This window comes from Chinchilla lanigera, unplaced genomic scaffold (genome assembly GCF_000276665.1).
Source record: "Chinchilla lanigera isolate Chin_1 unplaced genomic scaffold, ChiLan1.0 scaffold00044, whole genome shotgun sequence".
NCBI lineage: Eukaryota > Metazoa > Chordata > Mammalia > Rodentia > Chinchillidae > Chinchilla > Chinchilla lanigera.
This window is the reverse complement of record NW_004955445.1, coordinates 10874712-10937238: the sequence shown is the minus strand read 5'-3', so window position 1 is coordinate 10937238 and position 62527 is coordinate 10874712. Positions and strand designations below refer to the sequence as shown.

At 40.5% G+C, this 62527-nt stretch overlaps 1 protein-coding gene and 2 pseudogenes across 1 annotated transcript; 1 reads left to right on the top strand and 2 right to left on the bottom strand.

The window, feature by feature from the left end:
• Positions 1-25972: 25972 nt before the first annotated feature.
• LOC102018539 (zinc finger protein 33B-like) lies at positions 25973-40831 on the bottom strand. Its single transcript, XM_005392376.1, has 5 exons — positions 40771-40831; positions 37529-37573; positions 31949-32075; positions 31485-31580; positions 25973-27837 (listed from the first exon to the last, which is right to left on the bottom strand). Exons 2-5 carry the CDS (start codon positions 37541-37543, stop codon positions 26060-26062), a joined length of 2016 nt encoding a protein of 671 aa, XP_005392433.1. The 5' UTR covers positions 37544-37573; positions 40771-40831; the 3' UTR covers positions 25973-26059.
• Positions 40832-45190: 4359 nt separating this feature from the next.
• Positions 45191-46357, top strand: LOC102018237 (annotated as a pseudogene).
• Positions 46358-53096: 6739 nt separating this feature from the next.
• The window catches only part of LOC102029018, an 11936-nt pseudogene continuing 2505 nt past the window's right edge, over positions 53097-62527 (bottom strand).

Genomic DNA, 62527 nt, shown 5'->3' with positions numbered 1-62527 from the left:
CGAGGTGGAGGGCAGGCACTGTTTTAAGGATTTTACATTAATTTATTTACTCCCAGGGACTCTACACACTGCATCTAATTGAACCTTTACCCCAACCCACTGAATTAGGAATTATTATTGCTCTCATTTTTCACAAGAAGAAGCGGAAGCACAGAGAGGTTAAGTAATTTGCTATACAGCTATTATGTACCAGTTCTGGGTCTTGAACAGTAGACTCTGACCTTGGGGTCGGAGCTCCGGAAAGCGGCCCATTGCCCCGCTTTAGGTCTGGAGCGCCCCCTGGCAAGTCTCCCGGTAACCACTCCGGCAGTGATTTTTCGGTCAATGGTAATTTGCAGGGATCTGCTGAATGCGCTGCTCCGTGTGCACCTGTCTGAACAGGAGAGAGACCTCCAGCCAGCACCAGGGCTGGTGCCAGAACCCAAGTCTCGAGCAGTGAGATGTCAGTTATGCCAGAAGCAGACAATCCTAATTAATAATGTAAAATATTTAGCAACCAGTCAGAGCAGGCAGCCCCGGGGCAGGGTCCTAGAGGCGCGCCTCTAACTTCCCCCAGTGTGACAAGACCTTGACCCTTAATTACTGGAGCGCAGGGAGATGAAGGGTGAGAGGTGGAGGAAGAAGTCAGGGCGGCTGGGAAAGTAGGATTAAGACTCAGGGGACCGAGGTAGCTATTAAATACCAACTAAAAGAAGAATTTCAGTATTTCAACGTTGGTTTGGCTATGCTGGCTGAATATTGCCGTCCTTGCTGTGGGTCCCGGGGCAGTTTTCTTGACCTCTTTGACACTCATTATCTTCATCTGTAAATTAGGGGTGATAGTACAGACTAATTCTTCCGGCTAGCAAGGGGATTATATGAGGTAACACAAGTCACAGTCCTGCTTCTCCCTCAGAGAGTTGTGTGAATATGCATGCGTGTGTGCGTGCATGTGTGTGTGTGTGTGTGTGAGTCATGGTGGTAAGGGTGTGATAGCCTCGCTATCCCAAGGCCCCTATATCTTACCATCCCTTGCCTAAATCCTGGAGCCCTGAGTCTAGGGGCTGGGGTTCCTCTCCTATCTATGCTTCCTTTGCTGGAGTGGACACTTCCACTAGTGTCACTGAACTGCCATGAAGTGTCCAGAGCAGCTGTCCATTGGTTAAAAACAGAGAAGAAATGAAGGCCCACTTTTGACAGAGGTCCTGGCTCTGGAGGCTTGGTTGGCAGAAATGACCATGTGGCTCTTGTAGGAAGACCTCCTTACAAGATAGAGTATCTGTAATTTCCCCAAGTATTTGTCAAATGTTGAATGTATGCTATCTGGTAGCCACATGTCAGTGAGAGAAACAAATATGGTCCTTGTCCTCAAGACATTTACATACACAGAGGGGAGACAGTCTGTAAACAAACAGAGAAACAAATGTGCTTATAAAGTGTGATAAATATTATGGAAAGTGATTAGGCTCACCTTCCCACGTCCCAGCTAGTGCTGCAGGACAGTGTGTCCACAGAGGTTGCTTTCTGAGGAGCTTCTGATTGTATTGATACAGACGAGCAGGAGTTTTCCAGGCACAGGGTGAAGAATAGGGAGTTCGAGGTAGAAGGAATAGTATGTGGGAGGTAAGGAAAGATCAAAATGTGAACTGGATAGTTGGATCATAAAAGTGAAAAAGAGTAGGAAGAAGTTCAGCTCTAGTCTTTGTACAAGAGGATCTACTGGAACAGTATAGATAGGGGGGAAAAAAAAACACCCCAAGCTGGTGACTAGATCATGTTGAGAACGGCTAGTCGAATACAAAGATGGAAGCACAAAATCCATCTGGGATGTGGCTATTAAAAAGTCCCCACATTCCTAGGAAAAGAGTGATTGCTCCACGGCCCTACTTATAAGTAACCACCAGTACTGGTCTTAAACCTGATTCAGGTCAATGGCAACTCACACCACTGACCGTCCCTCTGAAGCCAACCAATCAGTGACGTCTGTGCTCTGAATGTCAGCCAATGTGCAGTAGAGTCACTGCTGTGAGCAGGCTTCGAAGGCTGGTGTCAACCCACCCTCTGCTTAGTGACCAACCCGAGCCCAGGACAGATTCTTCCCCCTAAAAGGTAGGAGTTGGCTTCCCTCGGGCAGACTGTACCTGACTATCAAAGTGCTCCTGTGCTTAAATGGGCAGTAAGTGCAGCTGGTTGCAGACACTGAGTGGAGTCTTATCCTCCAGTGGAGGTTGCTGTAGTCTGTTCGGGCTGCAGCAACAAAACTCCACAAACTGGGTGGCTTAGAAACAAGCACTTGTTTCTCACAGTTCTGGAGGTGGGGAAATCCAGCTTTAAGGTAGCATCAGCATTGGTGTCTGGTGAGAGCCGTTTCCTGGTTTGTAAGTGGCCGTCTTCTCACGGTGGCTTCATATTGGCAGAAAGGGCAGAGGAGCTCTCAGGAGTCTCTTTTATCAGAGCACCAGTCCCATTCATGGGGATTCCACTTTCATGATCTAATTGTCACCCAAAGGCCTAGCATCCAACTATATCACATCAGGGTTAGGTTTCAACATCTGAATGTGGAAGGACACCGGTATTCATTCATAGCAGATGTCGTTACAGTCAGCCAGGCCATTGATGAGGATGGTTTGTTCTCTTGGCACTACTGAGGATGTCCTGCTGGGGTTTATGCCATCGACTCCTGGCTGGCCAACCTTCCTTTGAAAGGCCTTTTCCTTTAGAGATTTATGTCTCTATTTAGGTCTACAATCACATCTTATCTTGGGGATGCTCTACTCTTTCAAATGAATACATTGGTCAGGAGACAGAGAGCATAACAGCTATTCAAATGGAGATAAATCTAGCTGAAAAATTGCAACCTGGGTGTAAACTTGTTAAGTGGGTGCCTTTGAAAGAGTCAAAAGATCTCCCAGGTCTCTTGGGGCAGCAACGGCAGGCAGCCCTGCCACCTCTAGGGCTGAAAAGGACACAGGAAAGACATTGGAACAATCAAGACTTAGTAAAAGGACTGAGAAACAAGACTTAGGAAAAGCAAGGGCTGAAATACTGCGAACTAGACTCAGCTGGTGTGGCAGAAAGACACTGCCACTGCCACCATGAATAAATGATGCTGGGGTGATGCCCAGAGGAACTCCATAGAAGGCAAAGGGAAAGAACAAGTTCCTCCTTGTCCCCTCCCAGACTTGCAGTGTCTGTCAAGCATCCCTGTTAGTGTAAGAGGTGCAGGCAGAGGTGCGGTTGTCATAGTACCTTCTCTTGGTAACACACAGCAGGGTATGTGCTGTGGCAGCTTTGGCCTTACCTCCTAGAATTCACAGGTCAGAAAATTAGTCCCCACCTTCACATATTGATGATATTTCGAGAAGGAGCCTTTGGGAGGCAATTTGGATTAGAGAGGTCGTGAGGGTGGGCTTTCCATGGTGAAACTGGTGGCCTTTTTAAGATAGAAAGCGAAACCCATGCAGATGCACTTTCTTGCTGTCTCCACATGGTGCCTCCCCCAGTCAGAATGCAGCAAGAAGGCCCCTAGGTGCTAGTACCTGTGTAATTAGACTTCCCAACCTCTAGAGCTATGAAAACAAACAAACAAACAAACAAACAAAAAACTGGAAAGAATGAACTACTGCAAGGAGCCATGAAGAACAGATAAAAAATTCTACTATTTGGTTAATGTGAATTAGTGAAGGAAAAAAGAAAACTGAGGAAGGAGCATCCCCAAAGCAAGGCAATAACAATTTCTTAGAATTTAGGAAATACTTATATTGAGAGAAACCAATGTATATTTATAGGAAGAATGCAAAAGAAAAACCCCTGATATGTAAGTATATAGTGATGAAATTGCAAGATACTCAGGATAAGTAGAAAACCTGGGATGTGTCCAGAGTGAGAAAAAATTATCCAAGGTGGAATAAGACTGATATCAGTCTTTCCATTTGCAACTTTGTAAGAACACAATAAATTCTATCCCCAAAGTTTTCTGGTGAAATGTATGTGAACTAAAGATTCTTAATTGAGAAGACTATCCAGCAAATATGAAGGCATCATAAAGTTACTTTAAGGTATTAACAGATCCAGAAGTTTATGGCTTACCATTAGTGGAGAACAGTATTTTCAGTAGGATACTACAGATATTTTGGACAGAGAAGTTCTTCATTGTATAAAACAGATCCTCGACTCCAGGTTACTCAGTGTCCTTGCTGACTATCCCTTACACATTTTTTTAATTTTAAAAAGTAAAAGAAGGAAAACATATTTACAGACAGACATCCATTTACAAAATAACATAAGGATAATACAAACAAAACAGAGTTACAGACAAAGTTGTAGGAAATTATGTTTTGTATTACTTATTGATAACTTCAAAGTGGTTTCTCAGGAAAACAAATAGAGATATACAAGACTGACCAAACAAGTAACCGTTAACTGTTCCTTTCTGTAGAGCAATAAAAGACAGTAGTACAACTATGTTAGCTTCCCTTACACATTAGTAGCATTTTTTTTTCTCACTGTAACAACACAAAATCCCCCCACATTGGGAGAACTCTCAGGTGTTCTATATTCTAGCAAGGAGAAAATGAACCTAGGAAGAAACCATGGGATATAAGAAGCATAGGGGAGCAAGAAAACCAGCAAAGTTTCTTTTTAGGTCTAAGTAGATATCTATTACAATAATAATGAACTAAAATCTGAAGTAGTAATATCAGATAGAAAGTTATAAAGTCTAGAAAGGAGAGAGAAGTAAAAACACCTAAGAGTCTCATTCTATTTTTGAGGATATTTAGATATTAAATATCTCTAGACATTGATTGATAATATGCTTAACTATATGTATCAAAAATATAAATATAGTAGAAGCAGAACATATAGTTTCCAAGTCATTAGAATAAAAATGAATCGAGAAACCAATAATATGCTATCAGTTAAACAAAATGCAAAGATGAAAAAGAAACAAAAATGGCATACAAAATAAAAAGCACAAGGTAGATTGGTAGAAAATGTATTAACATATCAATAACAATAAATATGAACATATTAAACTCACAGTTAAAAGACAGAGACTTGAATTGAGATAAAACTCTCTCAAGCTGGATGCTGTTGTATGAGGCAGAAACCACAGAATAATACAGAAATGTTATAAATACCAGAATTGTAAAAAAATTATACCAGGCAAATGCCAGCATGAAAGAAGTACTGCAAGAAATCTTAGCATTAAGCCAAATAGATTTCAAAACAAAAGTAATCATTATTATTTGAAAAGAGGAAAAAAGGACAATTTCATAGTAATAAAATGCTCAATCTACCAATAAGGTTGGTCTCTAATGTTTGCACATGCCAAGTAACATAAGGTTGAGACGTTGAGACACATAATACTAAAACTCATAGAACCACAAGGGGAACAACAAGTAGGCAGCTTTGTGAGAAACTTTAGAATATTCTTTTTTTTTTTTGTACCGGGAATCGAACTCATGACCTCAGGCTTGCAAGGCAAGCACTTACGCCACTGAGCTATATCCCTGGCAAGTGAGAAACTTTAATATATCTTTGGAAATCTACAGAGCAAGTAATCAAAAAATCAAGTAAATGACATAAAAGATTTAAATACAATGATTAACAGTTTTGTCAAGTAGATTTATTTATTTATTTTTAAGAGCAGAATATATTTATTGAGGGAAAGAAAGCTTCTGTCCAAGAGAGGGACAGAAGGGGGCCCGAGTGGATTGCCCTGGGTAGATTTATATATGAGTAAATGGTTGATCTTTTCAAATACACATGATAACTATAAAAAAATCATCCTCACTTGACAATAGTTTTTCTTCCAACTTCCTCTTCCCACTCTCTCTACTGGTACTGCCTGCTTCTCCTCCCAGGTAACTTTGCTAGCATGGTGATTACATCCTTCTTCATGTTTATGAAATCATAGCTACCAACACACACATATATGTATATACCGTATATGCAGATTTTTCTGCCTCTTTATTTCTTATACAACTAGAGCCATATTTTATAAATTTCTCTGTGTCTTGTACTGCTCCCAAGTCAGTAAATATTTAAGTTATTCTTATTTAATGGCTTCATATTGTGCCATGATATAAATGTACCACAATTTATTTATTTATTTATTGGTACCAGGAATCAAATTCAGGACCTTGCACTTGCCAGGCAGGTGGTGTGCTGCTGAGCTATATCCCCAGTCTACAATTTATTTGAACATTTCTCTACCTATGAGGTGTTCATCTTATTATGGGGATTTTCCCTCCATTGCAATCATGATCATTGTTGATGTGAACAATCCATCCACATATATTCTGGTGTTTTTATTTCTATGGAATGGATTCCCATGTGTAGGATTGCAGAGTGAAAGAATATGTGGAGTTTGTTTTATTTTGCTATACGTTGCCAGGTTTTTCTCCAACAAGGTCGTAGCTGCTGGTGATGTGTGAAGAGCGTCTCTTTGCAGACTGCAGTAGGTGGTATCATCCTCCAATTTTCAAATCTGATGTGATAAAGTGAGATCTCATTGTTGTTTAATTTGCATTTCCTTAACTCCTAGGGAGACTGGGCACCTTTTTGCACTCATTCACCACTTGAATTCATTCTTCTGTGAACTGTCTAATGACAGCTTCTCATCATTTTTATCTTGATACAGTTTTCAAGGGCTCTTTGTATGATAGCTGTTAAGCCTTTATCTGATATCCATATTGTGGGTAGATAGAACAATCTCACTGAGTACTAGGTTTATATAGGATCATGTGTTTCTTCTAACATTATGATCACTTTATTTTTAAGATTTTTTAGTCTTTAATTCATCTTTATTTATTTTTGTGTAAGTGGTATGAAATAGGGTCCCGATTTCATTTCTTCCATCTTTGCAATGTCCAATACAAATTTTAGCACACTTGCCATAGGACCCGTGTGGTTCTTGAGTCCTTGAAATGTCACTGGTCTGAAATGAAATGCACTATAAGTCTAACATACACACTAGATTTCTAAGACTTTCTATGGGAAAAAAATGTAAAATGTCACATTTATAACTTTTACAATGATTATATGTTGAAATGACAATATTTTGGATTAAAGTATTACAATTAATTTCATATATTAATTTTATTTTTTAATGTGGCAGCTAGAAAAATTTAATTACATAGTTTATATTTCCTTTGGACTATTCCAGACAATCAATTGTGCCAGAACTATTTTTTAAACCGTTATGTTCTCTTTCACTTACCTTTTAGCTGCCTCCTGAGGGGTGGATCTGTTTTATTTCTCACAGTAGACATCTGTCTTATTCACCACTTCCCACCATCCTTTGAATAGCCCTTCTATATTGGCAGGAATTCACAGCCATGAGCCCCATCGCTCCAGGGTAGGTATTAGACCTTGAATTCCCAGCCTCCCTCACAGCCAAGATGTGCAGGTTTGACCTTTATGGAATGAACTGGAAGTGAGCTGCGTGAAGGATCAAGTTTTGAGTGGCATTTCCAATTGCATGGGCCCAGGTGGTATAGATTTGATGGTGGCAGTCCTAGAGGCATTGCCAGGTCAGGTTCCTGCTATTGCGGGTGGTGACAGCAGCATCCATTTCTTCACCAGGCCAGTCTGGCTTTTCAGTCCTTCCAAGACTGTGATCTTCTCATTAGCTTTTTAAATCAAGTTGTTTTCTGCTAAACTATTCAAGTCAGCTTCCATTGCTTGCATATAGAATCCTACCTGATACATTAGATTTTTTTTTAAAAGAAATGCATTCTCTCCAACTATTTCTAAAATATCATCTTCTTTCACTTTTTCTCCAGCTTATTTTTTTGTTCTTTCCCTATTTTTCAAGAAGAGCGTTGTCTTTGCCTGTGTTCCTCAGTAAATACAGCCTATAGCAAAACTTTACATTAATACCTCAGTGGGGTGTGCAACCTCATAAAGTAAATTGAGGAAAGAAGGAGGTGAGGCAGAACTGAGGAGAGGAGGGTAAGAGCCACCACGCAGAGTTCCAAAATTCCATAACTAGTGAAGCTCACCGCTCTGCTCCTGATACAGTTTCCAAGGGGACTGCATGGACTACTCTCTCCTGGAATATCTTCAGGAAGGGAAGATGAATAGAATGTATCCACTGCTTCCTGTCTGTCCCCCCCTCACCTCCTATGATCTAAAAATTAGCCCTTCCCAGGGCATTAATTCTATACATCTGGGCTGTATCATCCATCCTGCCCAGACTGCTTGGGGAAGCCAGAGCCTCCCAGATCAATCTAACCATAGCTGTGGTCTGTCACTCCCTTTCTGACAGCAGGACCATGCAGTTTCTAAATCTGTAGTGCAGTGCAGAGCAGAGGCAATTACCTGATGCCATGAACAGCGAGGAGCTTACTGACCCCTGTTGAACCCCTTCATCAAGGAATCAAGGCAAGTGGTTTGGGCCTGAGGATAATGAATAGGGGGACGTTTGGAATAGGACACTACAGAGAGCTCTATGGTGGTACCTGCAGAACCTGAACACTCTGTCCCTGCATCCTTCAGATCCACTTGTACCCTCCTGTAATGCCTGGAGCACACATGAAAAGAAGATGCTTTCATTTCTTCCCCAAGAGGTGAGATACAGGTCAGTCCTTCAAGATGGTAGCCTGTGGCAGTTCCCGAAATTTTTAAAGCAGGTTATAAACCAAGCTACTGTTTCTGCTCCTGTGACCGGTTCCTGGGCAGTATTCAAATTCATCATATTTCTCCTCTGCTACCCATTTTGTATTTCCTTTCCCCTTGGCCATCACTGCTACTGAAACAGGTTGTTTATCTGGTGGGATGACACAGACCTCTTCCTCTAGGGGGTCTGAGCCCTTTTCCTTGAGACTGTCCACTGCATGTCCTGAGAGATGGCCTGATATTTCCCTAGCTTCCTATTATGTAGCAGCTACTACTATGTAGTAGCTTCCTTTACCTGCTAGGGCTTTGGCATGAAGATGCATGAAGATTCCCAAGTAGCTGTGTGGTGTTGAGAGAGGCTAATCCTACGTCAAATCCTTTGTTCCTGACACCACAACATATATTGGCCTTTTGTTTAGTCATGTACCATATTTTGGACAATACCCTAATCCCAAAGTGTCTCCCTAAGATAGTGCCTTAACTAAATCTTGGAGAGGTCATTACTGTCTTGCCAGGCTGGGTGCTTCTGGGTTAGTGTACATCCTTCCTACTGAAAGGGTATGTGTGTGTGTGTGTGTGTGTGTGTGTGTGTGTGTGTGTGTGTGTAGGGAGTAGGGAGTAGCAGCAGCACTTGGGAGTATGTTAGCAATACAGCATCTCAGACCTCACCTCAAACCTACTGAAACAGAATCTGCATTTTAACAAGATTCCTAGGTGATTGTATATATATACATGATAAAAGTTTGAGAACTGGCATATGAGGTAAAGCCAAGGTGATGTTCAATGAAACAGAACAGTGGAGCAAGACAGTGACACAGGTAGGGGAGAAGGGTGGGATATAGGATGGCCATGGGTTTGGAGAAATGCATAAATTAAGTCATTTATAAGATTAAGTTCTTCTCACGTATTGATGAAGTACTTAAGGCTATGAAATTTCCTTTGAGTACAGCTACCTCTGTCTGCCATAAGCTTTTGTATGAAGAGGGCTCCTTCCTATTGTCTCCTAGATGATTTGTAATTTCATTTTTTATTTCTTTTGACCCTGGGATTATCTAACAGTATGTTTCTTACACACGTTTCCAAGTTGTAAGTATATTGTTGGTGACCTTTTAAGCTATTTACTTCTTTTTATATTAGATAATGAACAGAAAAGAATGCCTGTAAAAATATTTAACTTATGGAACTTTTGAGCTTTTTCTTATGACCAAGCAGATGGTAAACTTTGGTAAATACTCCATGTATATTTAAAAATATGCATTCTATATTTGAGGAAATACTCATTTATTTGAGTTTGTGGACTATATATATAATTCTTCTATGCATTTATTTTCTGTATCAGAGCTACTGATTTTAAAGAAGCTATATTAAGCCTCCCACAGAAATTGTATTTTTATGATATTCTTTTTTTTTTTGTACTAAGAATCATACTCAGGACCTTGTACTTGCCAGGAAAGTGCTGTACTGCTGAGCTATATCCCCAGCCCCTCTTTTTGTATTTCTAATGAGTTCTGCTTTCTATATTTACTTGCTATGTTGTTTGGTACAGAACTTTTATGCCTATGACATCCTCTTCATACATTGCATAGTAATAAAGTTTATCTCAATCCAGTTTGGAAATTTATTCTCAAAATCCAACAATGCTGTTACGAATGCTGCTACTCATGCATTTTGTTTGTTTCCAGACAAAAATGAATTTTTGGATCCCAAACATGTTAACTGGGTGAGAGTGACAGTTGTGTCCCTGAAACCAGCTACATTGGCAGGGGTTGCACTTTGTCCCTTTAACCTTTCTTTTACACATTTCCCCCAGGAAAGATGCCCCCTGGATTCCTGTAGTTGTATCTCCTAGAATGCAAATGAAGATGTGAATCTTAGTCTCAAAGGGATGGACTGTATCAGACACATGATGCACTGCCCTGATCTCTTTAAGAATGGAGGACTGTTCCTGAAGCTGCTAAAACTGCTTCCTGCAAATAGTCCCAGTTCTTGGTTCTCTTCAGGAAGTACCTAGGTCAAATAATCCTGCCTATCCAAGATGCTGCCCTCTCCCTGGTCAGTCCATGTCCAATTCTTATTGCCATGGAGGTCTACAGGCTCAGGTCCCTTTACTCCAACTCAGGCCAACTCTGAAGTGCCATTACAGCTCCAGAGCTCCTCTTGGAGGTGGCTTGTGCTTATATAGAATCTGTGGCACCACCCACTTCCTCATCTGCCTAATCCTTTTTCTTTCCCTTTCACAGTTGTTGCACCCCAAGGCCCTCCCTAATGAACTTTTCGCATGCACATCTTTGTTTCAGAGTCTCTCTTCCAGAGGAACCAGTTATGACAATAGGAAATTATCTTTATTCTTCGGGGATGCACACTTGAGTCTGAAGTGTCATAACACTGCTAACTTATTTTCAAATGATTCATAAAAATATGTGCATATATATGTGTAAAAGAAGAGATAGAGAGATAAAGCAAATGATTTTCAAATGATTCAGAAAAAATGTGTGTGTGAGTGTATGTATATTATGGTTTGTGTCTTGATGTCTCCCCAAAGCCTCATATGGTCATAGGTGGGGTTTTTTCAGAGGTGGCTGAATTAAGAGTGTGAGATTGATTCATAGTGCAATGCTAGGATTAAGGATGGGTAATTACTAAATCAGCCCACTGATTGGATTGGTACCATTTTAATCCTGGGAGACTAGGTACAATATAAGGGACAGAAAGAGGCTTGTCTCTCCCTTGTTGCTTTGCTACCTTTTGCCTGCTATGAACTGTTCTCCTCTGCCAAGCCACCCTGCCTTGGAACCATCCCATTATGGACTGAAATCTCTACAAAGTGTGAGCTAAATGAACCTTTCCTCCTTTAACTTTGAGCATCAAGTATTTTGTCTCAGTAATGAGAGAAAAGTAATTAAGACAATGTACGTAAAAAGGAAGATGTAGAGAGATAAAGCAAGTATGCAAAATCTTAACAAATGGTGAATCCAGATGGCTCATATATGGATGTTTATTGTATTGTTCTGCCTTTTCTGGGGATTTGACATTTTACATAAGATAAAGGTGAAAATAAAATCCTTTTCCTCTGTTTTGAATAGGTGTTTCAGGGAGAATAAAATTAGATTTGTATGCTCAATCTGCTGACTACCTGAGACCACCTTGTTATTTTTAATCTTTTGTTTTGTTTTTCTAATAGAGTTAACTTAAATTTGTTTGAATTTGTGTTTGGCCACATCTCATGGATTTTTGTATTTTGTGCTCTTATTGTTATTCATTAGAAATAATTTATAATTTCCACTTTGATTTCCCTTTAATTCCATGGATAATTAAAAGAATAAATTTTGGGTATTCATGTCTATAGGGGTTCTTTTGTTTGTTTGGCTATTTTTTGGGCTGTCAGTTATAGTTTTATTGCATTGTGGTTTGTGAAATGGCCTATAATGTTTCTGCCTTTTAGAATACAGTGAAATCTCCTCCTAGAATTCCAGGGAGATGGTTGCTTGAATACATCTCTGCTGCCTTTATCCTTCTATTTAAAGCCATCAGCTGAACCTTTTGTAAGCCAAGCGATTTTGGGGTGTGCAGTGCAAATGAAATGCAGTACATCTCTGGGTTCTAGACGTATTCCTCTAGAGGAGGGGTTGGCAAGGTCACTTTTGCCTCCGATCCCAATGAAAGCTCAGGAACCAGAGATGGAGGGCACAGGAGCGACAGAAGAAAAGCAGTAAAATCTGGGAACTTCCAGAAATCCAAGGATCTCCTGAGGGAGAGGCTGCACCTGCCTATGTGAGCCTTCTTTGGGCTCACGCTCCACCCTGCAAAAAGCTATGAGAGAGTTAACAGGTCTGCTGAGTCCTTTCTTTGCTGCAAAAATGCTGGCCTTTGCAGCTGAGATGACTACAGACGGGGAGGGAGCCCCCTCCAGGCCCAACAACCTGCCAGCTGGTGTACTGTGGACCTCGCAAGGCAAGACAACTGGGCCATCCGTTACTCAAGGGATGACCCTGCCGCAGATCCCAGCAGCTGACTTTCCACCAAAGGAAAATATCAATACATCTAGGAGGACCTGGAAGTGAGAAGGAGAAAGAACCGAGAACATCAATAGGAACTACTGACCTAGAGAGGAGAGATGATAACCTGAACTGGAGACAGTGATGACAACAGTACATAAGGAGCTACAATTACAGTGTGGGCACACACATACCTGTGTTCTGCATCTCATCTTTCAGACCAAACATATCGAGTAATGAAGTAAAGGAGAGGATGCTTGTTGTTGAAATCTGACGTGGAATTCCAAATGTACAAAATAACAAAACAAATTTAAAATTCCACCTGGGTATGGTGGCGCATGCCTGTAATCCCAGCACTTGGGAAGCTGAGGCAGGAGGATTGCTGCAAGTTCAAGGCCAGCCTGAACTGCACAGCGAGGCTCTGTCTCAAAAAGAAAAAAAAATTAAATTAAAATTCCAAGAAATAGAAAATACGAGGGGAAACAAAGGAGATTTGGGAAGGGGGTGTGATACAGGCAACCAAATAATTACAGAGTTGCATTATGCAGTATTGGAATAATGGAAATTCATAAAGCGAAGCAAATGGAGGACAGGAAATATGTAAGTCAATTTTGGGAGAAATTGTCCCTGAATTTTTTTTTTGTTTGTTTGTTTTTTTCTGGTACCAGGAATCGAACTCACAACCTTGCGCTTGCCAGACAGGCGCTGTGCCACTGAGCTAAATCCCTAGTCCCTGCCCCTGAATTTTTTTCAATAAAGAGTTGTGTTGCAGATAGGAAGGTCCCACTGAGTTCCAAGCAGAACTTATGGAGAATAATACTCACTACTAACTTTTCGGAACATCCTGAACAAAAATTTACTAAAATCCATTTTGGGGGAAGAGAGAGAGAGAGAGAGAGAGAGAGAGAGAGAGAGAGAGAGAGAGAGAGAGAGAAACTAAGCAATTTTAAAAAAGAGTGAAAATAGACTGACATTGGACTTCCTATCTGTGGCAGTGGAAGCAAATGATGGTGTAATATCTATAGGCCTTGTTTTTTGAGACAAGTTCTTGTTATGTAGTTCAGGCTTGTCTCAAACTCACTACATAGACTTGGATGGTCTCAAATTCATGGCAATCTTCCTGCCTCAGCCTTCCAAGTTCTGGGATTACAGCTGTGTGCTACCATATCTGCCAGGCTTCTGAGAAAAGATAAACTATAAGGAAAAGAGTAATTGTAAGTGCTGAAAGATGCTAGCATAGTATTGGAAGTAGAGGTAGAAGAAGATAAAAAATAAGAGTATTTAAAATTCTTTTAGGGTTGGGAAGAATAGAAATACTAAAGAATTATAACTGGGTGATGGGAAAGTAGGTATAATTTTTCATATAAAGGAAAGTTATTGTTTTTGAAATTATGTATTTTTTTTCTGAATGTCAAAAAGAAAAATAAAAGAAGATATACCAGTGGTCAACAAGTATATGAATAATACTCAACATCAGTAATTACCAGGGAAATGAAGATCAAAACTACAATGAGATATTCTTACTGTCATGAGAATGACTTTTTTGTTTTGTTTTGTTTTTTTCCGGTACCGGGAATTGAACTCACAACCTTGCGCTTGCCAGGGAGAATGACTTATTGAAAAGATAAAAATAAGATGTGGAGAAAATGGAACCCTGCTCACTGTTGGTGCAAATATAAATTAGTGCAGCCATTATGGAAAACCATATGCAGGTTCCTGAAATGAACAACAAATAGAAGTACTAGTTCTTAAAAATTGAGCTATCATATGATCCAGCAATTCCACTACTGGGTATATATCCAAGGAAAATAAACTCAGTGTCGTGAAGAGACATTTGCATGCCCATATTTATTGCAGCACTATTTACAACAGCCAAGAAATGGTAATAGCCCACTTGTCCATTAACTGATAAATGGATAAAGAAAATGTACATGTACTTATACACCATGGAATACTACTCAGCCATAAAAAGAATGAAATCCTATGAAGTTCACAACAATGTGTATGGATCATTATGTTAAGTGAAAAGCGCGAGGCACAGACAAGGCCTGCATGATCTCACTCATATAAAAATGTTGACCCCACAGAAGTGAAGAGTAGAACTGTGGTTACTAAGGCTGGGGAGAGCAGGGGAGTGGAGTGGGGGGAGAAGCTGACCAGTGGGTACTGCGTTACAGTGTACTATTTCCTAGCAGGATGACTTACAGATAATATACTATATACTGTATTTTAAAAATCTGGAAGAAAGGACAATAAAAGGAAAGATAACCACTAATGATATGCAAAAATATAGAACATCAACATCTGTAAGAAAATATGTAACAAGTAGTCATTTTTTTATCTTAAAGATTAAACAAACTAACACAACAATGAAGACAAAGTCAAAACAACACAAAAGCAATAACAATGATACACGACCTCAAAACAAAATGATAGGAATTAACCAGCCATGTTTTTAAACCAGAAAAAAATAAGGAAAGGAAGAGAGAAATAACAGAGTAAAATGGTGAGCCTAAACTAAAGTGGAAAGATTGTATCATTTTTACGCTAACTTCAGATGTTTGAATTCTCCTGTGAAAACTCAAAGTCCATTAAATAGGATAGAAGAGTAAAACCAGTCATGTGCTATTGTTTGGAATACTGCATCAACCAGAAACCAAAAACACTGTGGTTTAAACATTCAAATTTCTTTGTATTATACCATAAGAGTCTAAGGTAGTCAGTCCAGAGCAGGAGGAGCTGCTCAGCAAACCTGCCTTCTCTACATCTGGTCTTAGTTCCTTCCCTCAGCACCCTCTGCTGGACTTGGTGTCTTGCTTGGTAGTGTGACCCTACTCCTCAAGTCTAAGGGATTCACCTTTCCCAGGTTATCACACTACTGTCAGCATGAGACCATGATGGAGCCACATGTCTGTTTACCAACAAAATTGGGTAAATGATCCATGCACCAAGCTCAGGCTTCTTTCTCCGCAGTCAGCTGGCCAAATAAAGGACCCTAAACTCCAAGCATCCATGTAAGCTGGGGAAGAGGCACTAGGTGGATGAAGCGGGGTCTGGCTTACTTGGCCATGCAGCTCGATTGTGCCATCTGGTCCTCCTCTGCTTAATCCTTGATGTCCCACTTCCATCCTGGCCTGATGCTGGGTGCACCAGACCTTATGACTTAGTCAATCTGACAAAATCTGACTCATCATGTTAGTTCCGGCTGCATGGCCATTTGCTCTTCTATGGGCAGGTACTCCATCCCTACAAGGATCAAGTAGCATTGAAGAGATATTTACTGAAAGGCGTATAATTCTCTGCTGCAGACAACATGGCTTTGTTCCAGAACCCTACGGATCTGAGTTGTGGTCCACTCAGTGACACTTGCCATAGCTTTACTCCCTTTTTTTCCACCACAGAAATCTCTAACACCAGATGGCCTGCTAGGTCACATGGTCCAAGCTTCTAGGCCACTTGCATTGCAGCTGGAACCTCCTTCCTGCTTTGGTCCCCTCTCAAAGCCAAAGCCTCTTGTTTCACCTCTTGTTTGGGTCAGAGCAGTATTCCCAGATTTGGAATATCGTGTCTCCAGATCCCAAAAAAGTCTGCCAGGCGTGGCATTTCCTTCTGTGTGGCAGGAGATGTAAGATGAAATAGTTTAACTGTGAAGGAGATAATCCAGCGTGCTTCTGCAAGCTTCACTGGAATCTGTAATGATTTCTATTTTTATTTTTCATGATTTTAAATTCATGTTTTATTTTTATTTTAGATACACATAATGATAACATTCATCATAGGGAATTTGTACCTGTACATGGTATATCTTGCTTCTTTTTTTCCCCATTCTCCTCCCCTCCCTTCAACCCCTCTTCCCCTCCTTACTTACAAAAGCTTTGTTTCCATTTTTTTTCTTCTACTCTTTTTTTTCTTGTCCTTCTTTCCTAACCCCATCCCCCTTCCTTGTTCCTCTTCTCATTTGTGAGATGGTTTCACTCTTAAGGATCCCCCAAAGTCTCATATGTTAAAGGCTTTGTGCTTTGTTCTTTTTTGATGGCACTATTAGGAGTTGGTCAAACCTTTAAGAGGTCAGGCCTTATGGAAGGAAGTGGGTCACCAGACTGTGCCCTTGACAGCAGGAATATTGGTTCTCCCCCACCTCCCTCTCCCCTTCCCCCTCCCTCTCCCCCTCCCTCTCCCTCCGCCTCTCCCCCTCCCTCTCCCTCTCCCTCTGCCTCTGCCCCTCCCTGTCCCTCTCCCTCTGCCTCTGCCTCTCCCCTTCTCTCTCCCTCTCCCTCTCCATCTCTCCCATGAGGTAAACAGCTTCCTCTGCCCTGTGCTCCTCCTATGATGCTCCACCTTGCCACAGGCCCAAAAGCAGCACAGCTAAGGGACTACGGACTGAACCCTCTGATGGTGTGAGCCAAGATAAACTTTTCCTCCTCCATGTTGCATTTTCTTGGGTGTATTTTTTTTTCCTTGGGTATTTTGTTCCAACAACAGAAAGCTGACTGACACAGAATGCTAAACATTATACTTATTTGGCAGGACTTCTCATCTTTGAAGAGTTTCTTTCACATCTTCTGGAGTCTTCTTTTGTCTTACCAAGACCTCCTTGTTCTAGCCTCTTCATCCGACTAGGAAGTGTCACTGATAGAGAGGACCAGAGGGATTTCTGTGGACATACAGCCACTCCAGTTCACTTCAGATTATGTTATGAAAGGGGCCCCAGGGGAACACAGCACGTGTATACTATTGTCCATTCCTCCTGAATATGAACTAGTTCTGATCCTCTATTTTGATAGGGATGAGAAAGAACAACCTAAATCAGTGGCTGCACATCACGTACCTGAGGCTGTGCTAATCCATTCCAGCGAAGATAACATATCAGGCACAGCAGCTGCATTGAGGCTACTGTTTGATTAAGTTTGCAGTCATTCATTCACATCCCCTGGATATATCTGGGTTTTACAGGGGCTAGGCTGGTGAATTAAACATGATTTGACAGTGACTGCCACTTCAGCATTATTTAGGTTTATAAAGGTGACACTTATTTCTAACATTCCTCCTCAAAAGTGATAGTGTTTTGATTTGTCCTGGTCATTTCCTGTTGGCTGGGGCAAGGTGGTGAGGCTGTTTCAGAGGCTTTTCCTGGCCTCTCTCACTCAGATGGCTCTTACCCCACTGGTAAATGAATTAGTGTGGGAGCTGTGCCTATTGCCAATATACCTGTTCCAACCGAGGACTGAGGAAATGACCACAGATTTGGCCCATGAGCCCATGGACCACTACAAGCCAGCTTAGGCCAGGACTCTTTCTGCCTTTCATATGCCTCCAGTTTAATAGGGAGGCTGTGATGCTCCTTTGGGTCTCTGTTTTTGTTTTTGTTTTAAATTTAGGGTCTCTGATTTTTGATTTTAATCTGAACCATATGCCAGTAGTTCTCGAAATGTTTGAGAGTTCCTTTCTCCCCAGGGACCCAGTCTTTCCTTAAGCCCAGGTGTTCAGAATCCCAAAGCTGGGATTGAAAATTGGATTGTGACTGTTGTCACAGATGCCCATCCTCAACGACCTGATTAGGAAAGTTCATTGTGCAAAGTGTGTATCTTGGTATAGAGGAAATACAGGATCACTCATTCCAGTGTATACTATGCACAGGAAAAACACTGACAAGGAATGCAGCAGACTGTGAGCCACGCCGTGTACTGTCCCTGAGGAACACTAAGCCACTTAGTACCATGTCCCTGAAATGCTTCTTTTGTGTTCCCAAGACTCTTGTCAAGTCTAAGGGACATTGTAAGCAGACGTGGTCTGTCCTGCTCAGATTAGTATTATCTAGGGACACTGGGTATCGGCAAACAAGTGTTATCTGTAGAAACTGCCTTCTTGCCCATATGCGAAGTCAGTTATTCCTTGAAATTCTGATCATATACTGGAATACAGCAAGCCAATGATGTCCTTGTTATGTAGTTTAATCTTTAAATCTCCCTTTCTGCAATTGCTGGGTGCAGAACCGAGTATCATGGAGTACGGAGTACTGAGTCCAGCTTAGCATTGCAAACTGCTACCGTCTTTGTCTAGTCAATGGCCACCATGTCTGCTGACCACCTCCTTTCTGGCCACCAGCACCAGGTCTGTTGGTGGTTTCCTGTTCAGCCGCCACCACTGGGCTTCATGGGCGTGTTTGCCACCGGATGCTCTTCTTTCTCCATAAGCTCAGTCTGTCTCATCCTTTTCCGTTTCTACCTATTAATAAGCTGTAATAAACCCTATGTACCACAAGCCATCTCTTGGTGTTTCCTTTGGTTTCTTCACAATGTACTTCACTGCCCTAGCACATCTGGGTTGTGGACTTACCTCCCAAGGGTATTATCATGGTCATTTCCATTTCTTCTCTGCACGTCTCTGAATTTTCTATATTTTTGTGGAATGTTAGATGTATTCTAACCATGCCATACCTAAGATTTCACGTGCATATGTGTGTCTTCTTGTGGAGAGAGCCTCTATAAAATCATCTTGGCCTAACTGGAGGCGGTCATCCACTCACTCCTTTCTCCCCAAAGGATGGGTGGGGACATTGGGCATCACTTAAGAAGGAGTCCTGGGGAAAGATCCTTTGGAGTCACTGAACCTGGCTCCTGTACCCAGAGGAGCGAGAAAAGAACCTCACTTCTGGGGAAAGCCTTTTAATCAGTAGCTCTGCTACAAAGGTAAACACACGCTTTCCTACAACCCTGTAATTTTACTCCTGTGTATTTACTCAATAAAAATGAGGGACTGGGGATTTAGCTCAGTGGCACAGCGCCTGCCTGGCAAGCACAAGGTCATGAGTTTGATACCTGGTACCGGAACCCACCCCCCCCAAAAGAAAAACATATGGCCATATAAAGACATGAGTAGTTGTAGCAGCTTTAGTCCTGATGGCTTCAGATTGGACATGGCCCAGCTGCCCATTAGCAGGTAAATGAATGAACACATATCTTTAAAATAAAACACTATACAGGAACAAAGCAAATGAACTGTTGATATACCCAGCGACATGGATGAATCTCAGAATAATCACACAGAGTAAAAGAAGACAGAAAAGAAAGAGTATTTAGTGATGGATTCTATTTACATAATACACTCTAGAAAATGCAGACGAATCTTGAGTGAACCAAAGCAAGTGGCTGCTTGGGAATGGAGTGGGGAACCGAAGGGTGGAGGTGTGAGGGGCTGGAGGAAACTCAGGGTTGGTCAGAATGGAATGCTAAGATTTAAATTTTCCCGGGGGCCCTATTCTGAACAGTCCCTGTTAGGAATTACTGAGATCGGGTAGTGTTATGGCACACCTCAAATTCCACAAGCAAGAATTATCTTATATACCCCAAACTTGAAGTGTGGAACAATGACAGTGCCTTCTCTTGATTCAGCCTCTTTCTTTTATTCAGTATTTCTCACTTGTTTCTTTTCTTCTGTGGTACTGGGGATTGAACTTAGGGCCCTGTACGTAGGTAAGGGCTCTGCCACTTAGCTACACTCCAGTCCTTTCTTAAACTTAAATTTTGAGACAAGTTCTCACTAAAATGCCCAGGCTGTCCTCAAACTTATGATACTCCTGCCTCAGCCCCTCAAGTAGCTGGGATCACAAGCATATGCCACTGCACTCAGCTTCAACTTTAATATTAAAAACTATACTTTCTTTTAGTTTTTTTCCCTCATAAATGTCCTTTCCCATGAAATTTTAATAGTACAAATACAACATATTTCCTATTTGTTTATACACTGTGGTCCTCTGAAAGGGCATTAACCAATGTATCAGCCAAGATTAGGGGTGGGGGAAGAACCAATGTTTGTCCCCTCAGGTTAATACTGATCCTGCAGAGAATGCGTGTCTTACTGGATTCATACAAAATAGGTCTGGATGAAATACTAGGTCACTAAAATGTGGAGTTGCACGACTTGGTTCTTTGACATAAGTGTAGTGTGTGGAAAGCATTGCCCCAGCACTGTGCATCACTGTAGGTAAATGAAAATGGGGGGCTGCAATGGGAAGAAGGGACTTGCTAGGCAGAAGCTTTCTGGCCAGTGATGTTTCAGTCATTTCTGTGTGACCAGAGCCCTCTGCTGTACGTTTGGGGAACATCTTCCCAGAAAATAATGTAGCTCATTCAGTGCCGTGCTACTGTGGAATCACCAGTCATGTACTGAGAACTACATTTGGTTTTTTTTTTTTTTTTTCTTTTTTTTCCGGTACTGGGAATCGAACTCACTATCTTGTGCTTGCCAGGCAGGCGCTTTGCCGCTGAGCTAAATCCCCAGCCCCAAGAACTACATTTGAGTGTGAGGCCCAGAGAGGCTTCATAACTGAGTCAGAACCATGCAGTGGTCAGTGGTAAACTTGGCACTCAGCGTTAGGCTTCCCTGAGTCCCAAGCCTTCTCCTCTGGAGTGTGTGAGGTGCACTTTTACAGGCTTTAGAAAGAGTCACCTTGGGCTCTAAGAAAGGAAGATTAGGGATAGGCAGGCTTAGTGGAAGAAGTTTGGGATATGTGAGGCATTATTGCCTCATAATTTCCCTTTTCTCCTAGAAGGTGGAACAGAAGAGGATGAGGAAGATTTGGGCCAAATCCTGCTGGTGCTACCGTTTGTTCTACAGAGACTGAGAAAAACCCGGAAGAGACAGCAGCAGAGAATTCTGACGGTACTAGCACAGAAGAGACACCCAGATAAGTGTAAGGCAGAGAGAGGAATTGGGGGTCAGGGGTATGGCAAGCCCAGTGGGTGGAGCTGAGGAGGATTGATCCCTGCAGGAGCTGACCATTCCCCTTGGTGCAGTGTGGGCAGAGTGCTGGGGAAGAGCCCCAATCTCATGAAGACAAACAGTAACACTGCTATGATGCTGCTATAGATGCCCGAAACAGACAAGGATGAGAGGGGAGTTTATCACTCTTGGCACAGCAAACAGGATCGCACCAGCATCGTCCCCTGCCCTTAGGTCCCACAGGGCTGTGCCATGGGCTCAGATGGATGTAGCCACCACTGGGCCTCCTTGAAGCTGAAGAACTCAAGGTGAAGGGCTCAGCATATTTTGAGCAAGCAGCAAACATTTTGGCAAGTGGTAAATAAGCCAGATCCCTTTTCCCTGGCAAGCAGTTACACAGTAATCTCACTGAGGTGTCTTCCTTATTCAGCCGCCTGCAGGGCCAGCTGCTAGCTATTTGTTACCTAGGAGCAACCACAGAAGTTAGGATTTCCTGAGGTTTCATCCAGTGGCAGGAGAAGAACCAGCTCTGCAGTACAGACTTAAAGGGATAATGAAAGATAAAAATAAAGCTTTGTTCTGTTGTTATGTATGATCAGGGTATGGCAGGGTGTTTTAGTGAGATTTTCTGTTGCTGAGACACAATACCCAGACTCACAGTTTAAGAAGAGATTTAATTTGGTGCATGTTCTTGGAGGGTTCAGTCCGTGGTCAGCTGGTTCCATGGCAGAAACATCATGGTGGAAAGATGAGGCAGAGCAAATCTGCTTGGTTCATGGCACCTGAGAAGCAGAGTAGGGGAACAGTGCCAGAGACAAAGGGGTGAGGGACCAGACATAGGCCCCAAGGCCACTTCCATTATCCATGCAGACACACCAGAAATGTGCTCCAATAGTCCCCCAGGTGGACACCAAAGCCAAGCAAGTTGACCTTCCATCATAACCCCACACAAAGACAGTCTTATTTCCATCTAATGTTACTCCACGTTGTGGATCATCAGCCTAGAGGGCTGCTATGGTTTGAATGTGCCCCTCCTCAACCATGTCCTGGAAGCTTGATCTCCAGTGTAACAGTGTCTGGAGGTGGGGCCTAGTGGGAGGTGTTTAGGTCATGAGGGCTTTACCCTCAGGAATGGATTAATGTAAATTATGGAAGGGTATGAGGCTGCAAGTTTGACTTTGTCTCTCTGTCTCTGTCTCTCTCTCTCTTTCCATCCCCCTCCTGCTTTCTGCTTTGGAATTACAAAGCAAGAAGGCCCTCACCAGAGGCCAACCCTCTATGTCAGACTTCTCAGCCAACAGAACCATGAGAAACAAGTTTCTTCTCATTATAAATTCTTCAGTCTCAGATTCTACTATGGCACTTCACAAAGACTCCATACAACACCTATGCCTGGGACCAGAGAGAACTGTGCACCTCCCATCCAAAGAGCCAGAGGCCAGGTAGAGATACAGACAGATCAAGACTGGAGGGAGGAGCAACACCTTCTCCCCACCACTACCTCAGCAGTGCATTTGTGCATCCCCCCCACCAAGCCTAGTTTTAATGTGAAAGAGGACAAGGGGGACAAAGAGAAAATAATCCTGAATAGGACTGAGTTCTCAATATGCAGAGGCTAAGAAGTAATAGGATTTGAGTTCTTTCATTCAAATGGGACTAGATTAGACCTTTATGAAGCAGATTGGGAACTCAGCAGCAGAAATTAAGTTTTTCTGGAAAATGAAAGTCATTTGAGAGGTACACACATGATTTTGAAACCTTGTACTCACTACAAATATAAGGCAGTGCTCCAGTGCTAAAGGTGATGCATCTCCTCTGCTCCTCCCTTCCCCATACCAGGAGGAGCTGCTATCCAACATCGTGTTGATTGTTCCTATGCTTCTTTTTAAAATTAAACTTTTATTTCAAGATAATTGTAGATTCACATGCATTTGGCAGCTGTAAGAAACAACACAGGGATCTCTTGTGTACCATTACCCAGTATCTTCCAGTGGTGACATCTTGCAAATACACACAAATCACAGCAAAGATACTGACAATGATACAGGCAAGATACAGAACATTTTACCTAAGAATAAGATATGATGGTGCTAATCACCAGAATGTAATGGGTCTTGAGTTCAGGAAGAGACTTTAGGAACAAAAATCTACCAGATTGGACATGTGGAAATGAAACCTCTCACCAGAGGTGAAGGTAGAGGCAGAAGAAGGGAGCAGGGCAAGAAGCAACTCTTTTTCTTTTGAGACAGGGCCTAACTATGTAACCTAGGCTGGCCTTGAACTTGTGATCCTCCTGCCTCAGTCTCCCAATAAGATATGATTGCAAGTATGCTCTGTTATGCCTGGCTCAGAAATAATTCTTTATCTTCTGCCTCAGTATGCAAAATTTCCTAGTGTCATTCTATGCAGAGAGTTTCAGGACTGTCTGACAGTTAAAGGTTCACGGCAACTTTCAGAGCAGTGAAATGAGCTGAGGGGACTGGCAAGGGACAACCTCCACAAGAAAATGTCTGTTACACTGGATGCTGGCACACCGAGGCAGGAGGAGCTCATCAGGCCCAGCTGAGGAAACTCAGTGTCAACCATCTCCAAAGACATGGGCTTTCTTTATCTCTGCTCATTCTTTCCTGATCTGTGCTGGCCCCGAATCCATACCACATTCATTATCTTTGGCCTCTATGCATGCACTGATAGCTTAGCAGACTGATGCTCAAAGTCCAGAATGATATTAATGAAAAAGCATCACAAGCACTATGGAATTCTGCCTCCTCATTTTAAAGATGAATAAATGGGCCTGATGTAGGTCATACAACTGCTAGAAGCCATGTCAGGATGAGAATTCAAGTTGTTCCACTCCTTGTTCATCATTCTAAATAAAATCCATACAAAGTATTTTACAAAATTTCTTACTAGTGACGACAACCACAGACCATCTATCAAAGAGCCATACCTAAAAGCTCTGGCCCTGCCATTTCCAGAATTTTCTGTGGATTTTCTAGCCGTGGAAGGTTAAAAATGTCAATTGAAGACAAAAAGACAGGATAATATGAACATATTTGTGAATCACTAGATATCTCCCTGCAGGATCACTTTTTATGAGAGGTTGAAAAGCTAATGCTTAAGAGCACAGGCTCTGGAACCAGACTGCCTAGACTCAGATTCCTATTTTACCTGTAGGACTTGGGCAAATTAACCTCTGTGCTTTGGTTACCTCACCTATAAAATGGAGATAATAGCACCTACTCCATAGGTTGCTATGAGATTAAATGAAAGTTTAACATGTATTCATTTCTTAGAAAAGTGTCTGCCATAGAGTTAAACTCTAGCAGAATTATCTATTATTAACATATAGCAAGGCATTCTGGCTCTTGAATATGCCAAATGTACTTAACCAATCCTTTGTTATTGTATATTTGGTGTCCTTAAGAGTTTTTTCTTTTTTTGTTTTTTTTTTTTTTTTGGTTTTATCCAAAGGAGAGTACATTCTCAGTAAATCTATTGGAAATAAATGTGCACATTATTCCAATAATCTATATGAGTTACAGTGGACAGGTAAGGGCCATCTAGTAGCAGAGTCAAAAAATGTAGAGTTCAATTGGATGGCTATGCATCTAACATTGAGTGGGGATGAAAAGGACCATGCTCACTGGAGGGCAATTAATACACTTTGCCACAGTTATCATGTACCAAATGCACATAGGATTTTTAACATTCATCTTCTTCCTAAATGATAACTTCATGGAAGTTGGAATCACAATATAATCACAAGATTTACCCTTACGAAGTCTTACTTTAGTAGATGGGTATATATGTGTGTGTGAGTGTGTGTATGTGTGTGTGTGTGTGTGTGTGTGTGTGTGTGTGTGTTTGAGACATGGTCTCGCTATGCAGTTCAGGCTAGCCTTGAGCTCACTTTGTAGCCTAGGCTGGTCTTGAACTTGCAATGATCCTCCTGTCTCAGCCTACTGAGCCTCCTGAGTGCTGGGATTACAGGCATGCACCACCATGCTCAGCCTTAGTAGATGGGTATATTTTTAAAAAGATTTCTTTTTGTCTTAATTTTCAAACTCTCTGTCAACTGATCTTAGATACATGTTGTTTTGCAACCACACATAGATTTAGTTTTTTTCTTTTTAAACTCAATTCACTATTGAACTACTTCTGCTTTTGATGTGGGAATTCAACTTGTTTATATTATTTGTAATGACTTTTACTATTGGATTCATTCCACTTTTACTTATTTAGGTTTCTATAATTTACATTTGTTTCTTTTCCATTTTTTTGCATTTTTATACATTGGTCAGTGTTCATTTTATTATTTTAAAAAATTTAGGAGAGATTGTACTAGAAAAAATACAAGACAATGAATAAGGTTAAGCCAAAATGACTCTGTTAACTGCTGTTGTATCAATGGTTTAAATTATTTACACTTTTATAAAATGTCCACATTTCATTTTCTATGAAGAAATTTTCATTTATCTTTTCTGTAATATTTGGTATCACATCTAAAATGACTTCTAGTTAAATAATATTTCCACAAAAACATTTTTATTCATATTTCTAAAAATTATATATTTCCCTCAACATCTTCAAACACTTGTTGAAAGCATTCACATATGTAAAGCATTCCATATTTTCAGTCTTATATTAATTCTGTAGCTCCTATTAGTTAAAACCATTAGTGAAGACTTTGCTACTTGTATTGACATGTTAAATATCTGCTCTCTGATTGTTGGTGTTCACTGAGTCTGGCTTGTTAATACAGGATTCTGCATGTGGGCAGTGTTGATGGGAGTTTTCTTCTTGTGTGTTTTTCGTTGATGTTTGGTGAGGGCTGACCTCTGGCTGAAGGTTTTCCTACATTCATTACATTCATAGGGTTTTTCCCCTGTGTGAATTCGCTGATGTTTTGTGAGGGCTGACTTTTCATAGAAGGTTTTCCCACACTCAGGACATTTGTAGGGTTTTTCTCCTGTATGAGTCCTCTGATGCACCACAAGATTGGATTTCACACAGAAAGATCTCCAGCATTCACTACATTTATAGGGTTTTTCTCCTGTGTGGGTCCTTTGATGTTGAGTAAGGTTTGATTTCACACAGAAGGTTTTCCCACATTCACTGCATTTATATGGTTTTTCTCCTGTGTGAGTTCTCTGATGTACTGTGAGGGCTGATTTCTGGCAGAAGGACTTCCCACATTCATTACATTCATATGGCTTTTCACCTGTGTGAGTTCTCTGATGTTCTGTGAGGTTGGACTTCACAAAGAAGGATTTCTCACATTCATTGCACTCATAGCGCTTCTTCCCTTTGTGTGTGCTCTGATGTTGAATAAGATCTATTTTCTTACAGAAGTGTTCTCCACATTTACTACAGTCATAGGCTTCCTCTCCTTTATGGGTGCTCTGGTTTTCACTGAAGTGTGACTTCTTACTTAAGGCCTTCCCACTTCCCTCACCCTCATCACGATTTTTCCCTGAACCTGTACTCTCTTGTTGAATATGTTTTGACTTCTTGGAAAGGGGTTTCTCACTTTTATTACTCTTACACTTTTTCTCTCTTGTGTTAATTGTCTGACTTCTAGTGAGATGTAATTTCTTCTTTAAGGCCTCTTCCCTATCATCATCCTTGCTTGGTTCTTCAGTTGGGAAAGTTCTCTGATGTTGAGTAAGGCATGACTTTTCATGAAGAGATTTCCCCAATTTTTTACAGCCATATATCTTTTCTCCTGCATGAGTTCTGTCAGTTTCACTGTGGAAGGATTTGTAATTTTTACTATACCTATCAGGTTTTTCTCTTGGGGAAATTCTCTGACGTTGGCTAAGGTTTGATTTCTCGCTCAAGGATTTACCAAATGTATTATCTTCATAGTGTTTCTCCCCCATGTGAACATTTTGAGGAGCTTGCTTTGACTTCATCCATGAGGGTTTCCCACTTTTACTGGACTCCTGGGGCTTCCTTTCCCAAGTGGTTCTTGGATAAGAAGTAAGCTTTAACTTTCTGATGAAGGTTTGTCTGTATTCATTGCCTTCAGAGGGTTTTTCTTTTGTGTGAGTTCTCTCAAGTGCAACAAAGACTGCCTTTCTGTGAAAGGCTTTCCCACAATTATTATATTCAAGAAGTTGTCCCAAAGATGAATTCTTTTGATATTGAATAAAGTCCTCATTAGGATTGTGGGATTTCTTCTTTTGATCATTTTTACATGCTTTATTCCTTGTGTGAGTGTTCTCATGTTTAGTGCCAAGAGACTCACATCCACTGAAATCATCAGATGTTTTCCTTACATGATTTCTATTGCTAATAATTAATTCTGAAACACTTTTTAAGCTTGTTCCAAATGAGTCACATTTATGGGATCTTTTTCTTGAGGGCACTGGGTCTGTGGCCAAGTCAACCATTTTTCTTAAAGTCTTACTTCTTTCCTTAATCAGTGTGTTGTTATTGATGAATAAAGCTTGTCTCAAATATTTATCTTCATTTTCTTGACTTTCTTTCATGTTACTGGTTCTCTGCACTTCTAGAAAAATAAAATTTAACCATATATTATAAATCTTAACATATTTTTGAAGGACAGGGTTTTATAGAAGTCTCTATGCTAAGTTGATTCTGGGGTTTCAGGCACAATCTCCTGGGGTTACAGCAGTCCTAAGCAAGTATTTCTGGTCTTTTGTAAGGAATATGAAAACAAAGAAAAAGACATACTATAGTACAGATAGGAGGAGAAAGCTGAAAATGAACATAAGTAGCTTTAGCTTGTTATAAACATGACCTCAGAGTAGGGAGGGAGCTTGAAATATAGTACAAGAATGATGATTAGAAAACAAAGAACATCAGAAAAATGATTGGTCCAAGGATAGGGTTGTTTTTTTTTTTTAATTGATAGGGGATATTTTTCGTTTTGTTTTTTTTTCTTTGTTTATTTTGAGACAGGGTCTCACTAGATAGTCCAGGCTGGCCTTGAACTCACTATGTAGCCTAGGCTGGCCTGAAACTTATGAAGATCCTCCTGCCTCAGCCTCCCAAGTGGTGGGATTACAGGCATGTGCCACCATACCCAGCTCAAGGATGGGGGATATTTAAAAAATGAGGTAAAGATGAAAACAATGAAGAGCAAAACAAAGAGGACTGAAGGTACCTAAGGGAAGTATCAGAAAAAAGACTATATTTGGAGGTAGATCAGAGACTAAACCTTTATCTCTCTTTTCTCCAGACCTTAATTAATAAGAGGACCCTCTCTCCCCTCTACATGCTTCCAATCTTTCTCTCCTTTTCAATTCTGCACACCAATTCCCAGTTAAAGTTATCAAATCACATACTTCCTCAGAGCTGTAAAGTTCATTCCTATCGTTCAGACCGCATGTCACCATATAACTCTGGTATGCCTAAACAGTGTCCAATGAGAACATTAATTATACAAGCCACACTTACAATAGGATTTAATTCACTTCCTATTTTGACTCGGTGCTATCATTTGATTCTAGCAGAGTTAATCAGTAGTAATCTGCTCTGATGACAATCCTAATTTTTACTTTTCATCTATTGATTTACTTCACCAACTGGTTGTACCCTGTCTCCATACTGGCTTTTAAAGATAGATTTTATATTTAGAGCAGTTTTAGGTTTATGGTAAAATGGAGTGGAAAGTACAGAGTTCCCGTGTACCACTATATATGCACTTCTGCAGCTATCAACATGTTCCACAAGAGTAGCATGTACATTTTCTTATAATCAAATTTATATTAGCACAACATCATCACCCAGAGTTTATTGTTCACTCCTAAGTTGGGTTCACTCTTCAACTGTACATTCTATGGGTTTGGACAAATGTATGATGACTTGTGTCCACCATTACAGCATCACACCAAACAGTTTCATTGTCCTCAAAAATGCCCTTTGCTCTGCTAATCATCCTTCTCTCCTTACCCAACCCCCACCCCAACTCTTAGTAATCACTAATCATTTCATTATGTTTTGTTTATCATATAGTTGGAACAATACAGTATTATAGTCTTTCCAGACTAGCTCTTTCACTTAGTAGTATACATTTCAGGTTTTTCCATGTCATTTTATGGCTTGATAGCTTGTGCCTTCCTAGTACTGAATATTTCCATTGTCTGGATGTACCATGTTTATTTATCCATTCATCTACTTAAGGCCATCTTTGTTGTTTCCAAGTTTTGGCAGTTATGAACCAAGGTGCTATATGTTATCTGTGTGCAGGTTTTGTAGGGGCATACATTACTTTTCAACTCCTAATTTTAATGCTGTTTTTAATATCATGTTTTATTCTTTTCTTGCTTTTGTCTTTCCTGTGATAACCCAAGCACCAGGCTACTCAGTGTGGCCCGAGGACCTTTATTAGCTTTTATTTTTATTTGTTGTAAATAATTTTGAGTAAGAGTGGTTTTTTCTTGGTGCTGGGGGTCAAACTGAGGACCTTGCACATGGTAGGAAGCAGTCTATCACTGAGTCACGTATCTAGCCCCCTGGATGATTACTGTTGTCTTCTGTTATATTTTATGTAATAACATTAACTGTACACTTTAAGATGTAAGATTTTTCTGTAGTCGATAAAACACATAAAAGTCAATGCATATGCTGACAAAGAGAATGTGACACTAGATTTTTGTGCTCAAATTTTATACTAGATTCTTGTATTTAAATTCAAAATACATATGTCAACTCCTATCAGAGATGGGTATCAATTAATTCCATAAATTGTTCCTTTCCATTACAAACCTACCCTTCATGTTTTTCACTTATTTGGTTTTTATTGGGTCCTCAGCCCTTCTCAGAACCTAGACATCCTTTAGGACAATGCCACTGTTCTATGGTTTAAAGAAAATATCCTTACCATTTAACATCCCACTTGTAGCAAAATTTACAAGTAAATACTGTCTGTATAATATAATTTAAGGCTATTTTACAGTGTACTGGTTTGCATGTTTTTTTCTCTACTTCTTCCAAAAGCAAGCCTGATTTTCATGGCTTTGGGCTGTTTTTCTACCTTGAATCTTTTTTCCTTTTTCTTTTGAGATTTTCTCCAACCTCCAGTGAAAATGGAGTTGGCTTTTTGTTTTCATTTGCCTTGTGGCTTCTGGAAAATTTGCAGGAAAAGAAAGGGCAATGTGACTTTATGGTTCTGTCTCTGTACTGGAATCCACCCCTTTCTTCTTAACACTGCTCAGGTGGCTTCTAGGACACAATTGTCAGGTTTTTCCATGATCCTGGATGGCCAGTTCTTCTCAGTCTTCTTTGTTGACCCCTGTGTCCTCCTGGCCTCCAAATCCAGCACTTGAAGGTGCCATCTTTGACCTATTTCCTTACCTACTATCTTGGTCAGTAAAATTGAAATTATTCACTACACCTACATAGTTTTTCTCCCTGTAAACTCTCATATTATTTGTTTTTTCCTCCTTGCTCAACTCACTTTGGTGGCACTGACTTCCTTGTTGTTCTGTCATTAACAAGCACACTCTGGTCTCAGAGGCTTGGCACCTGCTGTTCCTTTGGTCTGCAAATCTCTCCAATCGCCCATGGCTCATTCCATCCCTTCATTCAAAACACCATCCCAGTGTTCCTGCTCAACATTCACTTCCTAAAGGAGACCATCCCAGCCTCCTTTCCTAAGTACGAGTCTCCTACTCTTCATCTAATTTTAATTTCTCAGTACTGTCTACTACCTACCCTATTGTGCATTTATTTGCTAACTGAAGCTCTGATAGGAGTGGAAATTCTGCTTCTGTAATCCCCATGCTCAGGATTTAACTGACAGGAGGAGCTTAACAAATATTTGTTGAATAAAAGGATGTGTGAAGAAATGCCTGTTTAAGAAGTTTTTGACTCTAGAGGAAAGGTGGGCAATGGCCATTGTTGAACAGAGAAAAACAGAGAAATAAAGGTCTAGGATGGAAAAGGCAGTTATTGAGTTCTATAAAAACCAAGTGAATTTCTCTCTAAAAGTCAAACAGAAAACAAAGATCATTTGTACATGACAGTGACACTGGGAGATGTGATAGCTACGGTATGTGATGATCTCTCTTTACTCACTTCTGAAAGTGTAGAGCCTCTGAAAGAGATTTATGAAACATGTTTCAAAGATATTAAACTTTGAACTGGCCATATGGGACCTTTTCTCTCCGCTTCTCTTTGACCTCAACTCACCCCAGTGGCTGTGACTTGCCAGCTCCCTCTTTAGTATCCACGGTTCTTCTCCTTGCTCCAACCTGCATATCAGCTCAGGTTTTCTGACACACAGGCCTGTGAGAAAAATGACAGGAGACTTGGCAAAAGCATTTAGGGTTCAGGCCCTTTGAAGGACAAAAAGGGAGAAACACAACGACAGTGTCCAGCTATGTTCCGTCAAAGCCAGTGGCTAAGTCTCTGGGCATGAGGCATCTGGTCAACCTGGTTAATGCTTGGGTCAGTGGCTAAATCCTCTGCCTGAGGGAATGGGCATTTGGTGAAAGACTCTTTTATCAGGGAAATGAGAATACAATATTCTATGGAGTGGACTAAAGGAGACTTAGCCAAAAATCTCAAGCATAAAACACATTACTCTCTGTAATAACCTGCTTCCCAGAATAGGAAATGCATGCAGCCAGAACTGCATGGACAGCTGGGCTTACCCAGTGATTCCAGGTGCCCGTAGTTCTCCAGCATTATGTCCCGGTATAGGCGCCTCTGACTGGGATCCAGCAGCTGCCACTCCTTCTGGGTAAAGGCCACAGACACATCCTCAAACAACACCGACACCTGCAACAGTCCAAACCTGCTCAATCTGAAGTGCTCAAAGCAAAGGCCATGAGAAATACATATAGGAACTAAATCCTACCATGTTCTCTGTTAAGAGCTTACCAGTGTTACAAAGGCTATCTAAGATTACCTTCCTTCATGTTATCCTTTGTGAGAGAAACAGAAATCATAATGGAAATGACAGTCCTCTATATTTACTTATAAATGCATTGATTAATTTATAAAAATTTGAGTTTCATCTGCATACCTGGATTTGTTCTGGCTACAGAGGACACTAAGGCAATTAAGACATTGGTCCTATTTTTAGGGATCTTATAGCTGATGAGGATCCTTTCTGTATACTCATACATATGCAACAGTGAAATAAGGGAACCATGAAAAACTGTGTGGTTAAAACAGTGGGAAGTCACAAAGGGGGAGTGTATTTGTCAGCTTTCCTGTCACTGAGACATAATAACTGACACTCACAACTTAAAGAAGGAGAGGTTTAATTTGACTCATGGTTCAGGGGTTTAATCCATGGGTCAGCTGGCTTCAAGGCAGAAGCATCATGGTGGAAAGGAATTGTGGAGGAAATCTGTTCAACACATGGCAGCTAGGAAGCAGAGAGACAAGGGAGGAGCCAGGGACATGAACACATCCTTCCAGGTCACATCTCCATTGACCCACCTCCAACCAGACCCCACCTCCTCACAATACATTTAGACATGAACTCGTGAATAGATGACTCCACCACTGAGTATAGTGCCCCCATCATCCAATCACCTTTCAAAAGCCCCACCTTGGAACACACGAAACTTCTGAAGGGCATTTTAACGTAAACCATCAGAGGAAGGAAAGCGAATTCTCCCTTTGTTCAGGTCATATTTGATCAAGAGTTAAAGATTTGATTACATGTGCACAGTGAGGTTGGTATAGCCATGGGAAAACAGCATAAATAAAGGCATGGGCAACATTAAAATAAAGGATTTACAAGGGGTGTGGTGTGAGAGAAGAGGGAGGTTGGGGATTGGATGAGATAAAGAATGATGAAGTAGTCAGTGGTCAGAGAGTGACATCTTGGACTTTCTCCTACAGACTAGTGACCTCCAAAGTAGTTATTGATTAGTAAAATTTCCTTAGCATTTTTCATTACATTTATAAATTATATATGTATACAACTGTCAAGCCATTCACCAAAATTACAACTTAACAACTTCCTTAACATTTTTAAAATAAAAAATACATTTAATATCTATTCTAACACAGTACACCCATTGATCGCCCTATGAACTGCCCTGGGAAGCACATCCCTTCTTAGGTGATCATTTCTATAGACAATGGAGACATAGGGCTAAATAACATGACTACACATATTTTGAAGGACATGTACTAGGAACAATTTGGAAAATGTTTTAAAGAATTATTTCTTAACCAGAGTCACTAGGGGTATTTGGCATTGTTTGGAGACATTTTTAGTCATCACAGCTGAGGGAGCAGAATTGCTACACGCATCTAATGAGTAGAAGCCAGAGATGCTGCTAAACATCCTGCACTGTACAGGTCACCTCCACAACAAAGAATTACCTGGACCAAAATATCAATGGCCAAGGTTAGGAAACTGTTTTAGAAAGAAGTTAGGATGATAATAGACTGGTGTGAGGGATGACCACCTCCTAGAACTAACTCCACAGAATTATCCAGCAGTGATTACACAGTGAAGGAAAATGGAGCATTACTTTCAGGTTATCCACAAGAACAGCAGGCTTGATGCTGGTGCCACATTCTGTATGGAGATGAACAAAACAGGTAAAAGAATGAATGGAGGAGGGAAGGAGAGGAGAGAGAGAGAGACAGACAGACTCTTGGGCATGTTATACTTAAGGCATCTGTGAAACAAGTGGAGATGTCCAGGTGACAGCTGGATATAAGTTCTTAGATCTCAGGAGAGAGCTTGGATAAAGAGGATAAAGATGCATGCATTTTTGGAATCAGGTATAGCTCAGTGGTAGCTGAAGCCATGAGAGAGGGAACTTCCTCACGAAGAGCATGGATAGTGAAGCTACAGGGCTAAGGGGCCAACAGAGGAAGAGGAGTAGTCCCTGAAGGCCCAGAGGGAAGCAAAACTGGGAGCTGGCAGCTGTGTGTGGAACCAAGCGCAGTCCTGTTCCACAGTGGTGCTCAATAGGCAGCGGGTGAGTGAGCGATTCAGAATTCAGAAGCCACAAGTTAAAGAGTAAGGGACATTCTCAGATCAACACAATGACACAAGCACATATATTTATTTCCTCTGCCTCCAAAATGACAGCAGAGAAACATGAAAACCCCATGTTTATCTCAGCAGAGGAGTACAGGGAAGGCCGTCTGCAAGTAATTTCTAGGAGTTTCCAGAAGAGCAGAAGGCAGATACTGGAGGCTCTGTGTGTGTCTCTTCATATGAACATAGAATGTGCACAAGTCTCAGGCCTCCCTTCAGAGCCCACCAGACCACCCAGCTCAGCAGCTGGAGGCTGGGAGGTGGATGGGGACATGATCAGCAGAAGGACTGCCAGACTTCTTGGTGGATTCTTACTCCTGAGGGTTCATGCTCAGGTGAATGTTCCCTATGCAAAGCAGGAGTCTGTGAGAACTTTCCACCCGAGAGAGAAACCAAGTTCTGTGCAAGTACCCTGCTATGGGCACAGCTTTGCTTTTAGAGCAAAGGGAAACAGACTAATGTGCTCTGTTAGGTAAAGTAATGCTCTCTTCAGCAGGGGAGGAGTCTCCTGGAGTTTTCCTCCCTTCTCTAGCCTAAAGGGATTCTCTATAGACATCCCTTTACTTTTTTGGGGGGTAGTACTAGGGACTGAACCCAGGACCTTCACACTAAGCTGTCTACCTAGCTCCTTTTTATTTTTTATTTTGAGACACTGAATCACTAACTTGTCCAGGTTGCCCTCAAATTCAGTCCTCCTGCCTCAAACGCCCAGAGTGCTGGGATTATAGGCATGACCATGGAAGGACTCAAGTGTATCCTTTCATTGAAGGGTATCATTCCCACAGAAACAGAGCTCCACACTGCTGAGTAAGCACACATCAGCCAACTACGCTGAACATTGAGTGGTGTCCCTGCTTTTCCTTGTTCACTTGGAAAACACAAAGGGGATCTGGAGGGAAACCACAGCCTGAGAAATAAGCATCAAGAAGAAACTGAAGACCGCCGAACACATCTAATGTAAATAAAAACAACAGCCTAGGAGATAAGCACCAAGTATAATATTTAAATGTTTCAAACAGTGTCTCCAAATCAGTGTAAGTGAACCTTACTTCCATAAATGAGAAACGTCTACTCTGAGTGAAGGAAAGGCACACAGATATTAAATATTTTGTTACTGATTTAGGGAAATGGAAAACAAAACCAGCCAGAGAAATCCTGGAGACACAATGAGCAAATCTCTCAGTGCACAGGACAAAACCACAGAAAAGTTGAAACAATGAAATAAAAGTCAAGGAATGCAAAAAGCTGATTGAGGAGAGTCTCCAATAGGATTTCTAAGTGGAGAGGAACTTGAGCAGGAAATAAGCACAGAAATAAATAAAAACATCTCTGAGCATGTGAGCCTTCATCTTGTCAGGACATATTCAATCACCAAGCAGGGTGCTGAAAAAGAGAATAAGCAGCCACTGCATGGTGACACATGGTGAGACATCCGAGGAAGAGGAGGAGGAAGAAGAGGAGAAAGGAGAAAAAGGAAGAAGACGAAGAAGAAGAGGAAAAACAGGTTATCTATAAATGCATGAGAACCAAACTGCCACATCCCTGCTTGGTCTTTCCAAACAGAAGATATTAGGGGCCGGAGACATAGCTCAGCAGTACAGTGCCTGCCTGGCAAGCGCGAAGTCATGAGTTCGATTCCCAGTACCAGAAAAAAAAGAAAGGGAATAATGCAAATTGTCTTTCTTCATAATATTCTTAGGGAAAGGATTTCAAGCCAATCACTCATTCACAGGGCAGAGCAGGAGGAAGGCAGTTTCAGATACACAGACTCAGAGGGTAGACTAAGCACAGTCAATCTGTGCAGTGCTCCACATCCCCTGTCTAAACTCAGCAGAATCCCAAAAAAAGAAAACACAGCAAATGATGACCATGTTGAACAGACCATGAGAACTGCTGTTTACAGGGTACACAGGTAAAGTGTCTGTAGTTTCAAACAAAACCTATATGTAAGCATCAAGCTTGAGAATTCTTGAAATTCTGGAAGGAGAGCTGCTCTAGCGATTGATGGGGAAGCTGGTGCAGGCCCTTCCAATTCACCAATGAACACCTGGAATGAGGTTATAAAATCAGGCACTGAAAGCAAAGAGCATCTGCTCCTCCAGATGAGTTGGGACTGCCAGCCTTCATGGCCATAGTAATAAAAATACAAGCACCACTTTCACTTGAACTTCAGGTAAACAACAAATAAGTTATTAGTACAAGTGTGTCTCATGCTTCTTTTTAGGTGCCCTGTGTTTTATCTGGCAACCCTATTCCAATAAGAGCTCCTATTTCAAGTTCTTGGGCAGGTTGGAACATAACAGATAAAAATGTACTCTCAGAAATGGGAGGAAAACTTGTAATGCACTTGGACTTGACGAGGTCTCCATCCGGCAAAACCTCTCATAATGTATCCCTGAACTATTTCAGTTCCAACTTTTGAGAATTATTTAAAACTTTGTAGCCTTTAGGAAAAAAAGGTATAAAAAATTTTTAAAAAAGAAAAGAAAAAAAGGTGTAATAAATGTATCTACCCAATAACGTTGTCAGTATTATATGAGCTAGTCCAGGTAGGGAATTTAACAGTGGCTGGAACATAATATGCAACTCTTAATTATAGATAATGTTATAACTGACCAATGGTTATAATTTTATTACTCTATCTTCCAACTTGGGATGGCAAAAATAACTAGAAAATGTATATTCAAGTTTAAATGATTATTGTTCAAATAGCTAGAAGATGTGGTTAACACAGGATAATAATATTATTTATGGTTTATTACATAAACAGAAAAAAATGAAAAAGGACAGTATTAAATGCTTTTTTGTTTTGGTTTTTTTTCCGGTACCAGGAATCAAACTCACGACCTCGTGCTTGCCAGGCAGGTGCTGTGCCACTGAGCTAAATCCCCAGCCCCTAAATACTTTTCACTAAACCTGAGATGTAAGAGGAATGTGTGCTGTTTAGGTGATACTATAGATGAGAAAAACCCCATATATTGATAGAAAAATGTGTTATGCATATGTTAGTGCATCTGGGGCCATGAATAATAGAATAAAAATAAAATGCGGACCTCCAAATCCACTGGAAGAAGGAAAAAGAAAGTAAAATAATAACTCAGGGGAGAAGCCAGGAAACTAACAAATGACGAAGAACAATTAACAAGGAAGCATGGTCTAAAAATGCAGTTACTCTTACATTTTGCTGAAAACATGGGGTAAAAGGTAAACAACTCACCTGGGATGCGTTCATTCTCTTCTGCTCCTGGAAAAGTGCAGAGAGCTGTGAAGGCAGGTATGAGGAGAGGGAAGGAGTGAAGAGATAATGAGAAATATAGGCTACCTGGAAGGTCTTCATAGCGTTTGCAGGAAATCCACATATCCACTGACATAAGGCCACATGGCAGGAGACTGGCACTTTGACCCTTCAGAGGGGGCAGGTAGGCATGCACTAGGGAACTCTTGTAACTTCATAACCACGGTGGGGGGTGGGGCTCCGGGAAGCAAGCATTTTATTGAGGAAAGTGAATATTAGTTTCTTACAATTTAAAACCTCCTTTGATTTGATGGCAGGCAAATACTGTATAAACAACATGAAGTTCAAGTAAGAAAGGTCTGGCTAAACAAATCACATTACCACAGAGTCCTTCAGCTATGAAACGTGCTATATACTACATTTTTAACATCTGGGATTTACTTTAAGATAACCCTGTAAAGAAAGGTAGAAAAAGGGACAGTATAAGTGTGTGTGTGTGTGTGTGTGTGTGTGTGTGTGTGTATGTATGTGTGTCGGGGGATAGGTGAGTGACTGCCCATATGCTGAGGCTGTGACAAGGATTTATTGTGATATTTTCCCAGGAGTTATTCCAGTATTTACTTTATATGTTCGAATTTTTTCCATAATAGAAGGTGTAAAACCTGATATAACAATAAAGACCTGATAAAGACCTGCTTGTTTACCTTTTCACATACATTTTTTAACTTCTTGAGGTTAAAGAATGTAAGGGAACTAGATACAACAGAGATAGTTGTGCTTTAAATGGAGTCTTTCTCTTATTTTTTTAAGGGTTGTGTCCTAAAGCACTTTTTACTGTTAAAAGAGTCACCCGAGACATGTAGACAGTGCCTGAGAATCATGGGGCCTCAGTGATCTTTACGGATTGGCCACAAGTAGATAAGCAAACCCAGATTATAATATTAGATACCCACAATACTTGTATAGTGCGAGGTATGTAGCAGAAATTGTTTTGACTACCTTATATGTTATCACTTCACTTAATCCCCAAGATAAAGCAAAGGTACTATTGCTACTCTCATTTCACAGATGAAGAAATAGATGGGAAGAATGGCAAAGCCATGGTTGGGCTTTGAACACGGGCAGTCTGGTTCCAGAAACCATGCATTTAAGTTTGCTTTGCTAATTACTCTCTCAGGCACAACATTTTCCCTTTTCAAATACTGCAGAATTACATAACCCCTGAAAAGAGAAATGGCTACCAGAAGTCCAGTGCCAGTCAGCTCATGGTTGGAGGGTTCCGAAGAATCTGAGAGGAGGGCCCTGAAGGTTTGGGAGGAGCTCCTGGGAGGAGGAGACAGTGTCTGGCTGGGCTTCCTTCTGACCACTCCTCACCACCTGCTCCAGGGACGTTCTCTTCCCACTCAGCCTGCCTCTTGCTCAGCACCCTCTGCCCAGCTCACCTCCTTCCTTTGGAAGATGGTTCAGTCTTTGCTCACTGCCAGTGCTGAGCACCCTCTGGTACGGTGATGCTCCTCAGAGCAGGAGGATCAGAAAGGGCTTCAGGGCACTCAAATAGAGTCTGGGCTGGTTTCTTAGTCCCTGGCCCGAAGCTGAGGTTCAAGTTGGGGTAGTAATTTCACCTAGGTGGGACTCTTGCTTCTGGGTCCCCTCATTCTTTCCTTTTAAAAGCTTCATGATCCAAGGAATTTGAACTTGGCTGGAGGAAATAAATTCAAATAATTGGAAGCTTCAGCTGGCCCCTGCCTCTCTTGCAATTTACCATCCTCTATTAATAGTGGTTCTCACAGTGAGGTCTCCAGACCAGCAGCCTCAAGATCACTCAGGAACTAGGTAGAAAGGCACATTTCTGGATCCCTCCCCAGATCTACTGAATCAGGAGCTGGATGGGGGCCCTGCTATCTTTGGAATTTCATAGATCTTCCAGGTGATTCTGATGCATGTTAGTTTAAAAAATGGACAGAAATCCAGCTTGGACATTCTGTAGCTGCTGAAGGCAGGGAGATGGCCTAATTTACATAGTAACACCAGGGTAGAACTCCCAGGAGTCCCAAGGGAAAACTGGATCTTCACACACTCCAGTTACTTCTTTTGGCACTTACGGCTGTTCCCCTGCTGAGGGCTGTAGCAATAAGCTGCTGGTAAAACCTAGCAGGAGATCTGCAAGGCAAAGGGTTAGAGGGTTGCAACCCAATGCCTTTCCTTGCTAGCATCATCCCCAGAATCTGGGTTTTCTTCTCTATTAAAATGAGTTTGGCACCTGCCTGGCAAGCACAAGGTTGTGAGTTCGATTCCTGATACCGGAAAAAACAACAACAACAACAACAAAAATGAGTTTGGGGCTGGGTGTGGTGGCTCATGCCTGTAATCCCAGCACCTGGAAGGATGACGCAGGAGGATCACTGTGAGTTCGCGGAAAGCGTGGACTACATAGCAAGTTGAAGGCCAGCCTGAACTATATAAGGTGATTCTATCTAAAAAAGGGGAGGGAGCTTGGGCTTGGTAACACCAAATTTCAGGAAGTCTTCAAAGCCAAAAGAGAGCCAGTACAATACTTCAAGAATAGAATGGTGAGGAAAGTAGGTAACCTTTCCAAGTGCAGAGAAAATGCCAGAACCTATGCAGAGTGCTTTACAGGTGCCCTCCCATGCAGAGTTCAGAATAAGCCTGAGGCAGATTTTAGTAATAACTTCGGTTTACAAGTGGGGAAAGTGAGGCTTAGAGGTTTAGAGGTTCATCTTACGCAAGTGGACTCAGAGGCAAAGGGAGAATTTGAAATCAGCCCTTTATACTGCAGACCTCCCCTGCGCCGCCGCCGCTGCCTATAGGCATACAATAAACGTCAGAAGAATGCATTCTCAGCGCCCACCTCCCCCGCACCTGCTTCCTGCCCGGTGGATTCCTTTCTCTAGGGAAGGGCTGCTGGGGCACATGCAAATTCGAGGAGCTTCTGCAAACTCGTTTGACATTTGAATGCCTTTTCCCAATACACTTATTCTGATCTAGGAACCCCCGCCCGGCATTTATCCTTAGGAAAAGAAGGCTGCAGAACCGCAGCGAACCTTCTCTCTCACTAGAGGGGCAAACAGAGGGCAGATTCAGGAGCAAGGGTTACAGGGTCTCAATCCCAATGGGACAAGCTCAAGTTTTTGCTGCTGCAAACGGTAGATACAAACCCGGCCCAAACCCGGCAAAGAGACCCCCGCCCCAAGCCAGCTTCTCACCTGTAGTGCATCCCACACCCTTCCTTCAGGGCCCGGTCACTGAGCAACAACCGAAGGCAACGGGATTAGCGGTCGCGCGCGAGGCTGGAGACAAGAGGAGCCGGGAACAATGAGGAAGAACTGCACATGCGCAGAAGGAGCTATGAGGGACCAGTTCCCAGGCCCTATCCTGGGACAATCCATCAAATTTGAGCCTCGGGTTTCCACAGGTCTCTGGGCTCCCTGCCCCAGGCAATGTCTGAATACTTCTTATTTGGCAAGTTGGGTTATTTATGTTCCAAAATCAGTTGTACTTTTGTTTGTAGTCCTGGTTCCTTATAGCCCAGCCTTTAGGGTTTTGAACTCGGTTCTATCTATAGTCAGGGTCCCTTTAGACCCAAAGTGTAAGAAAAGAAGAAATAAAAGATGGATGTCGACTGCTCATATGAAAACAAATAAAGCTGGGAGTGGTGGTGCATTGGGAAGCTGAGGAGGACTGCAAATTTGAGCCCAGCCTGGGAAATTTAGCGAGCCCCTGTCTCAAAATTTAAAAATGGGATGAGGATATAGCTCAGTGTAGAGGCTGTGGGTTCAATCCCCACTACCAGCATAAAAAAGCTACACAAGATAGTAAAAGATTAATACCGATGATTAGCAACTTTTCTCCCCCAATTGTAAACAGCTACCTTCACACAAAGCTGGATTTCCAAAGCAGTATGCTAAAATTATAGCTAGAACAGAAACTACACATAAATCACAAAGGAAAGAGATCACGATCCCCCTTTCTTGACATCCCATGGTCAATGTTAGGTGATACTTTCATTGAAATGGGTCCTAAAAGCTAAATGTGTCATTTTGGTCTTTCCATTAAAATGCTATTAATAGTTTTCTTATCTGTTTTACCTTGATGAATTTCAAATTTACAGAAAAATTTCAGGAATAATTCACTTGGACTGAGAATCTACACACTGTTTATTCGCATTCACCAACTGTGACTATTTTACCATGTGCACTCTCTCTCCTTTCCTCTTCCTTATTTGAGAACAAGTTACAAACACTAACTGACTCTCCTAAAACTTTAGCATACATCTCCTAAGAACATGGGCATTTTTTTGTCTTGTTTTGAGATGGGATCTCTCAGGCTGGCCTTGAACTCCTGGAACAACAGGCATACAACACCATTTCCTACTTAGTTGTTTTTTGTTTTTTTTTTTTAATAACCACCACACAATTATCAAATCCAAGAAATTGAACACTGATATATTATTATTATATAATGCTGAATGTATTAGTTGGGGTTCTCTAGAGGAACAGAATCAACAGAAAATATATGCACAATTATGCAAGAGAATTTGTTAGGCAAGCTCACAGGATCAGAGATGGGAGAATATGCAATGACCCTTTGTATGCTGAAGAGTCAGAGAATCAAGTAGCTGCTCAACCCAAGAAGAGGGACACCACAGAACAAGAGGGATCAGGGATGCAGAGCGCCAGTCCAAGGTCAAAGGCCTGGAAGTTCACGGAAGAGTTACTGGCACAAATCTGTGTTTGAAGGCTGAAGAAACTGAGGACCAATGTTCAAAACCAATGGCAACAAAGAATATACCTGCTCAAGAAGACTGGAGCTCTTCAAAACTGATGTTCCTTCTCCTTTTCCTTTTTAATTCCATCTAGGGTACAAGTCTCTTGGTCAGTAACACAACCAAGGCGGATCTTCCACCTTAATTTGCTGGCTTATATGTCAATCACCAACAGACACACTAGAATCTGCTGGGTGTTTCTTACTCCAGTCACACTGGCATAGCACAATTAAAGGTCGCACTGGATTATATTCAAATTTCACTCATTGTCCCAAATAATATCCTTTATAATAATTTTTTTTTTCTGATCCAGGATTCAATTCAGGGTCATTTAGTACATCCAATTGACTTATCATTTAGACTCCTTTAATCTATTTATTTCATGACATTGGTAATTTTGAAGAAGACCCCAGTTGTTTTGAAGAATGTTTTTTCTAAGTTTACCTGATTGTTTTCTCATACTTAAATTCAGGTTATAAATTTCTTGGCAGGGTACTGCATAAGAGATGCTATAGTCTCAGTAAATCATATCTGGTCGATTTCACACACATGATGTCAGTTTGTTCCACTTTTTGGTAATATTAACTTTGATGATGTACAGGTCAATATAGTTTTATGTCAGTAGTTTTTTTCTGTCAAGGACAATAAGATAACTTATGAATAATAAAGTCCATTCTGAGTAGCATTCAGTGTAGCATTCAGTATTTATGAGTACATTGACAAGAATTGGGTAGAACTCTCACAGCACAACTATTACACTCTACTGTGTGACATCAAAGCTATAAACAGGTAGACACTGCTTTTCTAGGTGGAGTCATCATTTTTAAACAAAAATTCCAACCAAAGTCACAATAAGTTGAATGGTGTGGTTTTTTCCTTTTTTTTTTTTTTAAACAGAATGTGTCTGAGTTTCATCTAGAAGAACAAAACCCTAAGAGAGTGGCCAGGACGTTTTAATTGGAGAATTAATAGTATTTTCTAATAGACACAAAGCTTGCCTCTGCTGTTTAGAAGAACAGGTACACACCCAAGAGTTCATAAGAATTTAGAGTATGATAAGGTGAAATTTCTAAGTAAAAGATGGTCCGAGCAGGAGAGGAAGATAGTCGAATAATCATGTTAAGAAACTAAAGGCCAGGGAGGCAAGATAGGAAGATTACATCTCCAGTAATACACATCATAACACAAATTTCATATAGACTCAATTTAACATTTTAACAGCAAACCATCAAGTATGTAGAAAAATTAAAGAATTTTCTATTTGATCTCTGGTAGGGGCCAAAGATGGCAGCCACAAAGGAAATGAATGCTAAATTTTGTCTAGAAATGTTTAAAAACTTACTCTCAGAAAAAATCAAGTAAAAACACACTTGGAAAACAAATTTGTTAAGTATATGAAAGAAATGGTTTATTGACTTCATTTAATTATCTCTTACACATTTATATGGTCCATAAAAATGATCTATGAATGGCAAGTAATAAAAGGGAAGATGCAAATGAGGAATAAATATGTGAAAATAGTAATACACTACAAATAAAAAACCGCAATATTTAAATACATATTTTGGCTGTTACAGTAAGCAAAGATCATAATGAAAAATGATACCCAGGGTGGCATAAGTTTGGAGACATGTTCATTTTCATAAATTCCTTTTTGGAACATATTTTCTAAAACAATTTGGAAGTCACTCCATGCCAAGATTTAAAAGAACTACATACTTTTTAATGTGGGCTATGGCTTCTATCCAGATGTCCCCCCAAGGCCTTGTGCTGTCATAGGTGGGGCTTTTCAGAGGTGGCTGAATCTAGGGTATGTGATACTTGGAATAGGGATGTGATACTGAGATTAAGGGTGCCACTCTGGGTGTGAGTGCTATCCACCCTGAGAGAGGGTAGCCTGGATGGAATATAAGGGACAGGAAGAGGGCTGCTGCAGTCGCTTGCTGCTGCTGCTGCTGCTGTTGCTGCTGCTTGTCTTCTGCTGCCTCCTGCCCACTCTGCAATGCCCCTCTGCCATGCCACCCTGTGTTGCAGCCAGTAAAACCTCTACAGACTGTGAGCAAAATAAACCTTTCATCCTTTAAATATGGAATATTTTGTCTCAGCAATAAGAAAAGTAACTAAGACATGTAATTCTATTTCTAGGAATATGATCTAAAGAAATAATTGTCCAAATATTATAGACAGGCAAGTGAGGTAGAAGATAGCAGGCAGCTAGAGAGTCACTGGGCCCATGGCAGAGTCAGGATAACCAGGGCTTTGTCAGATAAGCCAGGAGCCTGAGGTCAAGTGTTAGCAAGAACAAGGCGGACAGTTAAACCCAAGGATGTAACAAGCGAGGGGATGGATGGCCACTATGCCAACTTCTGCTCTTACCTATCTGGAAAACATGTTTATCTTCTTACTTTTTAATAAACCAATTAGATAGGATGGAGGTCAAGAGGCACCTATAGACTAAGCTTGCCATGTGCCTCGACTCTTCATAAGCCCCTTTCTAGTTTAAGTAAGCTTATTTTAGTCCTGTGGGTTGACCTTAGTTTGACCCAGACTGGTTTGAACCCTAGTCATTTCTTGGTATAAAAACTCTGATAAAGAGAATCTGTGGCAACCCATTTCGGGATCCCCTCTTGACTATTGGAAGCTATTTCTCTCTTCTTAATAAACATTTCTCCTGTAGATGTTCTTTGTCTTTGATTTCATTCTTTGACTTAGTGAGACACGGATCCAGACTATGCTGTCACACAAAGATAAATGTATGGGCCATTGCAAGCTATTGTGCTCCATAAGGATAGCACCGGAGCAAGAGGGAGCCAGACAGGCACTGGGTGAGTCTGTGCCTCGCTGAGGATAAAACAAGTAAAATGAGCAAAGGAGATCCTAAGAAGCCAAGGGGCAAGATGTCATCATACGAATTCTTTGAGCAAACTTGCTGGGAGAAGCACAAGAAGAAGCACCAAAATTCTTGCATCAATTTCTGAGAGTTTTCTAAGAAGTGGTCAGAAAGGTGGAAGACCGTGTCTGCTAGATAGGAAGGAAAAATTAAAGACATGGCAAAGGTAGACATGGCCCATTATGAAAGAGAAATGAAAACCTATATCCCTCCTAAAGGGGAAACAAAAAAAAAGTTCAAGAATCCCAGTGTACTCAAGAGAACTCCTTCAGCCTTCTCATTCTGTTGTGAGTGTAGCCTAAAAATCAAAGGAGATTGTATCAGTCAGGGTTTACTAGAGAAAGAGATATAACACAAGATATACAAATACATAAGAAATTACAAGTGTGGCTTACAAAGGTCAGCCACAGAGTTAGATGAGGAAGTGTGCAGAGGGTGTGTGCATGCTGGAGGCTGAAGAGTCCAGTCCAAGGTCTGGAGCTCACTGCAGTGTTCCGTGCAAGTCCATATCAGGAGGCTGATGGGTCTGCGACAGAAAGCTGAAGAATCTACAGTGAAGACCAAAGAGTCTACACCAGAAGGCTGAAGAGTCCCATGCAGAAGCCGAACAGTTTGCACCAGAAGCCAGGAGAGGATGACCAAGCTGAAGGCAAATCCTCCTAAGAATCAGCAATCAGTCCTTCCTCATTTCTCTTTTATTGTTTGCAGACTACCTGCCCTGGAGGGGCGTCCTTTACACCCTTGCGGTCTCCATGCCTTCCTCTTGCACAGGCTGAGGCTGTTTACAAAGTAAGGATCCTGGCCCCCTGCTGAGTCACTTTGTTCACCTTCTAAACTTCTCAAGTTGATACAATGTATCAACCATAACAGCGATCATCCTGGCCTATTCATTGGTGACATTACAAAGAAACTGGGAAAGAAGTGGAATAATACTGCTTCACAGGACAAGCAACTATATCAAAAGAAAGCTGCTAAGCTGAAGGAAAAGTAAGAAAAGGGCATCGCTTCCTACTGAGCTAAAAGAAAACCTGATACAGCAAAAAAGGGAGTCATCAAGGCTGACAGAAGCAACAAAAAGAATGGAGAGGAGAAAGATAAAGAGAATGAGGAGGAGAGAGATGATGAAGTTGATGACTAAATTGGTTCTAGTGCAGTTTTTTTCTTATCTATGAAGGATTTAACCCTCCTGTTCCCAACTCACACCTTTTAAAGAAAAAAAAAAAAAAAAGGAAATGTAAGGTTGTGTAAGATTTGTTTTTAAACCAGTGTCTTTTTCTGTATCATCAACACCCTACTGAATGTGTCTTCAGATAGCTCTGTAGTGGTGGTATTTTCAGTAGCCACTAACCTTACCTGGGACAGTATAGGGGCTGTAAATTGGCATGAAAAGTCAGAGCAGGTTCTTGTTGGTGCACAGCTCAAATGAGTTATACATGGGGGGTAGTTTTTCATCTTCAGTTGTCTCTGATGCAGCTTATATGAAATAATTGTTAACTGAATACACTCTGAATTGCAAAAAAGTTGCAGTTCTTTTGTTGAATGCTTTTAAACAAATATATATATATATATATATATTATCAATTTTGTCTTTTTCATAGGTCTGAAATTTTTCTTCTTGAGGGGAAGCTAGTCTTTTATTTTTGTCCATTTTGGATCAAACAAATTACTAGTATTTATCTTTTCATATAGTGAGTGGATACAAATCTTTCGCCAACACACGCGGTATATCATAACGAGGGTAAGAAAAGCTAAACTGAGAACATTTCCAGCCATAAAACAAACTCCAAAATCTTGGTCAACTGATGACAAATTTCCTGTAGCCCACTTACACTTACAAGAAGAGTAACCAATTCTATTCACAGCATGGGATTATTAGGAGCAAGTAATCTGAAAGTCTGTCCTTGAAGGACTAATAGGAAAGTATGTTCTAATCTTTACAAGAGGACTCTAGTCTTTAACTCTCATTATCATGTAACAGCAGTCATATTCTTCAGTTCCCACATTAAAGGGAAGCTGAGAATATATCCCCAAAAGCATAACCTTAAAATACAAGACTCTCGTATTAAATTTTTGTTGATATTAGTCACAGTGAAGGCTATGAAAGTGCTGGCTGTAAATGCCTTTACGCATTTATTTAAATAGGGACTTCTCAGGAAACTTGATTTCAGTAAAAGTATTTTTAATTAACTGGGTCTTTTAAAATTATGATACCACAAATTATAAAGTAGATTTTCTATAATGTAGATTTTCTATAATGTGGCCTGTCTCTTCATAAATTGAAAAGAATATGAACTTCACATCTTGGTATGAATTACCCAATTTATTTAATTTTTGTCTTTACAAAATTCAAAATCATTAGAGTCATGTTTATCTCCTCAGTAGTTTAGGGAACAATTTGGTATTTTTATGTTTTTTGATACTATTGTTCTCTTAAAGTGCCAGTGCTTTAAAATAGCATTCTTGTAATTTTACATGCTTTTGTGACAGAGTGATGTTTTGTTATATAATTTTGACTTGGATTCTTTCAAGTTGCTTTTGTTTATGTAATTTCAGGAGGAATATGGAACATCTGAATCCTGGATGATACAAATAAGCTAATAATTGCAGAGGTTTAAAAAAGATGCATGTATGGGTGTATTTCTCAGTTTATGTTAAATGCAATACATTATGAAAATCTAAATGTAAAAAGATAAAATAACTTCCAGGAATCCATAAGGTAGACTATTAGATAACCATTAAAATCATAATGCAAGGGTATACTTTGACATGGGTAGAGTTTAAAATACATGGCTAGTTTATGATAAAATATTCTGTATGCAAGAAGGTATTGATTTTTTTGGTAAAAATCATATGCATCCCCTAAGGGTTTAAAAACAAATGTAAGTACCAAATATAAGAAAAAAATCAAATAAAAAAATCGAAAAAGCCACTTCATTTTCACACATAACAACAGGGTGGTTATGCAAGGATTTTGTTTATAAAAGTCCTAGAAAAATTGGAAACATGCATGTTTCAATACTAATCATCCTGATGGAACAGAAAACAGGAAAGATGTATTCTCAGTGGGCATACATTTGCATCCTCTGTGGACACTATCTACTGTAATGCTGTCTTCTTAATTCTCTCAACGTTAGCGCCAACGCTACAGAGGGTTCACCATTAAATTAACTACACAGTGTATTATGGTGTTTAAGTGCCTTTCTTGCATATTATAGCATCTAATTTCCACTTCAATATAATTGGAATTTTTTTTTAAACCCTGTAAAAGCACTGCCATTAATGAGCATTGTACTGGGGTAGGACTGGTGTCCTAATTAAGATTTTAAATTTCAAGAAAAGTGAATGTTGCAAAGAACTGCTCACATTACAAAATCATTCAAAATATTCTAAAGTATGAGTAACAGTGTATTCACTCTCAGGACACGAACACCCGTGGATTTGATTGTGAAGTGGGGATATTTTGGCTTATATGCTAAGCAACACAGCCAAGTGTCACAAACATACAAAGTTGACAATGAGTGCTCTTTGCTGCTTAGAAGTTATGTGGTTCTTTTCTTCTTTCCTTTTTTTTTTTGAGACAGGGTCTCACTATGCAGTTCGGGCTAGCCTTGAACTCACTATATAGCCAGGCTGGTTTTGAACTTGCAGTGATCCTCATGCCTCAGCCTCCTGAGTGCTAAGATTGTAGGCATATCCCCCCTGCCTGGGCTAAATTATGTGGTTCTTTACAACTTCTGGACACTTTGGAAGAGTTGTGCTATATTGAAATTTGTGCCCAGTATGAAACATTATAAATATTATCATTCTTTAGCATTCGTTTCTTTTTATGATGCTAAGAGTTGAACCCAGGGCCTCACAAATGTTAAGCAAGCACTTTACCACTGATCTGTACCCCTAGGCCCTTGGCAACTTGTAGAATTAAAGTTCTGTGCTGTACTAGGTTTTTTTTTTTTTTGAGACAGGGTCTCAATATGTAGGTCAGACTGGCCTTGAACCTTTAGTGATCCTCTTGTCTTGGCCCCATTTATATGTCAAGCTGCACCTCAGAAGGTTGTCTACCTAATTTCATTCTAGGATCTCCCTGATCTACTGAAAGCCCTTTTCAGTTCTTGTCTCTGTCTGGGAGTTTATATTTGTAATTCCATGGAAAAGTTATTGGAATCCTAGCAAGATAATTCTAATTTATTACTATAAGTGTGTCAGAATAAAGACACTAAGGTATATTTGTAGTTGTGGGGAGCCAAGGGGATCCAAAGTTCAGCTAGAGTTATGGCTAACTGGAAGAAAGGCTTCAATCAAGGGCTGAACCCGGGTTTTATTAATTCATGAAGAGGGGAGTGGCTCAAGAATGAATGACCATGAGAATACTATGAGCTAGGTTAGGTACCAAACTTGAAATGAACTTTGCAATATGCAGAGAGAAAGACATGCAGAAAAAAATAATCTTTCGAGGTAATACATAATGTTTTGGGGTTGGTGCTTCAGTTCTGATGTGTAATGTTTTATACCCTGGGAAGTCATAGCCTCTTACGGCAAGGCTTGATCCCAGCCAACAGTGTGCAGCATGGCTCTCCCTCCCATCAGGCTCACACATGCTTCTTGGGAACTATAGGGGAGGGCAACACTGACCTGTCACCTTGCTTCAAAAACTATACACCAGCACCTTGGGTAGGCTGATTTGCATTGCTTGAAGCCAATCGAGGTGATAAGGACAAAACTTAGCCAGCTATGCACACATCAATACATGGGAGTAGGGCCAGGTTTGGCCAGAATGGAGATAACTGCTCTTCTTTCAAGGACAGTCATCCAGATGGTCCTCCACACTGATCAACTAGCAGTCACTGGAGGGCCAAAACCTGACTATGACCTTGTCTCAATACTTGCTACATTAACTGTGCCCACTTTATCTCCAAAGGTTAGGTGCCTGTACCACTCCAGGATCCTATTATTTTATGGTTCTATTTCCTAGGACCCTTCTAGTACCAATTACAGAATAAGTATTGTTAAGAAAGCACACTCAAAAGGAATGAAAGGGAATTAACTGAAGAGTACAAAAGTGGGAAGGACTTCAGGAAACCAACACAGGACCTACTATCCCTACCCCTGGAGGAAAAATGCAGTGTGGTCTTTGTCATGTGTCACCTTAGCTTTCAGCAGAATTCCCTTCCCTGTGTATTTTCCACCACAAAGGACATTTCTGTCTGAGGTCTGGAGGGTAGAGGTGGAGAAGCAGTGGCTGTGGGTGTGTGCTCAGAAGGGGTCTGTAACTGACCAAGCTGTATCTTACCTGCTGGTTCCCCTGGTGGTATGGGCCCACTGCTCTCCATTTCCAGGGATCTTCCCTTAATTCTTCCAGCTCCTGAGTTAAGTGTGTGTTGAGAGACATGAGAAATGGCATCAAAGTCTCCTACTGTAGGACACTTACACTGTTTGGGTAGAAGATGGTAAAAACTGACACAGGTCCATCTCCTTTGTGAGCTTGTCTCATTTTTGTTCTCTCCCACTGAACACCCACCTTTCTTTCCTGAATGGTTAGCCCAGAAGCTTCAAGCTCTAGTGTTACACATGGGGGCAATCATGTGACAATTTCCCCACAATTACTGTAACAAATCTACGGATCTGAAGACCACATAGCCTGCTCTGCTTCTGACTGAAGTCTGAGTGACACAGGAAGGAAATGACTCTTGGGCTCTGGGGAGAGCTTTAGTCATAGAAGAGGGCTACTGGTTAGGACTCCAACAAGTAACCTGGTGGCAAAAGACCCGGGTTCAGGCAGTTCATATAGATCTGCCCCATTTGTATAGTGTGGGCTGGAGGGTGGTCTTGGGGAAACAGACAATATCCAGAAGCATCATGCTTCAAAAAAATGACTCCTCATACTAGATATGATGGAGCAAGCTATTTTGTCTACAATAAACACTAGATTTTACAAGGTCAAGCAAAATATTAAAACTAAGGAATAAATTTAGATGCATGTGCTACAAAATTAAACTTTTTAAAAAGTTTAAAAACTATTAATAGTTTTAAAATGAAATATAATGAAAATTCCATTCACAGTAGCAATCAAATCTTTTAAGTGACTATGAATAAAGTTCACAGGAAAAAGCAAAATTGGAATAAACATACACATGTTCCTATCTGTATATATTCAAATATATATAATGCATGCGTATGTGTACACACACTTGCATGTATATCCATCCTACTGAATAAATAAATAGGCAAATTCTGTTTATGTTGGGTTCTCTGGTGTATCTCCCCCCAAAACAACACTTTTTCTCTCCACCTGAACAACAAAAACTTACAACAAGAAGTAGCAGCAGGATGAGATGTTTATTACTGAGAGAGTTGGAGGATGCAAACTTAGTGTAGCCACCAAATGGGCCAATTAGATGAAGTACAGAATTAGGCCAATATGCCATCTCAATCACAGGCAATGCCCATAACAAAAAGAATTATACTTGCAGGAAAGTCCCTGATGAAGAGAGAGTGTTGAGCCAAGCAAGCCCAGTTACTTTTCCCATTTTCTCAAGTAAATATACTCATTTCCTCTTCCAAGGGTCACATGTGTGATAGAGAGGCCAAGGATAAATGTAGGGAAAACCTCACTCATGGAAGTCAGGACTTAACATTAATTACATAGAAATGTCATCCTGCCTTTCTTTCCTGAATGGTTGGCCCAGATGTATGTTATTTATTGGTTTGATTTAATATTATATAGATGGAAATGCTGTGTGCTGGAAAAAAATTTTTTTCAAGTCTGCTAAGAAATGTAACCCCACTAATCCAAGAAGCTCAGTAAAGTCCAAACACAGTTCAGAGTGAACTATGAATATATCCATATAACATTATATCCATATAACATAACTCTAATCAGCAGTGCAGAGGCCTTTGTTCCTTCAAAATTTGCCAGGAAAGTTCTAAAGAACACCTCTATAAACATATTAATTAGAACACCTAAGAAATTTTTGAAAACATTAAATGACATAATTAAACTACTTATAGAACAAGAGAGAGCAGGTATTATGGAATACTAAACCCAAAGCCAAATGCTTTGAATTCCAACACCATCTGAATTCTCTTTTCTGTTCAAATCTGTTTATCTCTGCACTTTTTCCTGCTGCCATTGCTTTTCTTGACTCAGTTGGAAGCTTCAGGATCACTCATTTGTGATCCCTTGCACTTATCTCATTAAAAGTCCCAGGAAGGGCTTTCACAAACCCAGCTTTGTCAAATACTTATCTGAGATATAATCAACATGGTAGACAGGGTTCCTGGGTAGTTCTCTCAGATGTCACCTTTGTAGATCAAGAGATTGGTGTCTGTTTTTTTAGAAGACTATAGAAACAGAGTTAGAAAACAAAAAAGTAGCATAGTATACCATAAATTTGTAAATTATAAATTACTCAATTTTCATAGGAAAAAATTTGTATTGATTTGGTGTGAGGATTAGAACCTCATACCTGGTAACATACATTATCAGGTAATATGGAAGACAACAATCTAAGAAGTAAACTTAATGTTTGCCTCTTTTAAAGGGAAGTGCGCCTGACCTGATTAGTTCACTCTGAAGTGACTTTACTGAGCTTCTTGGATTAGTGTTAGTTACATTTCTTAGCAGACTTGAAAAAATGCTCTTCCAGTACACAGCATTTCCATCTATATAATATTAAATCAAACCAGTAAATAAGATGAGTAAACTTATGGTGTTCCATCACATTAGTTAAACAATCTGAAACTCTTGCCTTTGGGTGTTAATATTAGAATGAGGGTTGACTTATGGCAGAAAAATTCCCATATTCATTATGCTGATAAGATTCTACTCCTCTATGTATAGTCAGTTTTAGTGTTCTGTAAATTGTTTAATTTGGTGCAACTTACCCTTTGTTAGTTTTCTGATGTAGAAGGAGGTTGAATTTGTGATAAAATGCATTCTCATATAGGCTATATTCATAGGGTTTTTCTCCTGTATGTATTTGCTTATGCCCAGTGAGAGTCCACAGATGCCAGTAGGTCTTCCCACATTCATTACATTCACAAGGCTTTTCCCTTGTATGGATTCTATGATGCACATAGAAGGCTGACTTGTAGAAGAAGGATTTCCCACACTTGGTACATTCACATGCTTCTCTCCTGTGTGAATTCGCTGGTGTTCAATAAAGGAGAACTTCTGACAAAAGGTTTTCCCACATTCATGACATGTGTAGGGTCTCTCCCCAGTGTGTGCTCTCTGATGGTAAGAGCTGACTTCCTGCAATAGATCCTCCCACACTCATTACATTCATAAGGCCTCTCCCACAGAGTTCCCTGATGTACAAAGAGGTATGAGCTTTTGTTAACTGCATGTTTATGTTCACAACATTCATAAATGTTCTTCATATTTATTCTCATATTCACTTTGGTTTGTCTTCACAATGGGTGCTCTACCACATTTATTAAATACACCATACTTTTCTCCTGTATGAGGTCTCTGATGTATAGTGAGTGTTAACTTATGGCAGAAATGTTTTCCGTATTCATTACTTTCATAAGACTTCTTTCCTCTATGAATTATCTGGTGGGCAATGAGGACTGATTTGATACATACAAATTTTCCACGCCATCTAAATTCAGAGAGTTTCTCTCCTGTGTGACTTCTCCAATGCACACTGAAGGCTGATTGACAAAAGAAACTTTTCTCACATTCATTACATTCATTGGGCTTTTCTCCTATGTAAATTCTCTGATGTGAGTTCAGAACTGACTACAGAAGGTTTTCCTACATTTCTTACATTCTCTTGGCTTCTCTTCTCTGTGAGTTCTCTGATGTACAGTGAGGTGAGATTTCTTACTGAAGGCATCCCACATTCCTTGTATTTATAAGGTTTCTCCCCCATGTGGGACCTGAAATGCTCAGCAAGGGCTGTCATCCAAAAAAAGTCTTTCCACATTCATTACATGCATAGGATTTCTCTGCTTTGTGAATTTTCTGATGTACAATGACGGCAGACTTGTCAATGAAGGTTTTTCCACACTCACTGCATTCATAAGGTCTCTCTCCAGTATGAATTCTTTGGTGTCCATTGAGGCTTGTCTCTAAATGAAAATCTTTCCTACAATCATCACAAGCATAGGGTTTCTACCCTGTATGGACTCTCTGATGTACAAGGGTGGACCTTTTAGAAAAGGTTTTCCTACATTCCTCACATTCATTTATCTTCCTTTCAATACATTCTCCTCTTCTGTGTGGGAAAGACCAGCCTCTTAAAAAAGGGCTTCTTATGCTTATTAAGATCAAGAGTTTGCTTCAAAGTCTGAAAGTTCTGTTGCAAAATAAGATCTTCATCTTGACATCTGGCTGCCCTAACTTGATCATGTTTGTATTTTTTCATCTCAGAATGAATTTTCTCATGCTTAGTATGGAGCAGTGGCTTTTCACATTCATTATGTTCAATGAGAATCTTTTTATTGTCTTTTGTTTTCTTTACAACAATAATTTCTGAACTAGTTTTTAAACTTTTTCCACCTCAGTCACATATATACACCATTTTTCTTGAAGGAACAATATTCATGCTCAGAATAGATGCTCTCACAAATATATTAGCTCTTTCTGTAATCAATGTTTTGTTGTTGAATACAATTTGCCTTAAATATTTGTCTTGGATTTCCTTGTCCTTATTTAAGGCATCATCACCTTCTACAAAAGAGCACAATTAATAATTTGTGACTCTTTACACCATTGCTATGAAATTAGAATCCTTACAAATGCCTCACTAAGGAGTATTAGATTTCAGGCCCAGCCTCTGAGGACTAGCAAGAGTGTAAGGCAAGTATCTCTTATTTGGATGATTTTGGGGAAAACAAAGAAAAATGCAAACTTATCCACAACAGGCATTTAACAAAGTAAAGGACAGAAAACTAGTAAAGAATACAAGAGTCTTTGACACACAAATACATCTTAAACACAGAGTGGAAAAAAATTAAACAGTCACAAAGAACAGCACACCAAGTATTCTTGAAGTATGGCCAACAGAGTATTGAAACAGAGTGAAGTGATTTAAGGCTAAGACAGTGATGTGGTGAGACGAGCTAAAATAGACCACAGGAAGATGGTCAGTGTTATAAAAACGCACAAGAAGGGTTTAATATGAGGGTTTGCTGTAACATATGAACTCTGGAACTTATAGAAAGAGAAAGATTTGGGGCTGGTCAGGGCTGGGATTGAAGGCAGGCAAGCAGGACACCTTGGCACTTGCATAACCTTGTAGGTAGAGGTTTTCTTAGATTCTGTGCTAGGAGCTTTCTTTAGTCCTAACAGTGGTGGGGCTGAGAGAAGAAAGTGAAACAGACCTATTTCTCAATTAAGCTGTAGAAAGAAAGGGAAGAACTAGAGAGATCACTCAAATCAAGCAAGATTTATCTTTTTAAAGACAGATCTATGACTATTTAAATATAAAGCGAGTCTATGACAATGGTGGGTGCTGCAAGGTAGTTAACAGAATTCTACAGAAATAAAGGTGTAGTAAAGAAGAATTCTGGGGATGGGCAACTTAGTGGCAAAAGTATTTAGAAGTTTCAATTAAAGGAGTATATTTATTTATACTTACATATTTATTTATTAATTATTTATTACTGATTATTTATTTATACTTAAGGAGAATGTTTTATTTATTTATTTCAAAATTTTATTAGTACATATTTGTCATAAAAAATGATCACATTCATCACAGGGAATTTGTATCTGTATGTAACATGTCTTACTTCTTCTTTTTTCCCCATTTCCCTCCCCTCCCTTCAACCCTTCTTCCCCTCCCCATTTATAAAAGCTTTATTTCCATTTTTCTCTTCCATTCTCTTTTAAAGATTCCTTTATTCCCTTTCCCATTTAAATATATTCCTTCTACTTCCCAATATCTCTCCTCCAGTTTTATTGGGGAGAATGTCTTAGCTATTCATATCATGACCGTTGATTGTCCTCAATCACTTTCAAAGGTCTGGTCTTACAAAAGGGGCTTCTGAAAAACATTATAAAGATGCCAAATGTGGTCACTGACTACCCTGGCACTCTTATTTCCTTTGGTTTTCACCTGCTCAGTTGTCATTTACTTACTTGTGTAGTTCTGACTTGATAATTCTTCCACTGTCCATTGTTCTTCTCCTTGCTCCAATTTGAAGATCACATCTGGTTTGTTAACATAAAACCCTATTAACAGGAAGTGACAGAGAACTTGAAGCAAGCTCTTTGGACTCTAAGGACTCTGAAGGATGTAGGAAATCAGCTTCTAAAGAGGCTCAGAGATGGCCGGCTACAGCTCAGTGAAGCCAGAATGTTTTGGTGAAGATTAGAGGAAGTACACACACACACACACACACACACACACACACACACACACACTTCTACTGCTGAAAAAAGCTTATTACGTTCTAGAAATGCAACATGCCCTTGTGACCTGGAAGAAAGGAATACTCTTGGAGCTGTACAAGGAAACTGTGCTTACCCACTGCAACAAGGTTGCTGTAGTTCTCCAGCATCACATCTCTATGCAAGAACCCCTGAGCAGGTTCCAGCTGTGACCACTCTTCCTGGGTAAAAATCCATAGTCAGGTCCTTGAATGAAAGTGTCTCTGAAAGAATGTGTTTAATCTGAGGTGATTAGAATTGATTGATATCAAATCTATGGGAACATCATGTACTTTATGGGAGGGTAAAATTAGAAATATTCTGCTATTCTGTTTATTTTTAAGATGAAGTTTTTAAGTATTATGAGGTTTTTTTTTTCTTTGTTTGTTTTTAGCATGTCCTGGAGTTCTTGGAGTGCTTGGATTACTAAGTCACACAGAATATTTGGTCCTGCTTTCCAGTATAACACATTGTCATGGTTTGGGGTTTATTGCAAGGTGAACAATAACATACAGGACACATATTTTATAAGATTATTTATAATGGTCACCCAAAGAATCATATACAAGAGAGTGTAGGCAATCTGTCCACATACTAGAGATCAAAGAATCCAGCTGAGGGCCTGGATCCCAAAATAATATTCTGCCTGAGGCCAGCTGAAGACCTAGGGCTCATAACAATGCCTCCCATGAGTCCAACTGGAGGCCTAGAGCCCATAACAGTATCTCATACAGGCCTGTTTCGCAGATCTGTGCTGGGAGGTGCAAAGGTCAGTTGTAGAATTGGGAAAGTCTGTGCCAGCGAGATGAAGGATCTGTGCTAGCAGGCTGAGGGATCTACACTGGAGCCAGGAAGCGATGCTCAAAATAAAAGCCAGAGCTCCCCTGAAAAGAACCACAGGCATCCTCAGCAACAGTGAGGCCCCAAGCTCCACTGATGATCAAGACAGCCGAGTTCCCATCAGGAAAGCCAATGTGACAAGTTTCTCCAGAAGACTGGCAGTGCACCATCTTCCCCTCTGGAGCCAGGAAGTGATGCTTAAAGTGAAGACCAGAGCTCCCCCAAAATGAACTGAAGCTATTTTCAGTACTAACAAGGTCCTGAGCTCCTGAGGATGTTTTCATCCTGAGGATGAAAACAACCAAGTTCATCAGCAAAGCCAGCATGACAACCTCCTCCAAAAGAACCAACAGCTGCTTATAGCTTCCACCAGCTCCCAACAGCCTTTCTTCTTCTTCTCCAGTTCTTGCTCTTGGCATCAGTCCTCAGGTGGGCTTCGCACACCCAGTACCATGCTTACCCAGTTCAGCTGGGTGCTATAAGTTCACCACCAGTTGTCAATCCACCACACACATTCTGGTAGGGTGACATGAAAAGATGTATACAGCTTTAGGCAAAATCCCTGATGAACACACGCACACTACAAAGGGTGGTCACAGAAGAAGAAAATAGTTCCTTTTTGTGTTATCAGATTTCACTGAGGGGGTAATTTTATTCTGAAATACAAACAGTACGTTTTGTAGGAACGTGATCATTAAGAAATACACACAGGCCTGGAAAGTTCATGAATGACAAATATGTCTGTATGAAAGGAAAACGAGAAGCTGGACAGAGGGCAGTGAGAAGAACTTTTTCCTATAAAAGTAGTTTTAGATAAACATTTTCAGTACATCATTCTTGCACATTCAACCAGTATGTACATTTACTTAGAAATTAAAATGTAATTGAGTTACTTTAAGCTATATATTAATACCGGTAAAGCTTGATTATTGCATCGCTCTTAGCCAGGATAATAAGATGAACAGAAGCCCAAGGAAGTGCCTGGGATGCCCCTTATTCTCTAGTTTGAAGACCACTGCTGTGAACATTAGAGATCCATAGGAACAAGCTGCAAGCAAGGCCTGGAATTTTGTATTTTAGAATCACTGCTCTAGAGTATAAGAGGTGGCAAACTACAGCCTGTGGGCCAAAGCCAGCCACAGAAAACCGTATCTGGCCATGTCCACTTGTTTACACATTGTTCATTACTATTTCTTCACTACAGCTGCTGTTTTGAGTAGATCTGAGAGGCCAGTGGCCCGTAAAGCCAAAAACACTTATCACCCGGTTTTCTAAAGAAAATGTTTGTTGTCTCCTACTCTAAAATTAAACTGTGTGGAGGTCAAACTAGAGGGGAACAAACTAGAAGAGTCAAACTAGAAGAGTCAAACTTGTGAGACATGGCCATAGGTAACTCTAGTGAGATTGGGAAGTAGGGAATCCATCTCTCAAGAGGAGTTGGCTGCTGGCTGGCGTGCAGCAGATGTGGTGTATGTGTGACTTTGCATGATGAGCTAGATAAATGTGAGTACTGTGTGCTGAGATTAGGGAAATAACAGAAAAAGAATTGAGCACAGGAGGCTAATGCACTGGCCACTAAATGCTATGCCTGAAGTGCCTGAGTAGTACTGAAGGAGAGGAGTGTAGTCAGCTGAGCGTATCTGGTTCTGGAGGTCAGAGGAGAGAGGGATCAGAAGCAGTATTTCAAGGCACCAAGATGAGGAAAGTCTTGATGAATGGACACAGAGTAATTTCACATATTGTTCAGTGAAAAAAGGACAGTGCAAAAACAGTATGTTTTTTTATGAAAGGAGATGTAAGAGAATACACATAGAAGCATTATATGTGCAAAAAAGAAATATGGAGAGGATGACCGAGAAACTAGTGAAACCAGTTGCCTTCAGGGAGGAGATGAAGAGAGTAGGGGAATGGGGAAAAAGGTTGGAGAGATTAGGGGAATAGGCACTTTGCTAACTATATCTTTCTACACAGTTCTGATTAGTAGAACTGGTGTAATACTACCTACCTCCAAAACAAATAACTAAAACCAAACAGGATATAGAAAAGGAATTCCAAGTAAAACACAAATACTAAAATAAGAACAAACCACATTAAAAATAAGAAACAACCACAGTGGAAGGGATAAGGAAAAAAGAACTAACCTTAGTAACTTTGGAAAAGAACATTTTTACCCCATCCTGTAAGGCAGACAGAAAAGGAACTGTTTAGAATTATACTCTAATTAGGAATTTTTTAAAACATCAACCATGGATTAGACAATTTTGAAAACTACCTCATGCATGTACTTGGATGAGAAAATAGAATAATACAGATTGTGGGAGCCAAGTTTCTCTCTTGGTAACAAAGATATTACAAATAAGGAAAAGGGAAGGCTAGAATGATCCTTACAGAAAAACTGCAAGGCAGTAAATTGTCAAGGTCACGAGAGACAAAGGATGGACCCACCCTGCAAGAAACTACAGAAACAACGAAATGCAATGTCTTGGTTACTCTTCTCTGGCTGCTGAGACAAAACACCTAACACCCCCACCTAAAAAAAAGGAAGGAAAAGTTTATTTAGCTCATAGTTTGTGGAAGTTTCAGTCCATACTTGGCTGGTTCCAAGGCAGAGTGGCACATGGCAGAGGGCAACAGTTCATGGAGGTGGAAGACAGCAAAGGCAACAAGAGCAAAAGGGGGGAGCAGCGGCAAGCAGCCTGTTTCCCTCCCATACATGGTATGCAAAATACCTCCCCTGGGCAGGTGTAGCACTCATATCCATTAATCAGTATATACTCTAGAGGCCTGTCCCATGACTGCATGAGGTTTTGGGGGGACATGCAGACACAAACCATAACAGGCAATGTGAGATCCTAAGCTGGATCCCTGAGCTGAAAAGGAGTATTAATGGAATAACTGGTAAAATTTGATAACAGTCTTGTATTACCGTTAATTTCCAGATTTTGATCACTGTATTATGGTTTTGAAAGACCAGGGGAAGATAGGTAAAGGGTACACAGGTACTATGTGTATGATATTTCTAATTCCTTTGTAAGTCTAAAATTATTTTGAAATAGAGCAGCAAAAACTGCAGGGCATCTCCATTCTGGAGACACATGTGCACTCCCTGTGCAGCAGAATGGCTGCAGTTTACAAAGCTCACAGCTGTCCTGGGTCACCCCAGCCCATTCTGGCCTCACCCCTCCATGCACCTGCACACTGGAACTCATTATTAGACAATTTAGTCACACATTTCCTTCCATCATCTGTCTCATACATATCAACTAGACATAGTTACATGATCCATATTATTTCCTCTAGGAATTTCTTCCTCCAAAGACACTGTACGCATCCTGACAATAAATAGTATCTTATAATTTTAGGCACAACAGCAGATGTATAAAGTCTTAAAGACTAGAAATGTAAAAATATTAGAAGCAGAAAGCCATTGAAAAAAGTCAGTGAAGGGTACAACTGTTACTAGAGTCCTGTACTCAGGAAGGCCGATTCAGTTGCCTTTAATGGCAAAGATTTCACAGTGAGAACAGCAAATGTACACACTGAAAAGTCGTGATCATAACAAAAGAAAAAGAAACTCATTTCTCCTGATGATTCAGGTCAACTGTGAGTGGACTGATTGTTCATTCAGATCAGAATGGAGTTCATAGATTCACAGAATTGGGGGTGGGGGACTGATGGGGGAGGGAGGGAGAGAGAGGAGCAATGATCAGGCACAGGGCTACAAAGGGCACAGAAGAGCACACAGGATAAGTCTGCTTACTTGAGAGGGAGACCCATAGGCAATGTCCAGGCCCTATCTCTTGTAGAGATGTAGTACATATAGCCCAGGGGGTAGAAAAGGGGCTAGAATGAGTTCCTTGAACAAATAGCTCCTGATTATGGCCATGATGTGAAGATAAAGGACAAAGAGTCAGGGAACAGTCTAAACAGTGACGCATGGTTAAAAGTATGTCCAGGAAACCAAATGCACATTGTCATCCCTCTGCAGTGGTGCTAAGCATGGCTGATGTATGTCACTCAGGGCATTCTGCATGTCTGTGCAGGAATTTTTGGCTGTCAAAGTACTGTGAGATGCTGCTGGCATTTGGTGGAAAGAGCGACCAAAGGATGGTGGATATCCTACATCATGCAGGACCATCTCATTCAAGGAAGAAATGTCTTAACTCATGTATAACTTTCTAATATTCTAAATATTAACACAGATGATATATGTGTTTGTAATGACCTGACCCTACAGCCTTATTCTATTTTATACTTGAACAGACAGTATATATAATTATGCATACTAAAATTTCCTGGAATGTAATACTAGGTATATCAAGGAAGCAAGGAACTTGGCTTGGATTTCAACTTCAGGAATTTTTGCTCTCTTGAAAAAGAGCTAATGGCCTGCTGCCACGGTATCTGAATCATGAAACACTACAACTATACCAATGTAAACTTGCAATTGGCACATTCACAGTGATTCAACCTCCGAGTGTAAACCTCAGATTACTACTCTTCTGGTATAGTTGTATCTAAGTGATTCCACAATGAAATACATATTATTAAATTTTAAATTACTTTGCTTTTAGTTCTCCTGTAGAGTTATACTGATTTAAAACATATTCAAGTAGATTACCTATGATTTTCAAGCTCAGATAATGGGAGAATGGGCTTTAACTGGGATCTCAAGAAAATACAGTGGTGTCTCATTTCAATCTGGTTCACAAACAGAAGACTTTGGAAAAAATTTTTTTGAGAATGCTGCATCAGAACATGACCATGGCCACTGTCATGGTTTGTGTCTGGATGTCCCCGCAAAGCCTCATGCAATCATGGGGCGGACTTTTAGAGTTTTTTGTTGATCCATGGTCCAATGCTGGGATTATGGGTGTGAATGCTACACCTGCCCTGGGGCAGGTAGTTTGTATACAATATAAGGGAGGGAAAGAGGCTGCTTGCCACTGCTCCTCCCTTTTACTCTTGTTGCTTTTGCTGTCTTCTGCCACCACGAACTGTTGTCCTCTGCCATGTGCCACTCTGCCTTGGAGCCAGCTGAATATGGACTGAAACCTCCACAAACTATGAGCTACATAAACCTTTCCT

Coding starts and splice junctions, on each gene's coding strand:
- LOC102018539 (XM_005392376.1), bottom strand. Junction 31,581..31,948: donor CGGGCACCTGGAATCACTGG/GTAAGCCCAGCT, acceptor TTTTTCTCACAG/GCCTGTGTGTCAGAAAACCT. Junction 27,838..31,484: donor GGCAAGTCACAGCCACTGGG/GTGAGTTGAGGT, acceptor TTATTTTTCTAG/AAGTGCAGAGAACCAGTAAC.